This window comes from Mesoplodon bidens, assembly GCF_964165515.1.
Source record: "Mesoplodon bidens genome assembly, chromosome: 3".
Taxonomy (NCBI): Eukaryota; Metazoa; Chordata; class Mammalia; order Artiodactyla; family Ziphiidae; genus Mesoplodon; species Mesoplodon bidens.
This window is the reverse complement of record NC_138178.1, coordinates 25,229,188-25,291,873: the sequence shown is the minus strand read 5'-3', so window position 1 is coordinate 25,291,873 and position 62,686 is coordinate 25,229,188. Positions and strand designations below refer to the sequence as shown.

At 45.3% G+C, this 62,686-nt stretch overlaps 1 protein-coding gene across 2 annotated transcripts; it reads right to left on the bottom strand.

The window, feature by feature from the left end:
• Positions 1-15,901: 15,901 nt before the first annotated feature.
• IL2RA (interleukin 2 receptor subunit alpha) lies at positions 15,902-59,728 on the bottom strand. Of its 2 annotated transcripts, none has more exons than XM_081228328.1 (8): positions 59,318-59,728; positions 28,634-28,816; positions 26,853-26,966; positions 24,498-24,719; positions 23,045-23,131; positions 22,630-22,701; positions 21,402-21,468; positions 15,902-16,187 (listed from the first exon to the last, which is right to left on the bottom strand). In XM_081228328.1, exons 1-8 carry the CDS (start codon positions 59,379-59,381, stop codon positions 16,163-16,165), a joined length of 834 nt encoding a protein of 277 aa, XP_081084454.1. In that variant the 5' UTR covers positions 59,382-59,728; the 3' UTR covers positions 15,902-16,162. The 2 variants fall into 2 exon arrangements, with proteins under 2 accessions (XP_081084454.1, XP_081084453.1); XM_081228327.1 differs by lacking the exon at positions 15,902-16,187 and adding an exon at positions 19,276-19,410.
• Between the last annotated feature and the right edge of the window lie 2,958 nt (positions 59,729-62,686).

Genomic DNA, 62,686 nt, shown 5'->3' with positions numbered 1-62,686 from the left:
CCTACCATCCTGCTGCTTTGCAGGTGGCTTTTTTTCTTTCTTGGGATCTCCAGTTAAGCCTGACATTATTGAGAAGCGGGTGTGCAGTGAGAAAGCTCGGGACGCAGAATCAGAAATCCCCAGTTCTGGGAGTGAAATTAGGCAGGATGGGTCGTCTCTGGGCTCGGGTCTCCATCTGTTCTCCCAGTGGTAAAATCCTGAATAACTCCAGTACAACAGCACAAGAAGGGAATGTCATTGATGCAACCCCCAGACCTTACTCAGATTTAGTCCGTTTTCCATGCACTCAATGGAGCGTGTGTATTTAGTTCTGGGCACTACACGTCACATATGTAGGTGTCTGTGACCACCACTGTCAAGACGGGGAACAGTTATCAAAAGCATCCCTCCCACTACGACTCTTTTAGTCACAGCCACCTTCCACTCTCACCTTCTCCCTAAGCCCTAGCAACCACTGATCTTTTCTCCATCTCTATAATCTTGTCATTTGAATAATGTTATGTAAATGGAATCATACAGTTTGTAACCTGTAGAGGTCAGCTTTGTTCACTCAGTATAATTCCCTCGAGATCCATTCAAGTTGCTGTGTCAGTCGTTTGTTCCTTTTTATGAGCAATACTGATGGTTTCTTCTTTTAAAAACATGTGAATCTCTGCCATCCACACCCAAACAGCCCTGTGCTTTTGTATGTGTATTATTTTGCTAGGGCTGCCTTAACAAAGTACCAAGAACTAGGTGGCTTAATGACAGCAGGAATTGGTCCTCTGATCTTCTGGAGGCCAGGAGTCCAAGATCCAGGTGTCTGCAGGGCCATGCTCTCTTGGACGGCACCAGGGGAAGATCCTTCCTTGCTTCTTGTAGCTTCTGGTTTTTGCCGGCAATTCTTGGTGTTCCTGGGTGTGTAGGTGTGTCACTGCAGTTACGTGGCTGGCTTCTCCCTGTGTCTTCACCACGTCCTCCCTCTGTGTCCAAATTTCTCCTTTTTATATGGACACCAGTCGAATTGGATTAGGACCCACCCTAATCCTAATGACCTCATTTTCACGTGGTGACCTCTTAGAGACCCTATTTCCAATAAGGTGACATTCTGAGTTAGTGGGGGTTAGGACTTCAACATATCTTTTTGGGGTGACACACTTCCACCTATAACAATATGGTATCTTTATTTCTGAGAACAAAGTCCAAGACCTGTTTTCTCAGACCAAAGGAACTGACCTGGCTGCAGAACAGTTGGATCCCTGCGGTACAGTGTCCACACCTCAAGGGTGACTCAGGTGGGAGCTTGTTTGGGGCCTTCAAATAAGAAGGTCCCTTACAGGGCTGGGGAGGTTGGTCAGCAGCCACCACTCAGAGCAGAGCTGGAGTTGAGGACAGGGCTGTGGGGTCAGGAGAGATGGTACCTGGGAGCTGGGTCTTCAGCCATCAGCTGTCCTCTGGAGGGGGGCAGACAGTGAACCCTCAGGATGGGAGAGTAACATGTCACACTGGGCCACCAAGAAGGGGAGGCTATGGATCAAGGCTAATGGATTATTCCCCAACCCCTTCTCTTTTTCCTCCTTCTTTAGAATCTTAACTATTTAAAGTAAGATATAATTCCTATAACAGTAAATTCACCACTTTATAGAGTATAATTCAGTGGTTTTTATTCATGACATTTTATAACTATCACCACTATCAAATTCCAGAATAATTCCATCACCCCAAAGAGAAACTCAGGGCCTGTTAGGAGTTCCTCCCAATTTCCCCCCTTCTTAGTCCCTGGTAACCTCAGATCTACTTTCTTTCCCCATGGATTTGACTATTCTCAATATTTCACAGGAATGGAATCAGACGATATGTCCTTCTGTGTCTGGTTTCTTTCAGTGTAATGTTTTTCAAGGTTCATCCATGTTGTAGGGTGTATCAGTACTTTATTACTTTTTATGACTGGATAATATTCCATTAAATAGATATTTCACATTTTGTTTATTCACTCACCAGTTCATGGATATTTGAGCTGTTTCCAACTTTTAGCTGCTAGGAATAATACTGCTATGAACATTCATGTACAAGCTTTTGTGTGAACATATGTTTTCAGTTCTCTCGGGTGTATGCCGCCCAAGAAGGGGCAAAGGGGGAACTTATGGCGGCATCCTCAATTCAAGTCTTTATCTAAATGTCCAGACTCTGGGTGTGAGTAAGGTTATCACAGTGTAAAATAGCTCAGCAGCAACTCAGAAGACAAAGTTGTTTTTCTCAATCGTTTTTTTCTTTTTTTCTCATCGCACCAAAGCACCAAGAAGATAGACAGGGAGGCCCCATGAACAGATGGTGAGGATAGAAACTCCATCCTGGGTGGAAGTTCCAACAGCTGGGACCAATATTCCCACTTCTGCTCTCACTTCCTACAGCAAGACAACAGCCAACTAAGATGATAAACTTGTAAAGCAAACCTCCCTGAGCTGAATCAGCTTTGTGTTCCACTTTCAATTACACCATGAGAATCCCCTACTGACCCTCCTTCACCCAAGAGCCCAATTTGGCCTGTCACCCTGGGAGTTCTTCCTTAAATCTGCCCCTCCTCTCCTGCCCCCAGCCCGGCCTCTTCTTCCTCCCTTATCTCATCTCCTCCTCCCTTATCTCCTCTCCTCCTCCCTTATCTCATGGCCTCTTCTTCCTCCCTTATCTCATCTCCTCCTCCCTTATCTCCTCTCCTCCTCCCTTATCTCATCTCCGGTGAAGAGGGCTTGAAGAAGAGGAACAGCTTTCATGAGCCTCCTGCTTTCTCCTTTGTTCTTTAGTTCATCCATAAATAACTCAGGGTAAATCCAAGGAAGAAAGTGACAGAACCTTAGGGTTTTAAAAATGCAAACCCATGATTTATCCTGGAATCTCAAACCCAAATGCCCTTTAGGACCCGATGGCGGGTTGGTGGACATGAGAGGAAGTGAGCTGAAAGCTCTTGCAGACTACGGGAGTAGTGTGTGTCCAGCCACTAGAGTTTTAATTTTTGAAGAAACATTGGAAATATAAGTCCATGTGTGATATCTCCTGGTTTGCAAATAGTGACTATTGCTTTAGAAAAAAATCAAAACACCATGCAAGCGCAAGAAAGCCCATTCGTACGCGTTGCAACATCTAATATGTAGTAATCTTTTTATGCAGACAACTACTCAAAGTGTTTCGATTCCTCCACTATGCTAGAAATCAGAAATATTAATTTATTGGAATGAGTTTGGTTCACGAATTTTAGAATCTTAGATCTATGACCAATCACAGTAGGTGACCCCATGACCTCTTGGAACATTTTGCAAAAGTTTTTTTGAGCATGCTCTTTTCTGCAGAAAAGACCCATAACTTTCATCAGTGTTTGTTTCAAAAGGGTCCTTGACCTAAAATATTAATAAAATATCTACAAGTTATAATATTTTATAGACATTGTAATTTTTTTAATGTAAGAACTTATAGATTCTGAGTTGAAAGAGAAGGTATTTATGAACCTAAAACTCTTACTGATTTCTTTGGGGTTAGAGTTATTGTTAGTGTCATTTCTTTCTCTCTTTCTTTTTTTTTTGCAAAATGATTTCTCCAGATATGTTATAAAAAATGTGTTAAGAAACATCTTAATAGTTGCAAAGATTGGAAATAACCCAAATGTCCATCAATAGGAAAGTGATTGGATAAAATATGTAACATGCATACAAGAGAATATAGTGCAGTTGTAAAAAAGTTAGTTCTCTTTCTACGAATGTGGAAAGATCTCCAAGATATATTGTTTAGAAGACAAATAACCAAACAATATGCAAAGCTATGTATAGTATGCTGCCTTTTATGTCAGAAGGGAGAAAATAAGAATATATTTATATTTGCTTGTATTAGCACACATATTTGATAACACCCTGGAAAAGCACACGAGAAAGCAATAAGTGTGCATTCCTATGGAGGTGGTAACTGAATAAATGGGACATGGGATGAAGGGGGTATGCTTCAATGTATACGTTTAGTTTTACCCTTTTTTTCCATATTTTTGAAACATTATTTATTCTTTTAAAAATATTTATTAATTTATTTATTGGCTGCGTCGGGTCTTAGCTGCAGCACGCGGGATCTTCTTTGGGGCATGCAGAATCTGTCATTGCGGCGCACAGGCTCCTCTCTAGTTGTGGTGCGTGGGCTGCAGAGCGCGTGGGCTCTGTATTTTGTGGCACGTGGGCTCTCTCGTTGAGGTGAGCGAGCTCAGTAGTTGTGGTGCACGGGCTTAGTTGCCCCGCGACATGTGGGATCTTAGTTCCCCGACCAGGGGTGGAACCCGCGTCCCCTGCATTGGAAGGCGGATTCTTGACCACTGGACCACCAGGGAAGACCCATATTATTTATTCTAAAAATTAAATTTAAAAAGTCTCATGACGACATTAAACATCTTGTTTTCAAACAGGAATTTTTAGCTCATGGGTAATTTTAAGAAATTGAAACAAGGCAAAAGCCAACAGCTCTGATATGGTTTTGCAGGTATACTTTCCAGTGAAAGTTTACTTATTTTAAGGTAATTTCATGCTAGTTATTATGGGACTCCTGAGTTTATGAAAGAAAGCATGCTTGGGTTTGTACTTGCATCAGATCCTACGTGACTTCATGGGGAGATTTGGTTTTAAGAGTCATTGAGAGCAGATTGGGCCATAGCCTTTATCTCTTTTTTCCGATATTAAAATGAAATAACGAGAAAATAAAACACAACAAATTACATATTTTTGAATAGTCTTCAGATAACACAGCTGTCTCTTAAAACTTCAGTCCACAACTCCTCTCTTATTTATTGGCCAAAGCAAGTCATAGAGCCGTGCCTGAGTTTAAGAGGGTGGTGGAGGGCTTCCCTGGTGGTGCAGCGGTTGGGGGTCCGCCTGCTGATGCGGGGGGCGCGGGTATGTGCCCCGGTCTGGGAGGATCCCAAGTGCCGCCGAGCGGCTGGGCCCATGAGCCATGGACGCTGGGCCTGCGCGTCCGGAGCCTGTGCTCCGCAGCGGGAGAGGCCACAGCACTGAGAGGCCCACATACCGCAAAAAAAAAAAAAAAAGAGGGTGGGGGCTTCCCTGGTGGCGCAGTGGTTGAGAGGCCGCCTGCCGATGCAGGGGACAGGGGTTCATGCCCCGGTCCGGGAAGATCCCGCATGCCGTGGAGCGGCTGGGCCCGTGAGCCATGGCCACTGAGCCTGCGCGTCCGGAGGCTGTGCTCCGCGACGGGAGAGGCCACAACGGTGAGAGGCCCGCGTACCGCAAAAAAAAAAAAAAAAAAAAAAAAAAAAAAAAGGGTGGTCGAGGGAACCTCCTGCATGATGGAGCGCTGAATATTTGTGAGCACTTGTACCCATTAGAGGCACAGTGTGTCCCACTGTACTTGCAGTTTATTTATTTTCTAATATTTTTGTCTCTAAGGGTCCAGCACATGGTTTGTCCATTTAAAATGACTGAGACATCTCTAGGGAGGGAACTATGGGAGAAGAGGAAAGGAAAAGCCCACAAACCCCACAGATGTACTTTTGGGGAGCAAAGATGCCATCTGATTCCTCCAGGTAGAGTGAGCAGACAGCTGCCCTCACAGGACCCGGGTGGCAAAAGCATCTTAGAGTAGAGACAATAATTTCTGATTCTAAACCTCTGACCTGCCAGGTGCATTCCATCCTGTCTCGTCCACTCCATGCTTTCCCTCTGTCCACTTCCGTAGGCTCTCAGTTCAATTATTAACTCATAGTTTTGTTTAAAATTCTATCCCAGGATTCCATTACCCGCTTCTATGGAGGGGGACGTCTCTCTTCCATTTCTGCCCCATGTCTCCAAGTGGTAAGTGAGGGTGTCCTGTTCCAGGCCCTGAGGGTGACATCCTGCAGGTCGTTGGGTGCCATCAAGTCCTGGCAGGAGATCCGCTGACATTCTTGGCCTCAACTCCCTTCCTGCACCCAGACTCCTTCCTCACTGAGGCCTGGAGAGTATGCGGTCCTTGCCCTCAGTCCCTTCTGGTCCCCACATGGGCACCGGGAGACATTTGGATTCTGTTCAAGCCACGTTCTCCCCGAGGGGAGCTCAGAGCTTAGACCACCTCTGGAAGCTCTCTCTGGCTTTTCCCACTTCTAGGGGTGCAGGATTTGTGTTCCTGCCTACTCTCAAAACAGCCAGACTTCCCTAGGCTCTTTTTTTTTTTAAAGAGCTTTATTGAGATATCTTTGACATATAAAAATTATATACACTTAGGATGTACAACTTGATGTTTGATACATGTATACATTATGAAAATATCACCAGGATCACACTAATAAACGTCTCTGACACTCTATGGTTGCTCCTAGGTTTGTGGGTGTCCCAATTTAATGGGGTGCCTGTATCAGAACCTACCCCTCTCCGCAGAGCGCGGAGCAAGGGAAGGTAGAGGTGCTGAGCAAGACTGCGCCCCTTCTCTTCCTTCACCTCGAGGAGGAGGGCCGGGGAGAGTGGGCGTAGGGAAGGAAACCAGTTCTCCCGGTTGTCCTGCAATCCCCCACCTGTTTTGTCCCACGCCTGGTGGACTGTTCTTTGAACAGCAGATTAACATCTGGTGACTTTGTTTTCATGAGTACGAGTGTAGGTGGTTGCAGGGGCACAGAGGAGAGTTTGGTGCCTTAATTTCTAGCTCTGCCAAAACATCATACTTTACATATCACCCTATCACACCGTCTATGGAGCCGTCTGTCTGCAGGTTTTCCCTAGAGAGTGGTGCTACGTATTTGTAAAACGAATATATGTGAAACTCAAAATCCAGGGGCCCTAACAGAGGTTTCAACACTCGTTTTGATCTACGTGGACTGGATGTCCTGCTCACTGAAATTCACATGTCTCTGGGTGTGTCTGGTGAACCTATAGGGACAGGATTCAGGAATCTATTTGCAGTTTTGGAGAAGTGAGCCCAGGGGACAAGCATAGCGAGGAAGGGAGGACATCCTTGTGTCTGTCTGAGACTGTCCGGTTGGTCTGGCCCCTTGGCCGTGAGTGAGAACCTGATGGCAGGAAAAGCTATAGGCATGAGGTGAGGCTACAGGATTCACGGAGGACTTGGTGAGACTCCAGGGCACGTGGAACTTGTTTTAGAGCAAATACAGTCCTGACAACCAGATCCCAAAGGTGTCTGAGTGAGACGGTGTGTGTGTGTGTGTGTGTGTGTGTGTGTGTGTGTGTATGAGACTGTGAGTGTTGTGCGTGTGCCCGTGGGTGTGTGCAGGGCTAAAGTCCTACACTAGCAGGTAGAGCAAGAGCAAGGAATTATGGGTTATCACCAACAGCCTGGCTTGGTCTGAACCTACTGGCTCGTGAGGCCAGAAGACATTGCAGTCAGAGACCAGTCCCCTACCCCAACACCTCAAAAACCCAGAACCCTGCCAGGAATTTCAGACAGAGGCGAATTCTTTAGAAAACGTTTTATTGGGGGGTTAATTGAAGCTGCACATACATGAAGCGTACAGTTTGATATGTTTTGACATGTCTGCACCTGTAAAACCACAGTCACACAAATGCCCCTTCGTAACCCTCACTCTGCCCCTCCCTGCCTCTCCCCTGACAATCTGCTTGCCGTCACTGTATATTAGTTTGCATTTTACAGAAATTTATATAAAATAAACGGAATCAAGCAGTAAATACTCTTTAAAAATTGTGGTTAAAAACATATAACACATAATGCACCGTTTTACCCATTTTTAAATGTACAGTTCGTAGCATTAAGTACATTCAGAATGTTCTGCGACCATCACCACCATCCATCTTCAGAACTCTTTTCATCTTGCAAAATTGAAATTTTGTACCTGTTGAACAGTAACTCACCGTTCCCTACTCCCTGCAGCCCTGACAACCCCCATTCTACTTCATGTCTCTGATTCTGACTACTCTAAGTACCTCATATGAGTGGAATCAGACAGTATTTGTGTTTTGTGATTGGCTTATTTCATTAGCACAGTGCCCTCAAGATTCATCCATGTTGTTGCATATTGCAAAATTTTCTTCATTTTTTAAGGCTGCATAATATTCCGTAGTGTATGTATATAGACCACACCTTATTTATCCATTCATCATCTGTTGATGGACACTTAGGTTGTTGCTTCCATGTTTTAGCTATTATGAATAACGGTGCCATGAACGCGGGTGTACAAATATCTTCTTGAGACCCTGCTTTCAGTTCTTTAGGGTATATACCCAGAAGTGGGATTACTGGATCATATGTAGTTCTATTTTTTAGTTTTTTGAAACTCCATACTGTTTTCTGTAGTGGCTGCACCATTTCACATTCCCACCAACAGTGCACAATTTCTCCACATTTTTGCCACCACTTGTTCTTTTTTTTTTTTAATTAAAAATTTTTTTTGCCTGCGTTGGGTCTTTGTCGCTGCACGCGGGCTTCCTCTAGTTGTGGCGAGCCGTGACTACTCTTCGTTGCGGTGCGTGGGTCTCTCATTGCCATGGCTTCTCTTGTTGTGGAGCATGGGCTCTAGGGCGCACACGGGCTTCAGTAGTTGTGGCATGCATGCTCAGTAGTTGTGGCTCACAGGTTCTAGAGCGCAGGTTCCATAATTGTGGCGCACGGGCTTCGTTGCTCCGCGGCATGTGGGATCTTCCCAGACAAGGGAACCCATGAACCCATGTCCCTTGCAGTGGCAGGTGGATTCTTAACCACTGCACCACCAGGGAAGTCCCATTTTTCTATTTTTTTGGTATTAGCCATCCTGATGGGTGTGAGGTGGCATCCCATTGTAGTGTTAATTTGCATTTCCCTAAGATAAGGGATGTTGAATATCCGGGAATATACTTATGGCTGATTCTGGAGGAAACTATTGCTGCTATAGAAATCAATGCTGTTGTAACTGCAAAAATTTTTGGAGCCTATAGTGGCAGTCAACCACTGTTCTCTTTACCAAGGCTGCCAAAGGCTGCTGGAGCCTACAGCCATCTCTCGCTGATGTAGATGCTGCTAAAAGCAGAAAGGAAGGTTAATGGCTTCTCTTTTTTCATCTGCCTTCCAAACTCTTCTTAGGACTTCCCACTGGCCACCTAGCCCATGGCTGGGGCAGGAGCATCTGGGAGGTGTAATTTGCTAAGACCCAGCCCCTGACAGTCGGGAACAGGGCATGGAAGGACAGGAAGTCATCACATATCTGCTGCTGCATCTTTTACTTCTTTGCTGATTAATGGTATTTACCTGCACAATTAATCACTTTGCTCTATAGCATTTACTCCACTGAAGATTTCAAACACTTTATACTTTCTCTTATTAGGGTCTATTCTGTCACGGTAATCTGAAGAGCTTAAGCCAGATTTTCTCTTCCGAGTCTGCTAATGGAAAACACCTAGCCACCCACCTTGCCTGACTGCTTGAAGGTAGTTATTAGCCTTTTTTTTTTTTTTCCAGATGGAATATTCTCTTAACCTACCCTTGTATCAGTAGGATAACATCATATAACTAGGATAACTTATTGTAGAAGGACAGGTCATGGGTTTTGCATGGCACTCCTTCAGAGGAGGAATGGAATAACAAAGGGATTGGCTTTGAAAATCTCAGCAGCTCTCTCTGATTCCTGACTAGCTGGAAAGCACCATCTGCTAGGAACATCCCCATGTGAGCCCATATTTTTGGAAAGCCTTCAGGGACACCTTAAATTAACTACAGTCATTCTCTGAAGATGAGTAAGGGAGTAGTCAAATTAGTGCAGAAAATTGATGCCATTTTCTCTGATATACTTGTTCACCTCCTGGAGGGAGAATTTTTTTAGATAACGTTTGTGGAACAGAAAACATGTACTTACTTGAAAGTCTGCTTAAATGTCATATGCTTATGTATACGTATAGCTGATTCAGTTTGTGATAACAACAGAAACCAACACACCATTGTAAAGCAATTATACTTCAATAAAGATGTTAAAAAAATAAAAGGAGAATATTAAAAAAAAATGTCCTATGCTAATTCTTGTCCCATTTTCCACTGAAAATATTTTGATACCGATATGACTATATAAGCCAAATTTGGGGGAGGTGCATGTAGGGTGGATGATTGTTATGGGATGTTGATACAGCTGCTCTAATGAGGGCAAAGGTCACAGTGGCCTAAAGGGGAGGGTATTTCTTTTTTTTTTTGGTAGTTATAACTGTTATAAATATCACAACTGCATTTCATTTTTTTAAAAAAACTTTTTATTTTATATTGGAGTATAGTTGATTAACAGTGTTGTGTTAGTTTCAGGTGTATAGCAAAGTGAATCAGTTATACATACACATATATCTATTCTTTTTCAAATTCTTTTCCCATTTGGGTTGTTACAGAATATTGAGCAGAGTTCCCTGTGCTGTGCAGCAGGTCCTTGTTGGTTATCTATTTTCATATAGTAGTGTGTGTACATGTCAATCCCAAACTCCCAATCTATCCCTAGGGGAGGGTATTTCTGTCTCATGTCCAGTGCAAGAGTAAACAGCTCTGGCGTGGCCCCTCCACGTCAGACATCCAGGCTCCTTTGGTTTTATTTCCCTGTTAAACTTAGTGTGTAGTTTTTAATTCCACTGCTTGTTCTAGCTCCCACTACCAAGACCACCTGCCAGCCAGTGGAAGAGGGGAGGAAGGGCAAGGCACGCCTGTTCTCTTCAAGGGCACCTTAGAACTGCTCACTTTACCGCACTCCTGTCTCACGAGTCAGAACTTAGTCACGTGGCCCATTTAGCTGCCGGGGAGGCTGGCAAACGTAATCCTCAGCTGGGGGAGGGCTGTGTTCCACTAAAACCTGGGCTTTCATGACCAAAGGAAGACTGGATTTAGGGGTCATAGCAATCTCTGTCAGAAAAATTTATTTTCCATAGTTGTTTTAAATTCCCAGTTTGACATCTCTGCCATGTCTGAGTTTGGTTCTGATGCTGGCTCCGTCTCTTCAGACTGCAGTTTATGCCTTTTAGCATGGCTTGTAATTTCTTTCTTTTTTTTTTTTTTTTTTGGCGGGGCTGTGCGGCTTGCGGTATCTTAGTTCCCCGACCAGGGATTGAGCCCAGACCCTTGGCAATGAAATTGTCTTGTAATTTTTTGTGGAAAGCTGGACGTGATGTACTAGGTAAAAGGAATTGAGGTAAGTAGGGCTTATGGTGTGAGGCTTTGTGTTTGTCTGCCTAGGAATTAGGCCGTGTTTAGCGTTTACTATACCTGTGGAGGCTGAAATTGCCTATGGTGTCATTGTTTTTATCTCCCTGGCTTTCCCTGGGTTTTCTCTGCGTTTCCCTAGAGACTTATTCTTAAATAATGTCTAAGATGTGTGGGTCTTTGGGCCTGTGTTTCCCTGTTATCATACAGGAGCCATACTGATGTGATGGTGAGGTGTGGGGGAGGGATTGTTTTACAATTATCTTACAATTGTTTTACAGTTAGGGGTTAAGTCTCCTTAGTGAGCCTGGGGCTGTGCTTCTCCCCCAACCCCTCAGGTGGGATAGGAAGCCTGGATAGGAATCCAGGAGTCTGGAGTCGATACTTCCCTTCTCCTGTGTGGAAGGTAGAGCAGGTCAGAGTTGGGCATTTCCCTTCCCTCTGGTGCGTTAGGCTTAGATAAAACCCAAGATAGTTAGGGAAGTAGTTTCTCCCAGGGACAGCCCTCCTTAAGGAGAGCAGAGTGTCTGGTATATTTCAAAACTGGTTCCTTTGCCCCCCCCGCCCCCTGCTGCAGGCATGAGGGGGTTTTCTCTGACTGTCACCATGAGGACCTGGTTCACCCCCGGGAGGTAAAACTCATGGAGACGTAGGGCCTCCTATGACTGGACCCCTGGAGTTTATACCTCCCAGACTTGTCCACACCGAGAGCCTCCCGCAGTCATGGGTTTAGGCTTCCCTGCCCCAGTGTCTGCTCCTGGCCTTCTGCTCCAGGAGGCTGTTGATTCTTTGCATCCACCTGTCTGTTACTTCACTTTGGGGGCAGAGCTTTGCCCTGTGACTGAGGGATCTGAGAAGAGTCACTGGTGTTCAGTTTGTTCAGGGTTTTCTCCTTACTCCAGCCCCTGGAAACTGCTAATTTGCTTTCTGTCTCTTTGGAGCTGCCTATTCTGGACATTCCACATAAAAGGAATCATACAACATGTGAACTTTTGTGTCTGGCTTCTTTCACTTGGTATAATGTTCTTTAGGCCCACCTATGCTGTAGCCTTTATCAGGACTTGATTCCTTTCTATGGCAGAGTCATATTGCAGTGTGTGGAGAGACCATGGTTTGCTTATCCATTCCTCCGTTGGTAGGCCTTTTGGGTTGTTTCCATCTCTTGACTGTTTGGCTGTGATGCTGTTATAAGCAGTCGTATACAAGCTTCTGTGCGGACACGGGTTTTCTTCCTTCCTGCGGAACGTGCCCAGGAGTGGAAGTGCAGGGCCATCTGGTAATTCTTTAACTTTTTGAGGAACAACCACCACAATGGCTGCACCATTTTACATTCCCTCCAGCAATGTATGAAGGTTCCTATTTCTCCACATCCTTGTCAACATTTGTTATCTCCTCTTTTTTTTTTCCCTTAAAGTCATCTTAACGGTTATGAAGTGGTGTCTCACCATGGTTTTGATTTGCATTTCTTTTTTTTAAAATTTTTATTGAAATATAGTTGATTTACAGTGTTGTGTAAGTTTCAGGTGTACAGCAAAGTGATTCAGTTATGTATGTGTATATATATATATATATTTTTTTATATTCTCTTCCATTATAGGTTATTACAAGATATTGACTATAGTTTCCTGTTCTATACAGTAGGTCCTTGTTGGTTACCTATTTTATATATAGTAGTGTGTATATTTTAATCCCAAGCTCCTAATTTATTCCTCCCCCCGCCACCAGTTTTGGTAACCATCAGTTTGTTTTCTATGTCTGTGAGTCTGTTTCTGTTTTGTAAATAAATTCATTTGCATCATATTTTTTTTTTAGATTCCACATATAAGAGATATCATATGATATTTGTCTTTCTCTGTCTGGCTTACTTCACTCAGTATTATAATCTCTAGGTTCATCCATGTTGCTGCAAAGGGCATTATTTTATTCTTTTTTATGGCTGAGTAATATTCCATTATACGTATCTATATCTATATCTATATCTATATATATATGATTTGCATTTCTGAAATGACCAATGGTGATGTGCTTGTTAGCCATCTGTCAGGACCTCTTTATATTATTAAAAAGTATTGAGCAGGGAGATCAGCTCGGTGCTTTGTGATCGCCTGGAGGGGTGGGATGGGGAGGGTGGGAGGGAGGGAGATGCATGAGGGAAGGGATGTGGGAACAGATGTATATGTATGACTGATTCACTTTGTTATAAAGCAGAAACTAATTTAAAAAATTAAAAAATATAAATTTAAAAAAATGTAAAAAAAAAAAAAAGTATTGAGGCTCCTCAAAACTTTTTGTTATGTAGTTACATCTAGTGATACTTATCATACTTAGACACTAAAACCAGGAAATTTTTAAAATATTATTTATTAATTCTTCTATAAACAGCAGTAATAAACTCATTATGTGTTAACACCAGAGCGATGACATCATCACATATCATGTAGCTTCTGGAAAACTCCACCATACATTTGTAAGAGAATGAGAGTGAAAAAGGTAAATAACATCTTAATCACAGCGGACCCTTGAACAACACTGGAGTTGGGAGCAATGACCCGCTGTGCAGTAAAAAATCCACGTGTAAGTTATAGTCGGCCTTCTGTATCCCTGGTTCCTATGTATCTGTGGTTCCTCTGTATCCCTGATTCTGCATCTGCGGATTCAACCAACCATGGATTGTGTAGCACTGTAGAATTTACTTTTAAAAGAAATCCACATAGGGCTTCCCTGGTGGCACAGTGGTTGAGAGTCCTCCTGCTGATGCAGGGGACACAGGTTCGTGCCCCGGTCCAGGAAGGTCCCACATGCCGCGGAGCGGCTGGGCCTGTGAGCCATGGCCGCTGAGCCTGCACGTCCGGAGCCTGTGCTCCTCAACAGGAGAGGCCACAACAATGAGAGGCCCGCGTACTGCAAAAAAAAAAAAAAAATCCACATGTAAGTGGACTTGTGCAGTTCAAACCCGTGTTGTTCAAGGGTCAACTGTATTATGAAAAAAATTTTGATCTCATAGACCTCCCTCCCCCAAAATGAGTAATGATAACCCAGTTTTATTCAAGTAAGATAAATAATATTAAAACAATTTTTTTTCTGGTCTTATATTCCTCTTAACATTAGTTTCCCCAGAAAATATATACTTAGGGGATGTTGACGATGGAAGCTGATAGTACTTGGTTGGTCACAGAAAGGACAGAAAATGGTTCTTTAATCTAGATATGGACCTGCTGACTCCTGCCCATTTTTTTCATAACATTTTCCTGCCCTTTCAGAAATGAAAACTGGCTTCTGATTTAAAATTTTCATTAATCTTCATTATGTGATTTTGTTTAACCTGGACATCTAAGTCAACTGATTGAGAATTGAGATTTTTGGCAAGAGTCTGAAGCTGCACTGAAATCTCAGCCCCTGAGGCTGATTTTTCCAGTGAGAGTTGAGGGTGGGAGGCATAAACCCCGTAGTTCTCGAAGTGTGGCCCCGGACCAGCATCATCAGCATCACCTGTAATCTGTTAGAAATGTAAATTCTCAGGCCCCACCCCAGACCTGCTAACTCAGAAACTCTGGAGGTGGGCCCAGCCTTCCGTGTTTTTTTGTTTTGATTTGTTTTGTTTTGTTTTGTTTTTTATTTTTGGCTTCGTTGGGTCTTCGTTGCTACATGCGGGCTTTCTCTAGTTTCAGAGAGCGGGGCTACTCTTCCTTGTGGTGCATGGGCTTCTCATTGTGGTGGCTTCTCTTGTGGAGCACGGGCTCTAGGTGCGTGGGCTTCAGTAGTTGTGGCACGCTGCCTCCGTAGTTGTGACTTGCGGGCTCTAGAGCGCAGGCTTGGTAGTTGTGGTGCACGGGCTTAGTTGATCCGTGGCACGTGGGATCATCCTGGACCAGGGATCAAACCTGTGTCTCCTACTTTGGCAGGCAGATTCTTAACCACTGCACACAGGGAAGTCCCCCCTTCTATGGTTTAACAAGGCCTCCAGGTGATTTTGATTTTCTCAATGTTGTGCTACCAGTTTGAGGACCACTGGTGTGGCCTTGTCCATCATTACATGCTCTCCCTCCCCCCACCCCGACTTCCTTCTTTCTTTCCTTCCATAAACATTGAATGTATTGCTCCCTTATCAGTGTTTTTATGACACTTCTTTGAAAATGTACACATTTGCACATTGTGTATCTGTCTGTAAACATCAAATTCATGCTGGCCAAATACAGAGTATCATTTATAGCAATCCGAGAGAAACTAACTCTTGAAGTGCCCATCAGTCATGTACAGCTAAAGCTTTTTGACTGGGATAATCCATTACCTAGGACCTAGCTTATCCCCCTTCTCCCGACATTAACTCCAGTGAAATCTTTTCAAATATTGAAGCTCTACAGTTCCAAGGGCTTGGTTGTCCTCTTTTGGTATTACCCAAAGACTATTCTCCCATGGACTCTGTTCTTTAGAAACTCAGAATTGAAGGTTCAATGGAGGGGGGCTAGTTTAGAGCACTGACCTAAGGTCAAAAGCATTCCTAGTTACCAGTCCAGAGTTCTTAGGGGGCATTCATTAAAGGATGTGATCAGGAGAATGGGCTAGTCAACCAGAGGCTGGGAAAGGACCTACGTGGACCGAGGAACAAGGTCCAGTTACATAGGGTAGAGAGCGTGTGTGTCTATTTATATTAGTGCTAGGGTTTTCCTTGGGATCTCTAAACCGGGAAGTTGGGATGAACTTAGCATGAAGCTACTCTTCTTTGTATTATACATGGTATGGAGAGAGTTCCATGTCGGTCATGCTTTAATGAACACATACACAACATGAAAATGGGACCAAGAGTTCTGGTTTTTCCTCCCCGTTCCTCCAGTGACCTTGGACTTGCTGCCTACGTGCAGGTCAAGCTCACTCATTGATACTACAGAGCTGGCTTCACGATGGGGTTGCAGGTGACTGGTGTCCTGTGATGTGACTTCAGAGCTTTCCAGAACCCATGGGATCAGGAGACGCCTCTTGGATGAGTGTTTAGCTGCCTTGATTTTGATTGTGGTCCATGACATCTGCGGGTTCTTCTTGGCTTCTTCCTGCCCTTGGTTTTCTAGATTGTCCTTCTATTCTTCTTCCTATAGTGATATAACAAGTCATAGTCATGGGTGTAATACTGCACCAAGAAGAATGTCATCTGCACCCTAAATTAATGTGGGTGGAGCATTCAACAGAAGCCCCCATTGACCCGCTAACTTTAAATCCCACCCCGGGATACTCTGACCTTCCCACATGCTGACCACCCCTCTAGAGGTCAAGACGGGCAGCGCCGTGGTCCTCACAGCATGGTGATCCAATCATTGTGTGGTGAGTGGGGCTGAGAAAGAGCCTGAGACCCAGACCATTAGAGGTGTGGAGGCTGGGTGGGTCTTAGGGAAGGGGCTACAGGAGGGGGTCTGCTCCAGGGCTGCTCCCCACGGGGTACATGACCTTCACGTTACATGTCATCCTAGTGTGTATGACAACAGTCCCCCGTAACACTCTAACATCTGGTGTCACCCCCAAGTCAACCCTCTTCCTTAACCCCCACTTCTGATCAGCCAGCAAATCCTGCTAACTTGACTCACGTATTTCTCGATTTTTTCCTCCTTTTTTAAAAAATTTATTATTTTTTTATTTTTGGCTGTGTTGGGTCTTCGTTGCTGTGCATGGGCTTTCTCTAGTTGCAGCGAACGTGGGCTTTCTCTAGTTGTGGTGAGCGGGGGCTACTCTTTGTTGCAGTGCGCGGGCTTCTCACTGCGGTGGCTTCTCTTGTTGCGGAGCACGGGCTCTAGACGCGTGGGCTTCAGTAGTTGTGGCTCGCGGGCTCTAGAGTGCAGGCTCAGTAGTTGTGATGCACGGGCTCAGTTGCTCCGCAGCATGTGGGATCTTCCCAGACCAGGGCTCGAACCCATGTCCCCTGCATTGGCAGGATTCTTAACCACTGCGCCACCAGGGAAGTCCTTTTCCTCCTTTTTAACTTATGTCCACTGACCTAGTTCATGCTCTCCTCGTCCCCTGTGTGGATTTATTCCATCATAACATAATCAAACTGCCACCACCATTACCCACCTTAAATCCAGCCTCTATTGTAGCCGGACTGTTCAGAGGGCCAGTGCTACCATTTATTGCATAATTGAGCTTCTGTGGCTCGCTGTCGTCCTCAGGATCGGGCCTGAGCTCCTCAGTCTGGCCTGATCTTCCAGGACTTGGTCCCTGGCCATTCCCACAGCACCACTGTCACCACTGCCCCGTGCACTTTACACCCCAGTGTTCAGAACTGCTAGATCCTCCCAGACGTCCTCATGCCCTTCAGGCTGCCTTACTTCCCCTCCTGCCCCTCTGCCTTGCAGCTTCTCCTGCCGTTCTTTATCTGGCCGCTGGTATCAGCTCTGAAAGCCTTCTGGGTGTCCCCATATAGGATTAGGTGTCCTTTCTCTTCGTTCCTGTAACACCTCAATCTTAGGCTTTAACAAATTACGTTTAAAGTCTCAATTTTTTTCCCCTTCTCCTCCACTGATCTGTAAGCTCCTGAGAGCAGGGGCCATTCGTATTCATCCTTAGGCCCCTGGCAAGTGCCTGGTACATAGGAGATATTCTCGTAGTCATTTTAAAATTGAGATATAATTGACATAGAACATCGTGGAAGTTTAAGGTGTACTGTTTGTTGGTTTGATACATTTATATATTGAGATGTAATGAACACCGTGGTGTTAAAGCTGACACTTCCATCATATCACGTAACTGTCATTTCTTCTTGGTGGTGAGAACATTTAAGATCTAGTCTCTTAGCAACTTTTAAGTATATAATACAATATTGTTGATTATAATCACCTCTGCTGTACACTAGATTCCCCAGAACTTATTCATCTTCTAACTGCAAGTTTGTACCCTTTGACCAGCATCTACGTAGGAGATATCCTATCAAATTTTTTTGGAAGTATACGGAAGACAATAGCTTCATAAAAGGAATAATAAAACCAACTAGCTGTGCTAAGGGGTTTTCATGAATTGAAAACTCCTGGTTTTCTAGCTGGCACTGTACCATAAGAACTTTCTGTGGTGATGGGAATGTTTTGTATCTATGTTGTCCAATAACATGGCCACGTGTGGCTATCAAACTCCTGAAATGTGGCTGGTGCAACGCGTAGACCGAATTTTTAATTGTATTTAAGTTTAAACTTAAATATCCACACGTGGCTAGTGGCGACCCTATCAGACAGTACAATCCTAGACTTCCCCAGCCCTTCCTCAGCCCATGGGAACATCTGGTTACTTCCTAACTTGCTCAGAGCTCCCATGGGGCAAGGCTCCAAGAACTGGTGTGTTGGCAAATGTTTAACAACCAGCTGTCTGAAAAAGGCTGCCTGTTTCCATGGTGTAAAAACTCCCACCACTCCCAGTTTCAAGCTACCTTGAATACAGAGCTGGGGAGAGACGTGCAGTATAAAACCATCATATAGATAGTATTTCCTCGATACAGATACACAGATGCAAATAACCCTGAGAATAAAGTAGTAAAATGCAGTAAAACAATTAGAAAGTGATTAATTTTGAGTACTTATTAACTTTGTTTTCTCTTTTAATAAACTTATTTATTTATTCATTTTTGGCTGCATTGGGTCTGCGTTGCTGTGCGTGGGCTTCTCATTGCGGTGGCTTCTCTTGTTGTGGAGCACAGGCTCTAGGCTCGCGGGTTCAGTAGCTGTGGCTTGTGGGCTTCAGTAGTTGTGGCATGTGGGCTTCAGCAGCTGTGGCTCGTGGGCTCTAGAGCGCAGGCTCAGTAGTTGTGGCGCACGGGCTTAGTTGCTCTGTGGCATGTGGGATCTTCCCGGACCAGGGATCAAACCGGTGTCCCCTGCATTGGCAGGCGGATTCTTAGCCACTGCGCCACCAGGGAAGTCCCTGACTTTGTTTTTAATATAATTTATTTAACTGTAAGTTTATATAACTTAATTTTTAATAATGGTTATGCTTAAAAGCAGTTCTCAAAATTCCAGAACATCTAGCTTTTGGCTCTCAGGAGCTGGGGTAATTAAGCTCCTAGTAATTGCTTTAAAAAATTTTTTAAATCAAATGTAGTATTTCTGTTTGGCCACAAGAGGGCACCATCAGATGAAATTCAATTCTAGGAAGGCTTTTGGACCAGCTCTCTGGGTCAGTTGGAGGTGTCTGTTTAGGTCTCCTGGAAGATTGCAATTCTGGGAGATCTTGGAAACTCATATAGTTTCAGGCAGTTCTTGGTTTCACAACATCAAGCCCAAACCTTTCCCACTCCCAAATAGCTTCATCCCTTTGTGTACGAAGGTTTGGGTCTTTAAGCTACCAAATACAAAGATCCTTGATGGGTATTAGGTCCTGTCAGTGAGGGAAGGAGAGGATCTGTGTGTGCAGTAAAGATAACGTCTTGGGCAATTTACCTGCATCATCTCACAGAATCCTATAAAAACGCCTCAGGAATTGGCTAACACGTAGAGAGATTGGTAGGTTGCTGGGTATGTGAATAATTCCTAACACGGCAACCCTAGAGGGCTTCTTTGCGTTGCAATCATTTGTGCTTTTTAATTGACAGAAGGAAAACCAGGAGTTTATCGTGGGCCTGACGATCAAGATAAGAATGGAAGGAATCTGATGATTTCTCTCTGGCTAGGCAGGCTGGGGGGTCAGAGGGCTTTGGTTCTTGGTGGGGGGTGGGGGGTGACTCTCTGTCTTCTCAGGGTCTTCTGGGGGGTTTATATCAGGGTTGGCAGAGTGCACTTGGTGCGGAGGGGGTAGGGGATGCCCTGGAAGGTGGGGAGAGTGACAAGCTAGGTCTCCATAGTCCTCTGTCTAAAGGGAGGGAGAGACTGACTGTGTGTGTGTGTGTGTGTGTGTGTGTGTGTGAGAGAGAGAGAGAGAGAGAGAGAAAAAAAAATGATTTCACTCTCTTGATTCTTAACACTGTTAGTGCAGTGGGTCTCAAAGTTTGGTCCCTGGACCAGCAGCATTGGCATCACCTGGGCATTTGTTAGACATAAATTTTCAGGCCCTACCCCAGACCTGCTGAATCAGGGACTTTGGGGGTAGGCTTGGCAGGCTCTGCTTTAAGAAGCCCACAGGCAATTAGGTATTTGGGATTAACAGATACTATATATAGAATAGATAAACAATGAAAACCTACTGTATAGCACAGAGAACTATATTCAGTATCTTGTGATAACTTATAATGGAAAAGAATCTGAAAAGTATATATATGTGTATTTATATATATCTGAATCACTTTGCTGTAAACCTGAAACACTGTAAATTAACTGTACTTCAATTAAAAAAAAACAAGCCCACCTGGGAGATTCTGATGCACTCACGTTTCAGAACCACAGGTCCAGCTCGGGGTTATCTAAACTGGATGTGTATGTATTAGATGCGACTGAGGAGCTTTTAAAAAGTACTAACGTCCCAGTAACAACAGGGCATACAGTACGTACATGGTCCCATTTACATGAAATGTCCAGAACGGGCAAATCCATAGAGATGGAACGTAGATCAGTGGTGGCCAGGGAATGGGGGGGATGGGAAATTGGGATATGTGTGGTTTCTTTTTGGGGTGATGGAATGCTCTGGAATTAGATACTGGTGGTGTATATACAACAGTGCTGAAAACCACTGAATTACACACTTTAAAATGGTTAAAATGAAGAATTTTATCTCAATTAAAAAAAAAAGTACTGATGTCTGGGGCCCACCTAAGCATTGGTATTTTAAAAATCTCACCGGGTTGTTCTCCTCTGCAGCCAGAGAGTTAATGCAAATGAGTCCACACGTGGGGTCGCGTGGGTCAGGTTCCCGGCCTAGGGGGCTCTGGTGTGAGCGTCTGCGTTGGGGGGTGGGGAGCACAGGAGAGAACCAGGGCTGACACTGCCCTTGGTTCTCCGCTGCCAGGTGACAGGGGCAAAGAGGTCTTGGGCACTAGACAGAGGTTGCAGTTTGGGCCTCTGCTGTGCAACCTTGTCCACATTGCTTAACCTGCCAGAGCTGTAGCAAAGGTTTCAGGTTGCCATAATGTTCGCAAGATAAGCATGGACCCTGGCATACAGTAGGCGCTCAGTGGATGTTCGCTTCCTTGGCTTTCCCATTTCCCTGCGGCTATAATTCTGTGGGTCGACTCTGGGAAGGCGTGCACTGGCCAGTCCTCCCTCTGCTGCTCCCCAAACCCCTGGTGGTCAGGGAGGAAAGGGGTGGGCTGGGAGAGAAGGGGTCCCTGACCCGGTGCTTTCCTGCGCGGCGCTCCCCTCCCCCCAGCGTGGGCGGGGCTTCCTTGCTCACCCGGGACTCACCATCTCTGCTGCCAGGTGAGGCCGCTCAGGAGGAGGATGCTGATGAGCAGCAGGATGCAGCCGGCCACTGTGGACGGAGAGGCAGGTCAGGGAAGGGGGCCCGGGGGCTGAGAGAGCCCGTCCCCTTGTATCCGTCTCCACCCCCAGCAAAGGGCTCGCCGAGAGGTGAGCGCTGCGGTTTGTGCCGCCCCTTTTCAGAACGCGGCTCCCTCCCGAGAGTTTCCCTGGAGGCTCCAGGACCAGGGCCTGGGGGTGTGGACTGGAAGGGCACAAGCCTTTCCTCAGGGGGCTCCACTCTTTCTGTGGGGAGCAGTTGATAGGCACCCTCTCCCCGGCCTCAGTTAAAGAAGCCGTGAGTGAGGCCTGCGATGGGTAAAAGAAATGTTGAAATATAAAGATACATGATAAACACTTAGCATCTCCTGAAAGTGTTCTGTTTCCCAGATGCTGCTTTCCTGTGGTCCTGAAGCTGTCAAGTTATCCGTACGTCCATCTGTCTGTGTCTTAGACGTGCCTCAAAGCCTGTTTTTCTCCACTCACCCCCCTCCCCTTATGAGATGTAATTGACATGTAACATTGTCTGAGTTTAAGGTATGCAATGTGTTGCTTTGATACACTTATACATTGCACAATGTAATTACCATTTCTTTTTTGGGCGAAGAACATTTCAGATTTACCCTCAGCAACTTTCACATCTGCAGTACAGCGTTGTTAGCTGTGATCACCACGCTCTACGTTCGATCCCCAGACGTGCTCTTCTTCTCACTGGAAGTTTGTGCCCTCTGACACCCGCCTCCCCATTTACCCCACCCCCGGCCCCTGGTCACCAGCATTCTGCTCTGTTTCTAAGAGCTTGGTTTTGGTCTTTGTTTTGTTTTTTTCTCAAAGCCCATTTTTGCCTCCCACCAGGAAACACCTGGAGTGTTGATGGCATGCTTCTTCTCTCTTCCGCTGGTTCCACCACATCCCCGCACCCTGGCCTCCCCTCACACGCAGGTGCTGGGTATTTCGTCCTCTAGAATCTGGTCGGGAGGCACTGGTTGAGGCTGGTTTGAGACCTCACTCCTAACTCACTACAACCGGTTCCTGTGATTCCGAGTCATGTTACTATCTGGATTCGTCTTTGACTTTTATAAACATTATATAGTGTAAAGAGCTAGTTTATAGTAACTAACCAAGCAGCTCACCAACCCACCAAGCAAACGTCCCCTGGTTTGTCGCTACCCACCTGCGATCTGATACTTGGTTGTAAATATGAACATATCCATGGTCGCAGCCACTTCTGTGGGTGTTTGGAAATCTGTGCAAAAGAGAGAGAAGGGTGCTAGTCACTGCTGGTTGTGGGGCTGCACAGGGCTGGGAGAGTCCAGGCTTCTCGGGTCTGGGGGCTCGGAGTCCACTGGATAGCTAGGAGAGACCAGGGGAGCCTGGGGCCAACATTTGAACATTTCGTTCTTCTGCCTCGAGGTGCCACCTTCATCTTGTTTCTCCTCTGACACTGGCGGTGTTTGAGGACTGGGAGGTTGCACTCAGGTGTGCGATCATCTCTAGCACCTACGGGCAGCTCCAGGCCAACCCCTCCCCTTATCCTGCATCACGGTTTAATAGCCAACCTTTTATCTTCCAAGAAACTCCAGCCGTACCTGTGGCACCTGCCATCCTCGTTGTTAAGGGAAAAGGAGTTTCACTGTCAGGGGGAGCATCCGTGCTCTCCTGAGGCTCTTCTTCACCTGGAGGAGAGAGTAAGGATGTTTGTGGAACAGAAGGTGGGAAGTGGAGGTCTCATGTGCACCCCCTCCCTGGCCTCCTCAGCTGACCCCAGATGCACTAGCTGAGGTGTGAGTCTCAGTTCTCGGTTCCCCATTAGGGTCACAGCGAAGTGGCTCAGTGGCCGCAGCAGAGCAGGAGGGAGGGAATTTTGTGACCCTGACCCTGGCTTTCTACAGAACTCTGAGCAACTTTCTCCCCACGCTGCCTACTCAGCTCTGGTTTCCTTCTGTGGCTTAGAAACGGGTCATCATAATACAAATACCATCAAACCATTAAACGAAGTAGAAATGCACAAAAGGAGAGCTTTTCTCTGTGACAGGTTTCCCATTGCTTGTGGACACGCCTGGCGTGCAGTGTGGCTCATGGGGGTCAGGCTATGGGAAAGAAACACAGCAGCCTCCCTAGAAGATCCAAGAGGGAGACGTGGGGTCTGGGAATTGGGGGTGAGCAAAGAAGCCACTAACACTTAGGGTCAAATGGAAGTGACTTTTGATTGTAGAAATAGTAAGACGATTTCAGAATGAAAATAGAAGACCTCAACATAGGTGGCTTGTCTGCGTGTGTGAATGAGCGTGCATGCGTGTGCATGTGTGTTTGTGCTTGAAAAGTCCCTTCCCTGCACATTTGCACTTTGGCAAAGCTCAGGTGGGACTCACACAAGAGGAGGGGGCATGCTAACGGCGTGGCATGTCACAAATAATGGATTTACATTATGTATCAGCAAGTTGGAAATGTGTGCACGGCATGTGGACTTTCCTTTTTTTTTTTTTTTTTTTTTTTTTGCGGTACACGGGCCTCTCACCACTGTGGCCACTCCCGCCGCGGAGCACAGGCTCCAGACATGCAGGCCCAGCGGCCGTGGCTCACGGGTCCAGCCGCTCCGTGGCATGTGGGATCTTCCCGGACCAGGGCACGAACCTGCGTCCCCTGCATCGGCAGGCGGACTCTCAACCACTGCGCCACCAGGGAAGCCCCTGGACTTTCCTTTTTGAATGAGGAAGTTTTGGTAGCTTAGAGTCAGAAGGAAAATTTCAGGATCATCTAGAAAAGGGGGCGGCAGGATCGCCTGTGAGGTAGCACCAGGGGGCTTCGGAAGACCTTTCTTCCTCTTCCATCTCCTGCTATTTATCCCCATCAGGCTATGGGGACCTTAGGTGATGAAGACCTTGGAGTTTATCTAGTCTGTTTTCTAGAATGAGAGAAAACAGAGGCCCCAGAGAGGAAGAGACTTGCCCAAGGTCACGTAGCGGGTGGGTCAGGGATTCCAGCCTGGTTCGCCCGACAGAAGCAGCAAGGTGGTGGACCTGGCGGGGGGCATCTCCATACCTGGAAACTGACTGTTCTCCCTTTCACTTATGCACTCAAGCTTGGGCCGGGTCCACCTCATGTTCCCATAGATCATCTTGCAGGTGCTCTTGGTAGGGCCTCGCTGTAGGGCCCTGAATCCCTGAGTGCACTGGTAGTAAACTATCTGCCCCGCCATGAAATGGTAAATTCTCTTCAAAGGTTCATGTTCATGTTCCCATGGTGGAGGCTCCTTGCAGTGACCTGGAAGAGGGAAAGGAAATTCCAAAGGCAAGCTGGGGAGACATTGTGAGTCCAGGTTGCCTCTTCCTAGAGACTGGACCATGGTTCTTACTCTTTTCCTTGTCCCCTTCCTCCCTCCCTTCCAGTAAGTAGTGATAACATCTATGTGTTAGGACCTTTGCTAGACACGTGAAAAGGCATGAAGACCCAGTCCGCCTGCAAGGAGCAGACGGCGGATCTGGTAAGGAAGTACATACAGGCAGAATGTGGTGAGGATGACAGCCAAGAGACAGACGCTTGCTCTCGGAATGCAGAGAAATAAGCAATTACTTCTGCTGATGGTGAGAGATTTGATAAGTAGACAGGCATGCGAACGGTGGTCTCAGTTTAGGTCTAAAGGCAGGCTCAAGCCAATCTGGGCCAATGAAATGTGGAGACCGTCTGGATCCCCACTGCTAAGTGAGTTGCAGCTGGTGGTCATCTTGGGGCCATGGCGGAAGGACTGGGGACAAATCCAAAGCCAGGAGGAGGGAAGCGCTGAGATGATCTTGGAGGAATGGAGCCTGATCCCTGATCAAGCCATGCCTGAAGCTTGACCCAGGTGGGCCCTTTTAAGGACTCTGAAAACTTCCATGCCCAGTAACTTTCCACTCACCGAACTAAAATCCAAGCCTGGCTGACCTTTAACCTCAGAGATCACGTCCTGCTCTGATTTAATCCCAGAATCCAACCCCTGCCCCCGCCAAATCTGGACATATGGGCCACAGGTCCCTCTAAGCCCAGAAGTGTGAAACTGTATATATGCTCTGACCTTCCACAACCCCAAGGACCCATATAACCTTTCCCCGCACCCTCTGTAACCCTCTGCAGCAGGAGGCCGAGTGGTTCCATCCCAGGTGGTCTGCTCAGTGCAGCACCTTGCAAATCATGACTGAATGTGTGTTTCAGTCTCAGAATCAAGTTGCCTTTACAGTCAGTAAAATTCATAACCGTCTGAACCCATTTGAATTGGGTTTGCTTCTTTCAAGTGAAAACCTCCACATTAAGACAATCCGTGAAGTATCCCTTAGCCAGAGCCAGCTGGTTATCTCTTGAGTAAGGACAGTAAACTTTGACCTCTTGAGAAAACTTTCAGTAATTGTGGAAGGTGATGCGGGAGAAACAGAGAGAAACAAATAATTAAATGTGTTCGGAAACCTTGTTCCAGCACAGAGTGAAAAGGGCTGGAAACAGCATGTTGCAGAGTAGTCCTTGGATTAGTCATTGGGTTTTAATTTTTTTAATTAATAGAAGCTGAAAATAAATTCAGACTAGTTTAAATAATCAGTAGCAAGATCCCTGTTCTAATTCAGGAGACCCAAGGCCTTATTTCAGTCCTGTTATGTGAGTTTAGCCAAGTCTTTAAATGTCTCTGCGTCTCAATTTATTCAGTGAATTGAAGTAATATTTCCTGCTCCCTGACTCACTGGCTTCTGAGGTTCAAATGAGAGTATATACAATGTCGTAAAGTTCTTTGTAAGGTTATAAAACTAGCGTAGGACCATGGGGTCTTGTAAGGTCAGCTGGTCCCCCACAAGGCTCAGGTTTTCCTAATGGACTCTCTTTCTTCCTGATGTTATGGCTTGACTTCAACATTATTAATTTTGGGAAGTTGGGGCAGCAACTTGCTGGGCCACAGCCTATTAGCTAGGAGGTGTTTGTCCACAGCTTCCAGAGGCACCAGTGTGGCACTGCCCACTTCACAACCCTGTCCTGTAAGAAATGTCTGGAAGTAAATTGCTTTGCTTGGAGTTCACTGCCTTGTACTTAAGGGGAAAACACAGCATCTCTTTGAGGGCAGGGATGACCATCTACTCAGGTTTGTATTGTCTGGCTGCAGTGCCTGGCACAGTTTGTCCCCAAACATGCTTTTTGAATTGAATTGAAATGAAGTGAGTTGAATTGAGTTCTATTTGGCCAGTTCCCAAACCCGGAGGCAACCCTGAGCCCAGGTTGGCTGCTGTAGGAGTGGCTTGAAATGCTGAGCAAACAGCCTGCAAACACTACACAATAGTTCTTGTCCACATGACATCCCTAGGAAAGAGGACAGCAGGACAGATCCTCCTCCTTTGGGGCACACATCCTGTACCTGCAAGAGAATGGGTCCCCTCTTACCTGGAAGGTTAGCTTGGTCTGTGGGCTGCATTTGGCTCTGCACTTCTGTGGTTTTTTCTTCATTCTGTTCTTTGAGTCCAGGAGTAACTTGTTTTCCTGGGGTCTTAGGGGAGGCTAGAGAGTATGGATGGAATGAAGAAGATAGCTTCACAAAAGTTTAAAAGAGAACACGCTCTTCATGTATTCATTTGCTCAAAAAGAGAGTCTTTCTAGGGCCTGTGATGTGCCAGGCAATATCGGGGGATACTGGGGTTATAAAGATGATCCCCACACACCCTGCCCTTGGGGGGCTCTCAGGGGGCCTGTTCATGGCCAGTGCAGCACTGGCCTGTCAGTCAGGTTTCCTGTACATGATGTCAGTGGCCTACAACGTGTTTCTGAAGGAGCTGAGATTTTTCTGGTGGAATTGTTTGTGTCTGTGTGTCTCTCCAAAAGGGACTCCATTCTGGCCATCAACCCCATCAACACTGTACGTGGGGGTGGGGGTGGCAGCGAGAAGAGCTATTAGTTCAACAGCCCGCCCACTCCTCTGTTTCCCAAGGCAGTTCATTTAAAAGCTAGAGAGAGGCCCTCCTAAAGCAATGACAATGGTGCAGCCACTATGGAGAACAGTATGGATGTCCTTAAAAAACTAAAAATAGAGCTACCATATGATGCAGCAATCCCACTCCTGGGTATATATCCAGAAAAGACGAAAACTCTAATTCAAAAAGATACATGCACCCCAATGTTCATAGCAGCACTATTTACAATAGCCAAGACATGGAAGCAACATGTCACTAATAGATGAATGGATAAAGAAGATGTAATATGTGTGTGTGTGTGTGTGTGTGTGAGTGTGTGTGTGTGTGTGTGTGTGTGTGTGTGTGTGTGTGTATATATATATATATATATATATATATATATATATGGTGGAATACTACTCAGCCATAAAAAAGAATGAAATAATGCCATTTGCAGCAACATGGATGGATCTACAGATTATCATACTAAGTGAAATAAGTCAGTCAGAGAAAGACAAATACCATATGATATCTTTTATGTGTGGAATCTAATCAATAGTGCTAATAAACTTATTTACAAGACAGAAACAGACTCACAGACATAGAAAACAAACTTATGGTTACCAAAGGGAAAAAGTGAGGGAGGGATATATTAGGAGTATGGGATTAACAGATACACACTACTATATGTAAAATAGATGAATAACAAGGATTTACTGTAAAGCACAGGGAACTATATTCAATATCTTGTAATAACCTATAACGGGAAAGCATCTGAAAAAGTGTGTGTGTATACACAAAACTGAATCACTTTGCTGTACACCTGAAACTAACACAACATTGTAAATCAACTATACTTCAATTAAAAAATTGTGATAAAATATGCATAGCATAAAATTTACCATAGTAACTATTTTTTTAAGTGTACAGTTCAGTGGCACGAGCTACATTCACATCATTGTGAACCAGAATTATTTTTAGTTGTTTAGTAATCATTAGTGTAATGTCTGTCCTCCCTCCTTCCCCCCGAAGTATAGGTTCCTTGAGGGCCGGGTCTGTCATATCCCCAAGTATCTGGAACAGGCCTTGGAACTAGGAGACAGTCATTCAATATCTGTTCAGTGAATGACTATTCTGGGAACCACCAACATTAGTTTTCACGTAGATGGGGCGGCCAGTTTTTGTCTGTAGGGCCGTGTGAATAATAGTTGAAGCCCTGTCTCCCTCTTTGCTACAGTTTTTCTCCTTCCCTCCGGAGTTACAAATGGAAACACTTACAGGTGCTGTCGCAGTGGCATCTGTTTTCCCAGGCAGAGTGGCTGGAGTTGCCTGTGCAGCGCATGAAGGGCGACCTTCTGCGGAAGCCTTTCTTGCAGTCACAGTTTATGATGGTGCCCACCTCATACCTGAGGACCTTGAAGGTGGCGTCTCTGAGACTCGGTGGGTCTTCAGGACAAACATCTGCCAAGACAAAAAGGCACCTTAGGAGTCCAGGAGCTTCCAAACGTGGGCATATGATCGAATCACACGTTCCTTCGCTCGATTTAAGGGGTTTGTATGTACCCCACTGTTTCCTGGAGAGAAACTAAGGCTGTTGAAGTTTCTTTAGAAACCTTCATATCAGAGATGATTCAAAATTTAACTTCAGCCAAGTTCATCTCCAAACTACAGTGTCTTTTAAACTAAATGAATAGAAAGGAATGAAGTTTTATTCTGAATAGGCCTCCTGCTGAGCAAGTATAGAATGAGGGGGCACAAGGGGTATGAGGAAAGGGAGGGACGAACCACATCGATTTAATCGAGGGATGAAATATGTCTGTGAGAAATACTTTGAAGGAAATAAAGATTGTCTGACTTTCTGTAATTAATGGTTCTGTAAGGTTGTTTTTTTTTGAAGAAATATTTGTAAAGTGCTTCACTCAATGTCTGGTGAGTAGGAAATGTGTGTTTCTCATCCACCTACCCACCTCTAAGTTTACCAAATTCCTTCTCACACCACGAAGACCTGACCCTCCCTCACCCCCCAAAATAGTCACTGGCTTCCCACTAAAGACACTCGAATAGTTGAACACCCAACTATTATGGGAGGAAAAGGTGCTGGTCTCATCAGAGCAATGATTCCATTGTATATCTCGCGACAAATTCTCCTGCTTCAAGAGATGAGATTTTTCAGGAAAAAGTCACAGGCTGGGTAAAGGAAGCGGACAGGAAGGACCACAGGAAACAGAAAAAAGGGAGGCAGCCAGGGCTCCCACAGCTGGCCTCGCCACCCAGTAAACGGGCACAGGGTCCAGGCAGGTTGCTGCACTCGCTGCTGGCAGAGGACCATCTGCCGATCGTCTGTTAATCACTCAGGGTGGAGTGGAGCTTCTCTGAGCCCTCACAGTCCGCCCAGCATCTTGTCATCCTGGAGACCACCCCCATCCAAGATGCGGGACCCTCCTGACACCCTTAAGAAGGTGAGGTGAACCTGGACAGCTTGTCCCACCTCTAACCAAGAAGGGACTAAACAAGAGCAGTTTGGATGGCTCACTGGGCCAGCAGTTGTAGAGAAACATGTAAAATAATGTAAATTCCAGGAATTATAATAATCATAATAAGGCAAGAAACACAGCATGGTGGAAAGGGGAGAAGGATAGGTTTCTAAATTGTAGTTCTACCAGCTTACTAGCTATACAGCTTTATTGTTTTTACTTATCTAAGACTTGGCTTCCTCTTTTGTAAAATGTGTATAATAATTATTTTACTGATTTCTTTTAAATATTACATGAAATAACATATTAAGGTAACTTGCAGAGCACCTGGCACATAATAGGCATAGAATAGATGCTAGTCAGTTGCAAACTATCATATATAGAATGGATAAACAACAAGGTCCTACTGTATGATACAGGGAACTACATTCAATATCCTGTGATAAACCATAATGGAAAAGAACATGAAAAAGAATGTATATATGTATGTATAACTGAACCACTTTGCTGTACAGCAGAAATGATCACAACACTGTAAGTCAACTGTACTTCAATAAAATTAATTTAGAAAGAATAGGTACTAGTTCCCCTCCCTTTTTTTCCTGTCCAGAAAAAGAAAATGTCCAGATAGAGAATGGGCTGAGTTTTACCTTAACCCTTAGCTCCTGCAAAAGTTCATCTCTCCCTACAGCCCATATCATCAGTACCATTCGCTGGCACTTATCATACGTCAGTACCAACCAACAATTTAAGTATCGGAAGGTAAATCTGTTGCTAAAACAAGATGTGTGTAATAATCAGAAAAGCCAAATGAAGGAACAAGGCAAGGATGTTCCCTCTTACCACTGCTTTTCAACATCATATTGGAAGTCCTAGCTAATGAAGTTAGAAAAGAAAAGGAAATTAAAGGTATCCAGATTGGGATGGAAGAAACAAAACTGTCTTTGTTTGCAGAAGACATGTTATCTATGTAGAAAATATGAAAGAATAGACCAAAAATAAAACCTCCTCGTACTAATAAGTGATTACAGCAGGGTTACAAGATACAAAGCTAATATACAAAAGTCAACCACTTTGCTAAATACCAGCAATGACCAAGAGGAAATTGAAATTAGAAGCATAATACCACTTACATTAGCACCCAAAAAATGAAGTACTTGGGTATAAGTTAAAAAAAATTATGTACAAGATCTACATGAGGAAAAACTATAAAACCCTGATGAAATAAATCAATGAAGAGCTAAATAAATGGAGAGATATTCCATGTTCATGGATAGGAAGATTCAATATTGTCAGTATGTTAGTTCTTCCCAACTTGATCTATAGATTCAAGGCAATCCCAATAAAACGCCCAGCCACTTATTTGGTGGATGTCAACAAACTGAATCTAAGTTTATATGAAGAGACAAAAGACTCAGAATAGCTAACACAATATTGACCGAAAGGAGCAAAGTTGGAGGATATACTACCTGACTTCAAGACTTACTATAAAGTTACATTAATCAAGACAGTGTGGTATTGGTGAAAGGATAGACAGATAGATCAATGGAACAGAATAGGGAGTCCAGAAATAGACCAGCTGATCTTTGACAAAGAGGCAAAGGCAATACAATGGAGCAAAGATAGTCCTTTCAACAAATGGTGCTAGAACAACTGGACATCCACATGCAAAAAAAAAAAAAAAATCTAAACACGCATCTTATGTCCCTCACAAAAATTAGCTCTAAATGGATCACAGACCTAAAAGTAAAACACAAAACTCCTTGAAGATAATATAGGAGAAAATCTAGATGACCTTGGGTTTGGTGACAACTTTTTAGATGCAACACCAAAGGCACGGTCCATGAAGAAAAGAATTGAGAATCTGGACCTCATTAAAATAAAAAAATTTCCAGAGATTGGCACAACATTGTAAGTAAACTATACTTCAGTAAAAAAAAAAAGTAAAACAAAACAAACAAAAAAAAGGAGTAGGGTGTTTGTTTTTGTATTATTTTCTTGTTACCATATGCTTTAAAAAAATAAATTCTGATTTAACGGAAAAAAATATTTCTGCTCTTAAGAGACACTGTCACAAGAATGGAAAGACAAGCCACAGACTGGGAGAAAATATTTATATGATAAAGGGCTATTATCCAAAATATACAAAGAACTCTTAAAACTCAACAATAAGAACCCTGATTGAAAAAAATGGGCCAAAGTCCTGAACAGACACCTCACCAAAGAAGATATACAGATGGCAAATAAGTATATGAAAAGATGTTCCACATCATGTCATCAGGGAAATGCAAATTAAAACAACAGTAAGATGCCACTGCACACCTTTAGAATGAACAAAATTCAGAACACCTAATGCTGGTGAGGATGTGGTGCAACAGAATCCCTCATACATTGCTGATGGGAAAGCAAAATGGTACAGACACTTTGGAAGACAGTTTTGGCAGTTTCTTACAAAACTAAACATACTCTTAATGTACCATCCCGCCATCATGCTTCTTGGTATTTACCCAAAGGAGTTGAAAAGCTGAGTCCACAAAAAAACCTGCACACAGATGTTTCTAGCAGCTTTATTAATAATTGTCAAAATTTGGGAACAATCTTAGATGTCCCTCAATAAATGAGTGGATAAATAAACTGTGGTACATTCAGACAATGGGATATTACTCAGTGCTAAAAAGAAATGAATTCTCAAGCCATGAAAAAACATAGAGGAAACTGTAATGCATATTACTAAGTGAAAGAAGACAATCTTAAAAGGCTATACACTGTATGAGTCCAACTATATGACATTCTAGAAAAGGAAAAACTATGAAGGTCGTAAAAAGAATTGGTAGGTTGCCAGGGGTTAGGGAGGAGGAAGGGATGAATATGTGGAGCACAGAGGATTTTTAGGGCAGTGAAATTACTCTGTAGGACACCATAATGATGGATACCTATTAGTCCAAACCCATAGAATATACAACACCAAGAGTGAACCCTAATGTAAACTATGGACTTTGGGCAATGATGATGCATCAGTGTAGGTTTATCAATGGTGACAAACGTACAATCTGGTGGGGGATGTTGATAATGTGACAATGGGGGAGGCTGTGCATGTGTGATGTCAGGAGTATATGGGAAATCTCTGTACCTTCTGCTCAAGTTTACTGTGAACCTAAAACTGTTCTAAAAAGTAAAGCCTATTAGAAAAGAACAGCTTACAAGCACACAACGGACATTTCCTGAGCTAGATAAAATAATTGAAGGGAAAAAGAAAAACAGCCCATGAGGACTTCTGCTTCCGACCATGACAAAATTTATCTTCCTGCTGAAAGCAACTTTAAAACCAGACAAAGTATGTGAACAAGAGTTTGCAGGCATTTAGCAACGGGCAGTGCAGCACAGCATTATTTGAGAGGAAGGAAGCACATGAAGTGAGCCCACCATTGCCATGGCTTTCCTCCTGGGGCACTTTCCTGCCAGGTAGCACCAAAGTGGAGCCAGCAGAGTGGTGGCCTCACTGACCTGAAGAGGGAAAAAATCAGAGCCCTAGTCTGCTGGCACGGGTGGAATTTGTGGGATGGGGCTCTAGAGAGGAGGGGGGCAGAAGTGTGTGTGAGGATACTCTTCGGGTTTTTAATCCAGCCGCTGGGCTGAATATGAACAGGGCAGGACCCTGTGACTTAGAACCAACTCCCTGCTGTGGAGACTGAGAGAAGAATAGTTATACCAAATTTTATTTACAAAAACAGGCATCTGTTGCCTGTTGCCAGGTGTGGCTATATTTATATCAGAGAGCAGATTTCAAAGTAAGAAACATTAGTCACAGATGACTTGGTTGGTTACATGAAATTACTGAGAAATCTCCAAAATAACTATGAGAACTTAGCAAATTTAGCAATCTCAATATACAGAAATCACTTATGGTTATACTGTGAGCAACCAATTAGAAAATTAAAAATTTTAAAACAATCCCATTTACAATAGTATGAAAAGACATAACGTACTCAGGAATAAATTTACTGAAAACTCGCAAGGCCTTTAAACTGAAAGTTCTGAAACACTGCTAACATAAAGAATTATATAAATGGAGAAATGCACAATGTTTATGGATTGGGAGATTCTTTTTTTTTTTTTAAGATGTCAACTTATCTTAAATTGATCAATAAACTCAATGCAATTACAATTTAAAAAATCCAACACACTTTTTGGTAGAAATTTGGCAAGACACAAAGACCTAGAATTTTAAGACAACCTTAAAATGATGTACAAATTTGGAGGATTCACACCATCTGATATCAAGACTTTCTATAGAGCTTCAGTGACCAAGACAGTACATACTGATAAAAGATAGACAAATAGAATAATGGAACAGAATAGAAAATCCAGCAGTAGACTGACATAGGTATATTCAGGTGATTTTTTGCAAACACACCATGGCAATTCAATGAGGGAAGGGAAAAATCTCAACAAATGCTTCTGGAACAAATGATAATTGTATAGGGAAAAAAGAACTTTACTCCACATACAAAAATTAATTTTATTGTATATTTAAACATAAAAGATCCATCCACACACCAAATCCATACATTATAGATGTAAACATAAAAGATAAAACTATTACGTTTCTAAAAGAACATAAAGGCAAATAACTTTGCAAGCTAGGGATAGGCAAAGATTTCCTAGGGAAGACACAAAAAGCACTAACCATAAAATAATAGTAAATTTAAAACTTCTGCTCTTCCTAAGGCATTAAGAAAATGAAAAAATGAATGCTACAGGTAGACTGGGAGAAAAATCTTTGCAACACATATATCTGACAGAAAGACTTGTGTCCACATTATACAAAGAACTACAAATCAATACTAAAAGTCAAACAACCCAATAAGTAAATGGGCAAAGACTTGAATGGTCACTTCTCCAAAGAAGATATCTGATTATCAATAAGCACTTGAAAATGTGCTGAAGACATCATTAGATATCAAGAAAAAGCAAATTGGAAACCACCATGAAATAGTCCATTAGAATGGGTAAAATGGATAAAAGACTGACAACACCAAATGTTGCCAAGGAGCTACTGGAACTCACTTCCATTACTGTTGGGAGTGTAAAATAATGCCAAAACTCAAAGTTTTAAAAATGAAGTTAAATATATACCTGCCCTATTATCCAGCCGTTCCACTCCTTGGTATTTATCTAGAAGGAGTGAAAGCACATGTCTACAAAAAGACTTAAGCAAAACATTTATAGTAGCTTTGAATAATCTCAAAAACATTATGTTGAACAAAAGAAGACAGACACAAAATACACACACTGTTTGATTCCATTTATATGAAGTTTACGAAAAGACAAAACTAGTATGCAGAAAGAAGTCCAAGTAGTGGTTGCTTGTGGTGGGTGGGGATCGACCGGAAGGAGACCGTAGGAGGATGGAAACATGAGTGTACATCTTTGCCCCGATGACAAATTGAAATTATCATGGACTTGTCACAGTTCAAGTCAGGGGGCCACTGAGGACCCGGTCTCAGACCTGTCCCTGCACCACTGAGAACTTGAATTTTCTCTGAACTGCATCAAACTTAAGGACACCACCAGCCATTTTCAAAACAGTATCTGCCAGCAGCTGCAACCTTATGGTCTCAAGGTCTCCCCTTGAAATATGCAACCATTTCAGACCCCAACCAATTCTTACTCAATAAGCACCCTTACTGCTTGCCAGCTCCAATTATAATTCTTGATAGATGACTCATGTCACTAACTGTAACCTTGTGGGGTTTTGCCTTTATAAGTGTCCCCTATTTTGTAGTTGGGGGGAGGGGGTGGGGAAACAATTCAAGGTCTTCTTGAATCTGTGTCACTGGGGCATTCCTAACAACCCCAAATAATACCTTTTTATTTCAATCAGGTCTCCGTTTCTGAAATTTTGGTTAACAGCCCAGACTTGTCAAATTGTACACTTCAGATCTGTGCATTTCACTACATGTAATTTTACTTCAAAAAAATCATTAAGAAGTAGATTGAGCAATTCTCATGATTATCCACTAGCACAAATAATCAAGGATTGACCTCAGCCGCATTTGGAATCTGATGACTCAACCACAAACCAAGAGAGTTTCTAAACACAGAAATTTGAAAAGAAGGCAGACAGATTGCCTTCGGGGCAACTTTGTGTCCTTAAAAACTATTTACATGATGATATGCTTTTCTAAATTAGGCCGTGGAAATTTCCAGGATCATCATAAATTAGCCCGAACATCTGAGGAGGTCATGCGGGGACAAGAGAAATTTCCAGAACTTCTTACTCCCACAGACTTGCCTTTTATAAAAACATCCTTCCTGGAATCTAGAAGCACTGAAACTTCCCTGGTCTATAGCTAAGAACTAGTAAAGAACTTGACTCTAACCCTTTTCCCTGGAACCATGTGAAGAGTGTTCCAAGTATCACCTGAAGAAAGTGTGTGTGTTGGGGGCAGGGGAGTGTGCAGGAAAGGTAGACCTGGGGTGCGGGCGGTGTTTCTTTTAACAGGAATAAATCTGGGATTTTTTAAAGCCCTTCTCAGGGTGGTGTCGTAAAAGAAACAGCAATACAACATCTTTAAAAAAAGGATGAAAACACTTTGTCTCTCCAGAAATCTTGCAGAGGAACATTGAAGGACAGTTCTGTTTATGTGACTCAGCAAAATGTCTGTACAGCCTCCTTCCCCATATTATCACTTAAAAATTTTCACACAGCATGGCAGCTGCCCTCTTTCTCTAGTTTTACTCCAAAAGCTCTAAAATTTCTCGAAATTCAGCAAACAGGGACTGTCTCTGCCTTTACTCTCGCACCCACCTTTCCAGATCTATTTCTTGCTTCCACCAGAGGCTCTGACTTTCTAATAGAAATTATTCTCTGCTCTCAGCTCTGGCCCATTCTCCCAGCTCAGGAGGCAAATGCAGAGTTTTTTTTTGAAAGGTGGGAAGGGAAATGTTTTTCTCTCTGTCATTTTTAAGTATTGGTGCATTTCTGGATTGGACGTCATCTTCTCTTCTGAGAGTTTTGAAAGTGTGTGCTGCGTGCAGATTGGAGGGAAAAGTTTAGACTACTAGCCTCGTGATGGGACTTGGGGTGAATGCTCAGAGCTGGGACACTGGGGCCCCTAGAGGGGTCCTACCATGGGCTCGGAGGAACATTGATGTGGTCTTGCCTCCTACCTTTTATGTAGGCAGAGGGGAAAGAGAGCCAGTAATTATCATTCATCCTGAAAAATCCCAAGGGATTTTCCCAAGGGACTTGCATTGAGAGTTAAACTGAGCTCTTCCGATGTTGAAAGTGTTTCACATCTTATTTCAAATTTTTGCTAAGAATGGTAACTGGAAAGACACAGGCAGGACCCCATATGTCCCACCCCCTGCGCCCACCCAGCCTCCATCCCTGTCCCTGAAACACTGCCCCAGGTGCATCCTCCCTTGGGATATTTGTAGGCTTGTTGCCTCCAGGAATTCCCTGCTCAACTGAAATGCAGGAATTCATGGCTGCTTTTGGCTTCTTCAGCTGACATTAGCAACAGTAATTGAGAGCCAACTTGCTCTGGGCTGTGTCACCACACAGGTCTGGGAGGAAGGTGGCTGAGGGGGAGGGACCCTGGGACACGCTTCGCCTTTTTTTCTGTGTTGTTTTGCCTTTTGTTTTCCCTCCACTGGATTGCTAGAGGCTCATCTCCTCTATCTCACCACGCCCATGCTAGGGAGGGAAAGATTAGGCATTTGTAGGTTACACAGCAACAGATTTAGGGATTCAGACCAGCTTTTCTGTCTCCCAGGCATCTGCTCTCTCCTTTCCGCCACTGTTCCCAGAAGGACAGTCGTACAGTTTCTACTGCTTGGGTTTCCAATAAAAGATGAGAAACTTGGTGAAACGAGGCACTCCCTTCTCTTCCTCTAAGTGGCCTGTCACTCACTAAGAGGGACAAGAGATGCAGACCAGGGCTTCCTGATTGGATCTGGAATCCTGACACCCTTTCTCTCATTTAGCACATGACCTCAACTCCACTCCCCTAAATAAAGCTACCCCTTGGTGTCTTGCTGTTTTGTTTTTAGAAGGGAACAGAACTAAGGTAAATTTTGTGCCGATATATTTTTGTGTTCCTCGAGTTAACCAGAAATATCAACACCTGGAAGGCAGTCGGTCCTTTGAGCTGGGAAGTTGGTTTCCTACAGCTGGTAGGACTCTGCTTCACTTGTTCACAGCAGAGCTTCTCAAACTTTCATGTGTGTACACGTGGCTTGGGGGGCTTGTTAAATGCACATTTGGGCACAGTGGGGTGAGTGTGGAGGCTGAAACTATTTCTCTCGAGCGCCCCAGTGCTGCCGGGGCTGTAGCCGCACTCAGCACCCAGCAGTGGCTGCCCCGTCTTTCCCCCTCTTCTGCCCGCTCTGGAGGGCCCGCCTCCCCAAGGGGACCGAGAGCGGCGCCCTCAGGCGGGGCTGAATTTGCTTACAGAACAGTTCGTTCCAAGGCAAAGCATCTAACGGTGCAGTGAGAACTCCCCTGGCTGGAGGAAAGGTGGGTGGGTAGAAATGGCTGTGGGCAAGGTGATTTTTTTTAAAAAAATTCTTTTCTGATGTTGTTCAAAATGAGAGAGCACTCATCTGGCCCTTGTGACCTGTGTAACGTGAAAGATAAGGAAAAGGAAGGGGCTTCAAAAGGATGTGGACAGGGTCTGAGATAAGATTCTTTGCTCTGTGGATGAATCAAGGTCAAGTTCTATTTACCCGTACAGCCCAGCCAGCACTGAGTGCATGGCTTCATCTTTGTGTCCTTCTGCTTGGCCGTCTATACGATAGGGATCGGGGATGAACCTTAGAATAACTCACTAAGCACAGAAACTTCTAGATGATGATTTACTAAGCTTTATGCAAGGGACATAGGAGTCCATCAAGAGTTTGGGGCACTGGATAAAGAAATTGTGTAGTTCTTGACCTAAAGACATTCATCTTCTGTGTCAGATCTGAGAAGAACCCCAAGATATACCTAATGTCAAAGACAGTCTCCAAATTCCTTGGGAAATCCACCCAGCAGTCTGAGCCTTATAGAAAGCAGGTGTTTTGGGTTCAAAATAAAATATTATTGGACATGTTGACTATTCCTCTCAATAGGATCCCAGGATCTGAGAGCTGGGAGAAACCCCAAAGATGATTTAGGTTAATCTCCCCTTTTGTTGATAAGGAAACTGAGGCTGAGTGCCGTTCCTCCAATTGTGGCAAACCTGGGAGTAGAACGGAGCTCTGACTCCCAGTTCAATGCTTTCTCATCACTATCTTCAGGAACGAGTGTGCTTCTCACCCTGCTATGGAAGGTTCTCTCTAGCTAGGAGTTAGAGCTATGTCTAAAGTATCTGGGTTACTGGGAAGTGTTTGTGAGATGTTGTGGTTTAATTGAGATCATTATCTTTGAAGTCAGAGAGCTCAGGTCCTCCATTTGGGGCTATTTATATAATAGTAACTCACATCTGAGTCCTGCCTGTGTGCTGCTCACTTGCAGAGGTCACCTTTCATGCTCACTACAGCCCTCAAAGGGACATATTGTCACCCCACTTTGTACAGCAGGAGATTGAGTTTCAGAGAGATTCAGTCCATCGCCCAAGTCACACAGCTCAAGGTAATGGGATCAGAATCACAAGAAAGCCCACTACTGCCGCCCTCATGTCTACCTTTAAAAAAAAAAATCTCACCTTTACTTCCAGGAAATTCTTTCAAATAGCAAACGTAAATGTCTCAGGAAGAAGCAAGGAAGAAGAGGGCAGAGTGTGGAGAAAAGGTCTGCGTGGACCTCAGGTCACCGTAAAAGCTCAGGGGGCGATGCAGTTGGTTTCTCTGCAGGAGTGAGATTCAAAATGTTGAACAAGCAGGGTAGCAGGGTCAGGAACCAAGGATGCCAATGAGGATGAAGCCGAGGGTCCTGGAGCCCTGTCTGCCACACAGTAACCCTTCAGTGCTGATATGTGGGAGGAGCCAGGGGAATGAGTAGAGAGGGTCATCTGACAGGTTCAAAGCAGCAGGTGTTTACCAACAAGCTTAGAAGTATTGCAATGTTTAACAACCAGTATGACGAAGGCAGTGATTCTCAAACCTTTTGGTATCAGGACCCCTTTATACTCTCAAAAATGACTGAGGACCCCACCCGCCAAAGCTTTTGTTTTTGTGGGTTATATCCATCATTGTTTGCCATATTAGAAATTAAAACTGAGAAAGTTTGAGTACATGTTTATTAATTCATTTTTAAGTAGCAGTAACAAGCCCTCACACATACGAACTAATCTGATCCTGACAACTATACTATGAAGTAGACATTATCATGATTACTGCCATTTTACAAAGGAGACATCAAGGCACAGCGAGGTTTGAAGAATTGCCTGAGGTCACCCAGCGAGGTCGCCCAGCTAGAGGACCCACAGTGATGGAGCTGGAGGCTCATCTAGGCTTCCGAGCCGTGGTCTTGACAGGATGCTGTGCTGCCTCTTCTAAATTCCTACCTCTAGCCCTGAGCTCTACTCTAGACGGAATGCCTTCCGCCTTTCCATCTGGCCGTCCTCTGGTACTTCAACTCCGTTCAAAACTTCTAGGTAGGGCTTCCCTGGTGGCGCAGTTGTTGAGAATCTGCCTGCTAATGTAGGGTACACGGGCTTGAGCCCTGGTCTGGGAGGATCCCACATACTGCAGAGCGACTAGGCCCGTGAGCCACAACTGCTGAGCTGCGCGTCTGGAGCCTGTGCTCTGCAACGGGAGAGGCCGCGATGGTGAGAGGCCCGTGCACTTGCCACAACTAGAGAAAGCCCTCGCACAGAAACGAAGACCCAACACAGCAAAAATAAAATAAAATAAATCAATAAACTCCTACCCCCAACATCTTCTTAAAAAAAAAAAAACTTCTAGGTAAAGATACTATTTCTTCTTCTACTTAACATTGCCATTAGGGTTTTAGTCAATTCAATCAGATGAAAGAATGTAGGGGCATAAAAACTGGAAAGAAAAGAAATAAAGCTATCTCTGCTTGCAGATTATACGGTAGTGTGTCTAGTAGACCCAAGAGAATCAATCGTGGAAGTAATAAAATAATGAAATAATTTTAAAAGATAGAAATCAAGAGTGATACTAAAGAAGTGTGGCATGGGGTGGGTAGGGAAGAAACACTTTTTTTACAGGATAATGCCAGCTAAGGAATGCAGAAAGATGGATCACAAGGGAATTATGTGCAGAAAGATGGATCGTAAGAGAATTATGTGCAGAAAGGGAATTAGGTTGAGTGAAAAAAGCCAGTTTCAAAGGTTACATATTGTGTGATTCCATTTATTTTGCAGTCTTAAAAATGACAAAATTATAGAGATGGAGAGCAGCTTAGTGTCTGCCAGGGATTAGGGAGGAAGGAGGCCTGTGGCTGTGGCCATGATAGGGCAGCGGGAAGGATCCTTGTGATGAGAACTGCTGTGTATCTTGGCTCTGGTGATGGTCCCATGAATCTACACATGTGGGACAGTTGTGTAGAGCCAAAGACACACATGCACGGATGAGAGCATATAAAATTGGTGAGATCTGAGTAAGACTGATGGATTGTAGCAAGGTCAATTTCCTGGTTGTGATATCATGCTATAATTTGGAGGGAAACTGAATGAAGGTATATTGGATCTCTCGATATTATTATTTACAACTGCATGTGAGTCTATAATTATCTCAAAATAAAAAGTTAAAAACATAGATTTACAGTAGCTGGTCCAAGATCAAGCAGAACTAGAATTTGAACCCAGCTCCTTCTAAACTCCAAAGCCCAATGTCTTAACCATTACAATACAGAGCTTCAATACATAGCTATCAAAATCTTCATAATCTTTTACCCATGCATCCTCTATCTGGAAATGTATCCTGAGAAAATCACGAAATAAAAACTTTATACATAAAAAAAAAGTTAAAAACAAACACACACACAGAAACAATCCTGCTCTGTTCCTCTTCTCGTCCCTGTTTTCTCTTGGTGACCCTGGCATTCCTGTGATGTGACACTTCAGCATCTCCCTTAAATTCCACTCTCCTTTGCCGTCAGGTCCAAACCCTTCTCCAGAGTCCTTGCTTGGACCTCTGCGGGAGCCTCGCGCACGCCCCCTCTCTTCTGTAACGTTCACCACTCTCCTGCAGCCCTGCCAACTGCAGACCCGCCAGAGCAGTAGCATCTTATCGTTTCCCTCCACCTCCCGTGTCTCCCCGCTTCCGATATGTCTTTAAAAACGTCGTCAAGCCAAGCATCCTGGGGTCCCAGAGCACAGAGCTGATGTGCTAGTGCCACAGTAAATGCCTGCAGGTGAGGTGTCACCTCTGGGTGCCACAACTGCCCTCCCTCTTTTTCCTTTCACCTGGGAAGTGGGTTTGTCAAACACCGGACCCCCTCCTGTCGGGAGGGATTGACAGCATTTCCTTGCTTTGCTCTGGGGACTGAGTCTGCCAATCAAATAGCAGATGGCAGATTCCTCAGAGCCATTAAGGGGCTTGTGACCATAGGAGCTTCTTAGATACGCCAGGTCACTGCCTTTGCCACGCTGATTGGTTTTCTGGGCCTCCTGGCGTGGTGCACCTGATGCGGTGGGGTGGGGGGCGGAATCCTTCCTGGCCTGTGAGCCAGGTAAGGAGGAAGGCTGCTCTTGGCTGTACCTCGTTTGAAGGGTGAGCGGGGCTCCCCTGGCAGGTTCGGCAGAATAGGTCACCCTGGCAGGGGGAATGCCGGGTTCGGGGGACTATAAGTGGAATGTTTGCTGGAGTGTGAATGGCAAGGGTGTGAATGACAGAGATGTATCTGTGGAAATAATGTAAGTGAAAGGACCTTGATATCTGTAAAATGTCCCACAAGTCTCGATTGTTGCTATTATTATTTCTCGAGCAGTGTTGTTTTTAGGACCAAATGATAAAATATGTAAGGTTCCTTTGTGAGCTGGAAAAAAAATTATCTAAAATGTTAATTACTTAAAGTTTGATTGTGTCAGAGCAAGGAAATGGAGTTTCTTTTGACTTCATCTTCTAAGGACTATTTATGAGAATTCTGCATTCATTTCCTTCCTCTCACTTATATTCACAATGGCTTCACACCTAATAAAACATGGTCAACTTCCTGATCACTGCCAACTAGCTCACCATGGTTTAGTTTGAAAACTTCCGGTCATTTCTGGTTGTTGTTGGCTGTCCATGTCACCTACTATTTACTAAAACTGTTTCTTCAACGTGGGCAGCCGTAGGCACTGAATGAATGCTTGAGTGTATTGGCAATTGCGTCGATATTAGGGTCTATTAATCAATTAATTCAGACACATATCCATCTTCCTTCAGCATAAATGCTGAGGGGAATGTAGCAGAGCCAAGTTTGTTTGTGCTCAGGGCTGGGGGGACGGGTTAAGGCAATTTAATGGCATCAAAGAAAAGGTGTCTGATTCCCTGGGTAAGAATAAGAGGGGAGGCTGTGTACTCTGAAGGGGAAGATCTCAGTGCACCTGGGCTCGTTCTGCAGTAATTAGCATCCTTCATCTGTGAGTCCTGTGTGTGTCTGACCCACAGTTTCTGAGACCCGGCTGGGCCTCCCAGGCCAGAGTCAGAATTTCCACGACCCAAGAATGAGTGACTCACGGGGTAAGATCCTTCTGGAGAACATCTTCTTCCTTAATCAACCCTTATTACCAAGAAAAAAGAAGGTGGGGGAGATGGGTGGGAATCCAGTTATTTTCTCTTTCCCTTGGAAGGGAAAAAGGGAGACTGAGAACCAACAATATTCCTCCCAGAAGCTGTCCCTGAATCAAAGCTCTCGTGTTTCGGGGTCTCAAATGCTTCTGTGAATGAAATTTTTGGGGTGGTTGTGTTTTGCCCCTGGGAGCCTTAGCTGATAACAAACTTCTGTACATGAAAGGGTTAACCACCAGTTTACCGCATAATGTCAACCTGATGAAAATTAAAGGGTTGTCAGATAAGAAAAACAAGGGGGATAGAAACAGACCCGTGTTTTTCCTCTGAAATCGAAAAGCAGTTTTCCTTCAAATCTTTGAAACCCATTTCTTGGGACGAAATAATGTTTTTAGTAGAAATGCGCTACGTTGGTGAATCCCACCCACTGTCTTCCCCAAGGGGAGTCTTCTGAGAAATTAGACCATGGAGTCGAGGAGATTTTTCAACTGGATAACCATGGAATTTCCACTGGAATTCTAAAGAATGCCAGATGGGTAAGTGTGATACCGGGTAGAAACTCAAGACCCGAAGGGAAACATGGGAAAGAAGGAAAAAGGAAAAGGTCACATGACATGATGGAGCTGTCCAGATGAAGAGTTACTCGTCAGAGCCGTCGCCCCATTCGGGTGTCAAACAGCAGCTGGCCATGCTGACACGGACCCTAAGTGTGGCAGGCACCCCAAATCCACGTGTACAGAGCCTGGGAGGACCCAGGTCAGGTGTTGCCAGCAGGAACCCACACCTGCCGCCTCCACTCCACCTCCCGGGGGTGCCCGCCATCCCCCTAACTCTGGGACACTCTTCTTCGCGCCTGCTCTCAAGAATCACACTCAGGGCTTCCCTGGTGGCACAGTGGTTGAGAATCTGCCTGCTAATGCAGGGGACACGGGTTCGAGCCCTGGTCTGGGAGGGTCCCACATGCCACGGAGCAACTAGGCCCGTGAGCCACAACTACTGAGCCTGCACGTCTGGAGCCTGTGCTCTGCAACAAGAGAGGGAGGCCGTGACAGTGAGAGGCCCGCGCACCGCGATGAAGAGTGGCCCCCGCTTGCCACAACTAGAGAAAGCCCTCGCACAGAAATGAAGACCCAACACAGCAAAAATAAATAAAATAAATTAATAAACTCCTACCCCGAACATCTTCTTAAAAAAAAAAAAGAATCACACTCACTTTTAAACAAGACACACGTGTGTGCTGTTTGGATTCAATGTTTGAGGCCCCCCGTCCCCCAACTTCGTATGCCGAATCCTTACTGCCCAGCATGATGGTGTTAGAAGGTGGGGCCTTGAGGGGAGATGAGGCCGTGAGGGTGGAGCCTCAGGGGTGAGTTTGTGCCCCTGTAGGAGTCATGAGAGAGCCGGCATCCTCTCTGCTTCCAGACATGTGGGGACACAACGGCCCTCCCCCAAACCCCACCACGCCGGCCCCCTGATCTCAGATCCCAGCCTCCAGGATAAAGTCAGGAATGAAGTTCTGTTGTTCTGAGCCCCCCAGGCTTTAGTATTCTGTTAGAGCAGCCTGCACGGACTAAGACATCACCATGCGTTGTGGATGGGGATCAGACCCTTGCATGGAGAATGTCAATCCAGACATGGAAATGGAGGCCACAGACTCCCCGGAGGGGAAGGTGCTGATTTAGGTTCTGGGGTTCTTGGTGCTTTGGGGGCAGCCTTGATCTGCTTGTCCACTGTGACTCGCTTAAGTCGGGTTCAGGGTAGACAAACTGCAGCCTGAACGTATTTCCCAAATCTGCATGTCGGCAGGCGCTGCCCCATAAATAGAAGAAGGTTGAGGATGTGTCAGAGTGGGCGGATGATGGGGTGGGTGACACAGGGTCGGGAGGAGGTTATGTTAAGATCGTCGATTAAATGAGACCCAAAGCCCTCCCCGGTACTCCAGGGACTGGCCTCAGGAAAGCAGCCTCAACTGAAAGGCTTTTGATGCATTCGGTCTGTGGACTCAGCCTGGGCTGTCCTCCCTCAGCCAGCACTGAAGGAAACAGCCTCCTTGTTCCCCAGAGCGCCCTTTAAGGTGCCAGCTCTTCTCCATTCCTGCCTTCCCTAAGTTCTTAGGTAGCACCAAAATCCGGCACTCTGCTCAGTGCCGTAGGTGGGTGTTTCTCAACAGACACCTCAGGCTTTACGACCACAGGTGATGGTCCTGCAAGGGGCATTTGTGTCGGGCTTCTTATAGAATTTAAACCCAAGGTGGCAGCACTTTCCAAGGACATGGGAATTTAAGACCTGTTACCATGGTTCACTGGGAATTGCTTTGGGCTGAAAAGGACAGATGGGACTCGCCAAGGATGTGGTAATTGTAGCGTGAACTAGATAGACTTCCTTCCGCAGTATGAACTGATACCTTCAGTCCTGCTTACAAACGGACCGGATGCAGGTAGGGGAGCTTGCCGGCCGCTGGGGGGCTGAATGGCTTGGTCAGCACAGGGCTGAAGGGATGACTTTTCACTCCGCTGTAGGGTGTTTATTAAGCCATAGAATGTCGGGACAGAAAGGGGCTTAGAGACCCTCTCTATCCATCTCCTCGCATGCTTAGACAGTGCCTGCTCTGTCCAAGGTGTGTGAGACATTGCACACCGGGCACTGATCGGGGTACATATATGGAGCTCTCTGGTCCTCACAGCCCCCTATGAAGTAGGCTGTTAGGAATATTCATGACAATTAATACAATGATTATTATATAGTACATTATTATAATTAAAATATTAAATGTATAATAAATTGATATACAAAGTACTACAGTATGATTAATATGGTTATAAATAAGAAACATTTAAATATGATTAATTATTAGATAGTCATTCTTACTGGCTCTGTGTCATACACGATGGCAGTGAGGCCCCGACAGGGTCAGTGACCTTCGCGGAGTCGCACAGCCGGTTGGTGTGAGGCCAGCGTTTGGATCCGCAGCCTCACAGGTGGAGGTGCTCGTGACCCCGTTCGCCCACAGTTTCCTCCCTGTGTCTCGGCTGCATCCTGTTCGTGTGGCCACTGTGGCCTCTGACCGCCCCCCGCCCCATCCCCCATGTGTCCCACATGGTGGGAAGGCCATTGCGGGCATCTTGGGGTGGGGTGGGTGCTGGCGATTGAAGAGCAGATGCTGGGTGCTAACGTGCAGAGATCACTCGGGCTGGACTCTGCAGGGACTGGGGCTTCGTAGGGAGTGCCAGCTAAGGGAAAGGAATAAGGATTTTGCCCAGGGTTCCTGGGCAGCTGGGTGGATAGTAGTGTCTTTCACTAAAAAGGGGAATAGAGGAGGAAGAGCAGGCCTGGGGCCACAGCTCTGGCTGTACTGAGTTTGAGAAGTCTGTGAGACAGCTCTGTGGAGAGGTGCTCTGGGCCTTGGCTGTGCAGATTGGAAACCCAGCAAGCCATGTTTACTGAGCACCTACTATATCCTGGTTACTGTAGGCAGGCCAGCACATCCCACTTTATACCCACAGCAACGGAAGCCCATGGAGGTTAGAAGAAGCTGCCCATGACCAGCTCCCCACTAGGTCACTCAGCGCCCTCCGGGGCTGCACCCCCTCCCCGTCCTGCCTGCCGTCATACGCATGGATGCCAGAGCCAACGCTCTAAAGCCCAGACTGCATCCTTCCCTTGCCCACGCCGCTCTGTGGTACCCATTCCTCCCAGGATACAGTCGAAGCCCCTGTACTTGGCAAGGCTCCTTGACATAGCTCACAGCCCAGCCTCAACAACCTCCACCTCTGCCCCCCGCCTGAGCTCTCCGGCCTGGTGGACTATGCCCTGTCTTTGGTCATTAACCTTGCTCACGACTTCGCTTCCACCTTCTCGACTTCAGCTTGTCCTCCCTCGTTGTCACATTTCTCTGGGAAGCCTCCTGGACCCGTCTCTTTGGTTTTGGGCATTCCGCTGCACTCCCGAACTACCCGCCATTTCTTTACACAGTGCTTGCCACACCGTGTTCATCAGATGCCCCCACCCTGCTGGAGCCTGCAGAGAATGGTACCCAGTGATTGTTTTAAAGGAAAGTAGAGTCACACAAGTCCAAACCAGGATCTGAATCCAAGCCTGCAGAATCCCAAGTTCATGAGCCCTTTCTGCTCTCCCAAGATACTTTCCAGTTGGGAAGAATTCCAAATAGGCCGATGAGACGCGGAAGATTATAAGAGGGGAGGATGCCCCTAGGCTTTGAAATCATAGGTGAGGAAGCTACGGTTGCAGAATAGGAGACCTGCGGGCTGGGGTGCCTGGAGCTGGGGGCCTGATGTGCAGAAGACATGCAGATGGTCCAGGTCAGAAAGAATATGGGATTGCCAGGCAGAGGAAAGTGTGCCCCACAGGCAGCGGGGAATGATTTGAGCTCTTTGATCAGGGGAAAGGCATCACGAAAGTTGTTTTCAGAAGAATTAATCTGGAGATGGATCAAAGAGTGACTTAAAATGAGACCTGGAAGGCTTACCTAAGAAGCCCAGGGGAGTTAATGAGACCTGTCGACTGTGTGCTTCCTTTGTACAGGGATGGAGCCGGTGGCCCGCCTCCATCACTTTCTTGGGCGTGGGAATGACTGTTTCACGACTTCAGTCTCCTCATCGGTAAAATGGGAATGATCATGGTGGTACCTGACTCACAGGGTCGTTGTGAGTCTTCTGTGAGGTAACAGGTGCAGCGCACACACTTACTCTCCCAGGAGGAGGAGGAGGGCGGGAGGCTGAGGTGTCCTGACAGCTCTGCGAGCAGACCCTCTGCACAAGCCCACTGCAAACTCAGGCTAGAGGAGTGAGATTAACGAAGCCCTGGGAAGAGAGAAAGTGAAACCTGATGGCCAGTGAAAGGCGTTGAAAGCCAAAAGTGAGATAAACAATGACCCGTTTGCACATCAGAGCCAAAATGCTCACCCTTTGCGGTCCCCGTGCTCTCCTGGGTGTCAGCAGGGTGTCAGCGGAAACTGCCCTTTTATTTTGAAAAGGTTTTGGGGTTTGTAATTTTTTTTGTAGTTGTTTGTTTTGCTTTCCACTTAAAATAAGGAGTTTTCTCTTCACAAAGATCCTTTTATTCTAAATCAGGCTCTGAACAGAGGTGTCACTACCACAGGGACCGGAAACGGATACCACACTCAGCTGGGTGTGCAGGCTCTGGCGGGTTTCATCAGTCGGGGACGCCGTGACAGCCCCGGCCGCAACCAGGAAAGATGCCAGATGCGCAGCCTCCCCCGAAACTCCCGGGAAACTCACAGAGCCCCGAGGCAGGAAGAAGCTGATGTCAACTTCGCCTTCGGGGATTTCAAGCAAAACTCTTAGAAATGACTCCTCTGCCCTTTATTTGGTATCATGATCTTTCTCTGAGGAGATGGGCCAATTTGCTCCAAGGACCTCATTTCATGAAACTATGTATATGTAGTTATACACACACGCACATATATATACATATATTATATACACGTGTGTATATATATAAACACACATATATGTACATATATACACATATATGTATATATACATAGTATATATATGTATGTGTGTACATACACAAACGTATACATATAAACACATACTATATATATATATATATATATATATATATATATATATATATATATATATATATATATATGTGTGTGTGTGTGTGTGTTTTAAAGAAACACCGTTGCTTTGCTTTTAAGTATATAAGGTAACCGGACTGACTAGGTTCCCTTCATTCCTTCCTTGGAAAGGAAGGTCCTTCCTGGGCGTTTAGAATTGGGCAGTGGTTCACACTCTGCTGAGGACGTGCCATCGGTCAGCACTGTGTATAAATGGTACTTCTATAATACCTGGGGGCTGTGGGAGCCATCAGTTTCTTCTTCAAGGAATGTAACTACTCCCACCTGAAATGTTCTGACTTTCTCGGTCAGGGGCTTTCTCAGTCAGGGACTTTCTTGAGCAAAAGAAAGCTTTTGCACATCCTCTATGTTGTTATAAATTCAAAATCTGCGGTGTTTGATTTTAATAACTTCAGTAGTTGATAATGACCAAGTAATGCTCTCAGCCCTCCTTTCTGTCCCAAATGTTAGTGTAAATGTGAGGCAGTTCTTGATTCAAGAGGTACGGGGAGGGCTTCCCTGGTGGCGCAGTGGTTGAGAATCCGCCTGCCAATGCAGGGGACACGAGTTTGAGCCCTGGTCTGGGAAGATCCCACATGCCACGGAGCAACTAAGCCCGTGCACCACAGCTACTGAGCCTGCGCGTCTGGGGCCTGTGCTCCGCAACAAGAGAAGGCCACGACAGTGAGAGGCCCACGCACCGCGATGAAGAGTGGCCCCCGCTCGCCGCAACTAGAGGAAGCCCTCACACAGAAACGAAGACCCAACACAGCTGGAAAAAAAAAAAAAGAGGTACGGGGACTCATATAAGAACAAACATTTGTCTGTGTGTTCCATCCACTCTTTCTTTGTATTTGCATTTTAGATCTCAGCTTGTGTTGGCATTATCTGTGCGACATATTTCTCTCCTGCTGGATGGTGTGTTCCTGGAGGCCAAGGACTGGGTTACATTCATCTCCTAACCCTGTATCTGACACATAGTAGTTGCTCAATAAATATTTGCCGAATGAATGAATCAACAAAGGAATGAAGCAGTGCCTGAAGGTGATGCCACAGGCAAGACTGTCGCCATCCACACTCCTGCGTCCCTCCTCCACCTGTCACACCCATCCTGTCTGTCTACCTTGGCAGCAGTGTTTTCACTCTGAAAAACTTCACAGCAGAGAAGACTCCCACCATCATGCCTCAGAGGCACACCTATCCTCACCTTTGTTTTCTTATTGCTGAGGATACAAAAAGCAGCAAAACTTCTGAAGGAGGTATCTATTTTGGGCCCAAACAGAAAAGAGTGGGTGATTCTGTGGGCAGAGATTCCTGAACGTGGTGGGGTTGACTCATGCCCGGAGGTGCTCAGAATTTCCTCTGTTTCGTGGGCGTCTGGGGCAGACGTGGCTCGACTCGAGTGCTTTCTTTCAAGCCCAGTCAAATGCAGGAAAGACACCTCGAGCTGCTGTTTGGGACGTAGAAGGAGGGGGAGAGCGGGATTCAGAGAATTTAAGTCTGCAGGGGCTCTGTGTGCCTGAAGAGGTCAGCTCCTAGGGGAGATGGAGGGATCGCTGCTGGGCATCTAGGGTCGGAGTATGTAGGAACAGGCTCGTTCATTTACGCACAACCACAGCAGCAGCGGGGCCTCCTCAGAGCGGACTCTCTTCCACTTTTAAAAAAGTGAAAGCAAACTTGTTTACTAACGTCCGTTCAGGAGAATCATCAAGAATGTGGGCTCTGCATCACTCCAGCCTGGTTCACATCCTCGCTCCCCATCCCGGTTGTGTTCCATGGGCTAACTTACTCCTGTGAGCCTCAGTTTACCAGGTGCCAAATGGGGGTGAGAACAAGGCCGACCTGATTTTGAGGATTATTCGAAGGAACACTACGTTTTCACATAATGCCTGTAAGAGAGCATGTAGACTGTGAATATTAGCTCTTGTTATTATCATTCGTGTTTAAAATGTTTCTTGGGGGGGCTTCCCTGGTGGCGCAGTGGTTGAGAGTCCGCCTGCCGATGCAGGGGACACGGGTTCGTGTCCCGGTCCGGGAAGATCCCACATGCCGCGGAGCGGCTGGACCCGTGAGCCATGGCCGCTGAGCCTGCGCATCCGGAGCCTGTGCTCCGCAACGGGAGAGGCCACAACAGGGAGAGGCCCACGTACCAAAAAAAAAAAAAAAAAAAAATGTTTCTTGGGGAGTTCCCTGGTGGTCCAGTGGTTAGGACTCAGTGCTTTCACTGCCGTGGCCCTGGGTTCAGTCCCTGGTTGGGGAACGAAGATTCCACAAGCCACGCGGCATAGCCAAAAAAAAAAAAAAAAAGTTTCCTGCAACAAGGCTGAAGACAAATAAGCCTCAAAGGAAAAAGTGGGTACTGGGATCAGGGTTTGTGCCAGGCCTACCCCAGCTAGCCGTCTGTTCTCCAGTTCACAGCTTCGCCCACCACTCAGCTTTCTCTCTCAAGAGGGCCTCCTGAAGACCAGCGGGCTTTCCACGCTCTTTCTTTTAAAGGAACCAATCTCCTCCTTAGCACTTACTTTTTATTCTTTGGAAACCTGCTTCTCTTTCTTCTTCTTTTGGGAAAAAAAGTATTTAACTGTTCCTAGCCTCCTGAAGCCAGTCTGGCCTTTCACTGCATCCAGAATGATTGGAAAAGGGGGGAAAGCAGCCCAGGAAGCAGGTCTGACTAGTCTGACCCAGGCTATTCACCTTACTTGGTCCCTTGTGAGCTTCTGGTCATCCCCCACCCATGGCATCCACACTTTGGTGCCTTAGTGTTTCTGCTGCCTGAAATCCTCCTGGGTACCTGACACTGGGTTCAGAGTGCAGGCACCATGGATGATGGAAAGCTGCGTGGCCAGGGTGGGTGGGGGCAAAGTGTCACGTGGGCGGTCAGGATGGAGGTCCTAGAGCTCTGGCCTTGTGGTGTGCCCTTGGCCAGGGCTAGGTCGGGGCATAATTTGGATGTAGGGGAATAAGACCCTGGACTTCTTGACTATTACCCAGAGGTGTCATGTGGTCCTGGTGATGCTGATTCAGTGACCCATTGTGGGAATGAAGTCTACCAGACCCCAACAAGGTGTGTAGACACTAGAGGATCAAAATGAGAGGAGGAGAACACAGGTGCTTCTTGTCAGAGCAAAAGTACTAGTTTTTATCAGATCATCACTAGCCATTTGAGCCTCATCTTGCTCAGCACACAGCCAACACGAAATATGAAAAAGTTCGTTTGGGTTTTTCCTTACCATCTTACGGAAAACCCCAAACAAACTTTTTGGCCAACCCAATATTTGAAATATGGGTCATTTGTTTCGTTGATCTCATTAACACCTCAATTTTCAGTTGTTACTCAAGGAGCATGACCCACGTATACAACTGTAGCAACATCATTAGGAAACACCACCCTCCAGCCTCTTCTGAGATTCACAAGCACAAGCTTAGAGCCACCTTCTCCAAGAAGCCTTTCTGAACGCTCCGCAAAGCACCTTACCCTGCTTTGGTCGCTGTGGCATGCGTCAACTTTGCTACATACCACTTTGTAATATTTGATCTTGTGTCTTTCCCAGACTGGTTTTCCCATTTTACTTGCAAGTTCTGTGTGGAGTGGACACAACACATATTTCTTCTCTCCTGTGACAGCCTTGCTACTCAAAATGGGGTTCGGGCATTAGCAACATGGGCCTCACAGGGAGCCTGAAACCAGAATCTCAGCCCCCATCCCTGACATCCTGAGTCAGAATCTGCCTCACAACAAGCCCCTAGGTGATCTGTAATAGGTTAAACTTTGGGAAATACTGTGCTAGGGCACCTATTCTTAGTGAATAGAAATAAAACAATGGAATTGGACCAACCACGGAATCATTCTGTGGATTTCAATCCTAACCACATCTTGAATCATTTGAGGAGCTTAAACATAATGTTACCCTTATGTCCAATTCTCATCCCCAGAGAGTCTGACCTAATTGGTCTTAATTGGTCTTGGGTGAGGCTCGGGCATCATTTGTTAAAGTTTCCCAGACGCACACTTAATGTGCAGTTCGTGCTAGAAACCACTGCTCTAAATACATTTCCCAGCTGGACTTGTGTTTTCTCCCTGATGGAAGCAAATCCCAGAGTAACCTCCAAACAAGTCAAACAGCCAAAAACTTCCTGAGTAATCTTAGAGTGGAAAATACCTAAAATACCTAGAGATGATTCTATTATTGTTTTCCCCTAAATGGGTGACTTATTTGAAAGCCTGAGAGGGGGAGGGATTCAGTGATGGCGGTTGACTCACTGGCTGCCTCCATTGGCAAGTCTTCAAGGTGGGGGTTGCTCAGCAGATGTTTTATCTCCAGTCTTAGGCCAGAAGCAGTTTGAGAGCAAAGACCTTTTCCATCTTGGTAATCCTAACGCATGGATGGATGGATGGAAAGATGGATGGATCAATGGATGGAAAGACGGATGGATGGATGTCACTGAGAGTCGACGTGAAGACCTAAGGGGAATATTGGACTGGAATTTGGAAGCCTGGACTCTAGTCCTGGCTCTCCACTTTTCTTGCTTGCCTTGTGTCCTTGGTACCTTTTTCTTACTATCTTGTCTAGGCACCCAGGCCTTTTAGGTTGCTTTTGCCAAGCCAACTATAGCTCCCTTACCAGGGAGCATAACTTCCTGTGTCTCATCCTCTGTGCTCACAACTATAGCTGTTCAGATATTAAAGAACCTCATTGGAGGTCCTTCCTGGAGACCCTGGTTGATAGGAAGGCTACAACCCCAAATATTATCCTCAAAATTTTGTGCATATGTACAGTTTTCTAAGGAGACAGTTAACAGCACTCATCAAATTTGCTCAAGGACTCACCACTCAAGAAAGATTAAGCCAGCTGGAGTCTTGCTATCACTTTGTCCTTCCTGTTGGGAGATTCAGGATGTATGTATAGGAGTGACAAATGAGGTCTGTCTTTATGTGGTGAGGTTCTATGGACCATTTTTTTGCCCCCTTGATAATACTTGGGGCAGCGGCTAGCTCCACCTAAGCAGAACTTCCTGAAGAAATTACTAGAAAGGGTGGCCAAAGAGGGGATGAGGGAGCTCATTAAGGGTCTCCAATCTCTCTTCCCCTGATACCTGCCTGGATGAAGAACAAGAGAGGAGAGTGTCTGGAAGTTTAGAGACCCCTAGTGGCTTCAGAGGGCCCCCGGGTGGGCCATGACTGGTACCAAGGTGACACACATTGTTAGCCTGGAGAGAAGGAATCCTAGGTTCTAAGTCCAAAGAGATCAGAGGCCATTCCTTCAGCCTCCTGCCCGGCTTGAGAAATCTCTACACCACTTTTGACAAATTTTCATTTAGGCTCTGCTTAAACACTTGCAGAGAAAGGGAGCCCAGGAGTTAATGGAGAGGAAAAGGATAGAGGAACTCTTTACTCTGTTTGGCTGTTGGACATTCACCAGACACGAATAAACCCACAGTTCAAAGTTTTACCTTTTTTTTTGGCATTGCCACGCAGCATATGGGATCTTAGTTCCCTGACCAGGGATCGAACCTGCGACCCCTGCATTGGAAGTGCAGAGTCTTAACCACTGGACCACCAGGGAAGTTCCCAAAGTTTTACCTTTTCAGCGGCATCCCCCACCCAACCTCTGTCACCTTTCCACTCAAGTCTCCTTCCTTTTCTGATTCTCACTGCCACCTAAAGTCTGGGGCAGGGGAGCAGATGGTGAACAAAAGCCAAGATCCTCTCCTAAAGCCAAGAATCTACTGGTTTGCCATCTGGGTGCTCTTACATTTGAAAAGTATGAAAGACACATATCCCTAATTTCACTTTCTAGGAGGGGAAGTTAAAACATAGAGATTGGAGGGCAGCAGAGAACAACTGGAATTCCACCTCATCCATCTTCCCAGCCAGCATATGTGCCCCTCTGTGGCTCCCCTGACATGGCTGGAAAGCCTTGACCACTTTTAAGGATGCAGGGCTTATAGCTTTTTGAAACAATCCATTGAATTAAGGTCCTCTTTCCTTTTCTCATAGGGAATGGCCTCGGATAAAGAGAAGAGAAGGAGGTTCCCACTCATGTAAGACCTCCCCTGTGAGAAGCAAGAAAACCATTTGAGGGCAAAAATGCCCAAAAAGCAAATAGCAGGAGCCTCACCCAGCAGTAAGAAGTATTTTTGCCTTGACGTTTACAACCTCGCCTGAGTGCTGCGCAGTACCTTTCAGGAGTTGGAAATAACCTACAATGATACGTCAGCCTCGGCACTTGGGCCCACAAAGGTCTCTTAACCCAGACCCTGCTGTGTACGTCTTCGGTTTGGAAACTTTTTCATCCAAAAGTACGCCAGCTTGAAAAGGCCTTTCGACAGAGCTTATTTTATTTCCTGTTCAGAATTCTTGACGTAGAGCGATAGAGCTAGAAGTCAGTCTCAGGATCAGCTCCATCAACCTTTTCATTTTGCAGAGAAACTGAGGCCCAGGGAGGTATAGAAATTTGCCAAAAATCATGCCCTTCACCTTCTCCAACGATGGTCATTTGGAGGTGCCTTGGACCACTTTCTGTTCCCTGCAAAGTTCAGTATCCCTGACTCTTCTATCCACTGACATCAGGTGACATGGCTCGCCTTCCCAAAGGAACTCTGTTTATTTTTACGGTTTCTACTGATTATTGGAAATGAAGGGAGCGGGAAGTGAACTTGAATGACTACCACGTTGAGGGCCAGCCTGACTTAAGGGTGACTGTCGCTATGATGGGAATGACTTCAACAAGAAACAACACAGAAGCCTCCAGACTACTCAGGGCTTTAGCCAAAGAAGCTAAGAAGTCTTCTCTTTGGATGAGTGAAGTTGAGGGCAGGAGCTGTAGAGCTCATGAGCCGTCCTCTATAGCATCTCTAGCTGACTGTCCATCAGTGAATTCAACTCTTTTTGGTGCCTTAATTCTCTCAGATCTCAAAAGGAGCAGATGTATGGGTGATAAACAGCACTGCCTATTTAAGACATGCTGTTTTTAAAGAAAGTAGCAACTGTTTCATGAGGTACTTCCTAAGTTTACCAAAGCCCCATATATATATATCTATATATATATATATATATATATATATATATATATATATATATATATATACATCTTTTCCAAAGTACATCTTAAAGATGAGCAAGGAAACAGTGGTAATAACACCTTGGGATCTAGAGAAACTGAATGATTAAATATGAAGAGTTAAACATTTTGTGTTTTAATGATAAATGTGAAGATGGAAATTCCAGTGTGGGCAGTCATCTTTACAAGAAGGGATAATTAGACAAAAATATCATCTTAATGGGTTTCCACATTGTGTTGTTTTTTTTTTTTTTTTTGAGTCTAGGGCATGAAGATTTGATCACAGAATTCCTAGAATGAAAGAAAGATGATCAAGGCATAGATAAATTCTCAGAATTTCCACAATGCTGAGAAAGGCACCTTCAATAACGTGTCTGTTGGCAACATCAGGAGAATTCTCTTTTCAACCACATCCCAGGACCCAGTAATACAGAGACTCAAAACACTCACGTTGACTAATACATCCCCTGTCACCCATCACAATTTTAAATGGTGGCTTTGGAAATTTTCAGACTGAAAATCTGCCTTATGAATCAGCTAGAAATTGCATCTGTTGACAGTCTGATTGATTTCGTTAGCAACCTCTTCCTTCTGAGGAATAAAAAGACTTGTTTATTTGAAGACTGGGTTCCCCTGGGAGGAAAAAGTCTGAGATGAGATTATTTCTTACCCTGGAGTGGTTCCTAAGCCATATGTGGATCCCAGAAACTCAGCCTGTATCATTCTCTTTAGGTACCAAGTCCTCACTTGCCTCTGGATGGGACCATTTCACGCCCTGTCTGTGCACCTACTCTCTTTACGGAATCATCTCTGTAGAGCCTGGACCCTGTCTGCAGGGAACAGAAAGAGCACATGGCTGAGAAAAGTGGGTTTGAATCCTGGCTCTGTCACTGCCTATGTGACCTCTGAGTTGTTGTTTTTTTTTTTTTTTCCGGTACGCAGGCCTCTCACTGTTGTGGCCTCTCCCGTTGCGGAGCACAGGCTCTGGAAGCACAGGCTCAGGAGCCACGGCTCACGGGCCCAGCCGCTCCGTGGCATGTGTGATCTTCCCAGACCGGGGCACGAACCTGCGTCCCCTGCATCGGCAGGCGGACTCTCAACCACTGCGCCACCAGGGAAGCCCTGACCTCTGAGTTTTGAGGTCTTCTTCATCTCATGGGTTGGTGACATCCACCTTGCAAAGGGGCTATGAAGAGTAAAAGAAGACTTATATGTCTGGCACATAGAAGGTACTCTATAAATGGTCATTTTAACTTTCTAGTAGTCTTTTATTGACTCCCAAATGAAGTTTAATTTTTTAAACTTGCTACAAAGGCCTTGGGTCATTCATTTGATGCCATCCTACCTTTCCAGTCTTAGTCCCCAGCAACCCCACATCCCCGTCCAAGGCTGGGGGCTGTTCCCTGATGCTCTGCTGTGTCTTTGCTCCTGTGGGCCTCTCTATCTGGAATCTCCACTCAGGGAAATTCACTGCCCCCTCAGGGCACTTTTTGCTGCTGCTTTCACGAAGCTTTCCCTGATACACCCCTGCTCCCCTAGATCTTATCCCATTCCACCCATGCTGCTGTTATTATATCTATGCCTTTATTCCGCTTACTAGGTTATATCTCTCTTAAGGAGTGAGGCTATGTCTTGTTCGTTTTAGTATTTCCTACAGTGTTGAAAAGGGGAACAATACGTATTAGATAGATTTTTGAAGATGTGAGTGTATGAAGGAGTCCTCACTGCTACAAGACCATTCACATCTTCAGATAAGTCATCATCAGCTGGCAATAACACGCGTTTACTTGAAATGTGTTTCCCAGAGATGGGGCATGATTAACTGTAAAGACTTTTCTGTTCTGGCTTAGCTTGACCTCCCACTTTGCAAAGACCCTGTAGAGGTAGAAATCTCATTATAAGCCTTCCTAAAATCACGCCCACTTTTCACTTTAAAGTAAAGAAGATCCTACACCTGGGTCAGTTCATAGCCCAGTGACTTGGTCATTTCCCCTAAACAAGCAAGAAAGACTCCTTATGCATCATCCTGTTTCACTTCTTAACATATCTTTCTGTGGCCAGTTAGCAACATTATATATCTAGAAACGAAGGATATAAAATCATAGACTCTGATATCTTACCTGTTTTCCTGCATAAGCAAGGGAAGACGTTATTAGAAAGTTCACACTCAATTAGGAAGGAGATTTGAGGTAGAAGTTGGTGGTTTCTTTTTTTTTTTTTTTTTTTTTTTTTTTTTTTTGCAGTATGCGGGCCTCTCACTTCTGTGGCCTCTCCGGCTGTGGAGCACAGGCTCTGGATGCAGAGGCTCAGCAGCCATGGCTCACGGGCCCAGCCGCTCCACAGCATGTGGGATCTTCCCGGACCGGGGCACGAACCCATGTCCCCTGCATCGGCAGGTGGACTCTCAACCACTGCGCCACCAGGGAAGCCGGTGGTTTCTTATTGCTTAAAAAAAACCCTGACAAACCCTTTTGAAAGGATGAAAGGAATTCAAAACTTTCATATATATATATATATATATATATATATATATCCACATACATGCATATATACACATAAGAACATAAGAAGAATTAATGTTCTGAAAGTGATATGCTTATTTTTTTTAAACTTCTATAAAGTTACACATATAAGAAACTTCCTAGGTATTATTTCCCAAGGCAGTAAAAAACAAAGTATACATCCTTGAGGCTTAACTTTTCTGAGATCTTAAATGATCCCAATGTTTCATATATGAGTTAGTGATATCTGCCAGACATTCACCTGGTCTTAGACTCCTAGTAGATTTTTAGTATTATCTTACAGCTTGGTGGGTGCAGTGGAAAACTGAATTCAGTGGAAAATCCAAGTTCTTGAGGACTCTGCTCATTAGTATCTGATAACATTCAAATATCACATCACCCTATTCTTCCCAGAATCAGACGTCAAAGACTTTGAGCAACAGAGAGCCCACCGTTCCAAGTTCTCTTTATAGGTCAGGGATAATTGAGGCATAAAACGGGCCCCCGGTGGGCTGTGGACATAGGGGTAGAACCCAGGATTCAACCCCCTTCCCCGTACTTTCTACTTAGGTGCCTCTCGGATTCTGTGGCTGGGAGGAGTCGACATCCTTAGCCTTCCCAGGACTCCGAGGAGACCAGTGACCCCTTACCTGTCACGCAGCCAGGTACAACGATGAATACGAAGACTCCCCACATCAGCAAGCCTGGCTCCATCCTCCGGGCCCCTGGGATCAGCTGCCGATGTGGGGGCCAGGAAGAAAAGGTACTTCTCTGCAGAATGCTGGGTTTCCTTTCAGCCTCTTGCTGGCATCACGCTGGGAGGCTGGGGAAGGATCAATCCGCCCAGATTGTCATCCTCGCTGTTCCATCCGTCTCTAGGACAGTCAGCACTTGCTCTATATAAGTATTAGCCTGGTTTGTTCAGTCAGGAAATCGTGCCTACCACTCTCTTCTCTAGTCTCAAATATAGGAAGTGGTTTTAACCAGGTTTTTTTTTTTTTTTTCAAGTTCAGTTGCTGGGAGGTGTGGGCCGGGGTTGATGAGAAGGATTGGGGTTCGTATATGAATCCTTTCTTCAGCGTCCTCCTGCAAAGGGGAGGGAGATTCCCCCTGCTGTTGAAGGAGGGTGAGCAAGCACTTCTTGGCAGTGGTCTCAGCTAGAGTTTCATAAACTGATGTCACTGTGAAACTGAGGTCCTTCCCCAGACTTGCAGCTCCCGGAGCAGTGGGCAGGGGCCACACAAGATGCAGCTCCCAGAGCAGTGGGCAGGGGCCACACAAGATGGGGGGCAAAGTCATGCCAGGAGTGTGGGAGAGCAGTCTTGGTCCTGGACAGGAATTTCCTAAAGCTGTCTGACCACGGATCCCTTTAAAAAGTCTAGTGGGCATCCGGGTGGGGTCTCCATACTCAGAACTCATGAATACTCTCCCAAGATTTATAATCAGTACTAGCCATAATTACTTCACCACGATGCTCTGGGTTCCTGCATGTGACTTGTCATTTTATAAGATGTTTTGCCACCAGATGTGTCTTTCTCTTAAAAGATCATTACTGGGGACTTCCCTGGTGGTGCAGTGGTTAAGAATCCGCCTGCCAATGCAGGGGACAACGTGTTCGAGCCCTGGTCCGGGAAGATACCACATGCCGCAGAGCAACTAAGCCCGTGTGCCACAACTACTGAAGCCCACGTGCCTAGAGCCCGTGCTCTGCAACAAGAGAAGCCACCACAATGAGAAGCCCGCACACCTCAACGAAGAGTAGCCCCCACTCGCCACAACTAGAGAAAGCCCGCGCGCATCAATGAGGACCCAATGCAGCCAAAAATAAATAAATAAATAAATTTGTGGAAAAAAACCCCAAAACAAGGATCATTACTAAAATGTGGACTTTGGTTTTCGATGTTGGGGTACTCAGGACTTTTGCTGCCGTGTGTGGGATCTTTAGTTGCAGCATTCAAACTCTTAGTTGTGGCATGCGGGATGTAGTTCCCCGACCAGGGATCGAACCTGGGCCCCCTGAATTGAGAGCGCAGAGTCTTAGCCACTGGACTGCCAGGGAAGTCCCTTCCCTGTTAGAGATCAGAGCTATCTTCTGATTTTCATGAAATGGTTGACTATGTTTTGCTTAGTGGAAATTCATGTAATCATGTAGTTATAGTAAAATACAATTTAAAAAATATTAGAGGGCTTCCCTGGTGGCGCAGTGGTTGAGAGTCCGCCTGCCGATGCAGGGGACACGGGTTCGTGCCCTGGTCTGGGAAGATCCCACATGCCGCGGAGCGGTTGGGCCCGTGAGCCATGGCCGTTGGGCCTGCGCGTCCGGAGCCTGTGCTCCGCAACGGGAGAGGCCACAACAGTGAGAGGCCCGCATACAGCAAAAAAAAAAAAAAAAAAAAAAAAAAAAATTAGAAAGCAAGTGAAAATATTGACAAAAGGAAGAACCATCCAGGCAAGCCAAAGCAGTTCATGGTTCCAATATGTGTTGTTGATAATTCTCTAAGAACATTCTGATATTCTCTAAGAAAGGTAATTATGATCTCTGAAAAGGGCCTTGAAAGGCTGCACATGGACTAAGAGTGGTTTCCAGGTTAAGTACCAGAGTTTGCAGAGAAAAGCATGAACTGATCTCTTTCTGGGAGTGAAATACTTTATCGAAATGTCACAGGATTATCTTTTACGATTCCAGAGCAGGCTTACGCTCATTGCTGGAAACATTTCAACCATGTGGATGAGCGCGGCAATTCCTGTTATCTGCCGGGCTGTCCCTGTTACTAAGCTGGAGATTTTGCCTGGCTACAGTTATCATCGTATAGTTTTGAAATAAACGTACAGAAAAATTGGAAGTATAATATAAATAACTCCCGCCCACAAAGCATGGAAGAGTAGCTGCCACTGTGATGTTCCAAATACAGAATTGACGATCTTAACTTTGATCCCTTGATCCAGGTTGTGTCTCCCAGGGGCCCCCACTTTACAGTCACTATAACCCTAACCCTCTTTGTAATAAATAAGGACTTGGTGGTAAGATGTAAATATCGTGTTACACATCAAACTTTCAATTTATTCATTTATTTATGTGTACAGACTCAGGATTTTCTATTGTTTTCACTGGGTTTATAATCTATCGCTGTCATTTATTTCAATGCTCAAACTGTCTCCTGTTTGTCCACTGTGAGTCCATTCATGGTGGCTTCTGTGTCCTTTTGACACATCCCCATCATTCCTTCTGTACTTCTTGGCTTTGGGAGCATAAGGAGATTTTTCCAGGCTCATCTTGTACTTTCTCTCTTGTACTTTCTCCAGCCCTGGAATCAGCCATTAATCCAAAGAGTCCGGGTTCCTTCAGAGGGAAATAGTGTTTTGATGCCAAGATATGCTCATTGCTATTGGGCTGGCACTACCCCTAGGCTCCCCCAATGAACAGAGCTAGGGACAGAGGTAAGGAATACATGCATGTACACACACACACACACACACACACACACACACCCTTTACATCTATATTTATTTCTGTATCCATCTATACATATTGGAAACCATGAGTTCACACTGAGACATCCCAACATCCCATTTCCACCTGAGCACCACAGGACTGAATTCTAGTTTTTTTCCTTTTCTGTATGTGTTGGTAACTCTCTTCCCTGATGGTGGGAAATTGGCTTTGTTAGCCCTTGTCTGTTTACATTTTTTTTTTTTTTTTTTTTTTTTGCAGTACGCGGGCCTCTCACTGCTGTGGCCTCTCCCGTTGCGGAGCACAGGCTCTGGACGCACAGGCTCAGCGGCCACGGCTCACGGGCCCAGCCGCTCTGCAGCATGTGGGATCTTCCCGGACCGGGGCACGAACCCGTGTCCTCGGCATCGGCGGTGGACTCTCAACCACTGCGCCACCAGGGAAGCCCTGTCTGTTTACATTTGATCAGTCTGCCTGTATGTTACCAGTCTCTCATCTCTGCCGCCATCCCCTTCCCCACACAGGTACCCTATCCTCCCTTCTCAGGCTCTGAATCCCTGTTCTGAGC

What these genes read in the sequence shown, in the direction of transcription:
- IL2RA (XM_081228327.1), bottom strand. Translation starts at nt 59,381, where the DNA reads ATGGAGCCAGGCTTGCTGATGTGGGGAGTCTTCGTATTCATCGTTGTA. An exon ending in ATGCCACTGCGACAGCACCT is followed by an intron (nt 26,967 to 28,633) that starts GTAAGTGTTTCC and finishes CATACTCTCTAG; the next exon opens with CCTCCCCTAAGACCCCAGGA. An exon ending in GAGGATGGCAGGTGCCACAG is followed by an intron (nt 22,702 to 23,044) that starts GTACGGCTGGAG and finishes TCTTTTGCACAG; the next exon opens with ATTTCCAAACACCCACAGAA.